The sequence below is a fragment of the Lissotriton vulgaris genome, chromosome 4_1 (genome assembly GCF_964263255.1).
Source record: "Lissotriton vulgaris chromosome 4_1, aLisVul1.2, whole genome shotgun sequence".
Lineage (NCBI taxonomy): Eukaryota > Metazoa > Chordata > Amphibia > Caudata > Salamandridae > Lissotriton > Lissotriton vulgaris.
Genome location: NC_141691.1, coordinates 247,086,330 through 247,158,418, shown reverse-complemented (window position 1 = coordinate 247,158,418; position 72,089 = coordinate 247,086,330).

Sequence of the window (72,089 nt, the reverse complement as noted above, 5' to 3'; positions counted from 1 at the left end):
GTTAAGAAAAGAGTACGTTTGAAAAGGTGTTATTTTTTATAGAGAATATATAGAGCTGAAGAAAACCCCAAAGAATAGAAGAAACAAGAATATAGAAGAGAAAGCAGAAGAGTTATTAACAGCTCAATGAGTAAGTTAAGACAAAACACATAGGGGCCCATTATGATGTTGGGCGGATTGCCCCCGCCAGGCTGGCGGTAGCCACCGCCGGCCTGGCTGGGACAATCCCCCCGACATCCTCTCCAGAATTCCCCCGCCATATTAGGAGTAAGTTTAAAGGTATTATTTGTTATAGGAATTGAGTTGAGTTGAGGAAAAACTCGAAGGAATAGAAGGAAACAGAATATAGAAGAGAGGCACATGCCTTGGAATATAAGGGTAGGTAAATAGGCAAACAGTATAGGATGTAGAATAGATAGTTAGGTTCTAGGAAGTTAATAATTGTGTTTAATATTTTAGGTTCTCTTGTAAGAAAAGTCCGCTGGTCGGACCGGAAGAAAGAAGGAACAAGAGAGAGTCAGAATTCTAGGACCAGTCTCTTCTTATTTTATTTTTTTATCCACTCCCCTTTCCCCCTTGAGGGTAACCTGGAGTCTAGGTGTATACTGGATCTCCGGAGTATTCTTGAGAGGGAGTTGGGAACTAGCGTCTCTATTCCTGTGCAAGTTCAGGTGAGTCTGACAGAGTGAAGTGCCCACAAAATATACTTGCGCCCGAACAGAAATGGCAGAAGAAATACACTTACAAACCTTAGGGACGGTTTTAGATACCATACAGAAAGAGTTGGTAGCAGTTAGGGAGGAAAATCAGAGTCTTAGACAAGAAGTAATAAACCCCAGAAAAGAAACTGCAGAACTAGTGCAGAGGTTGAGACAACCCTTTGGTTCAGGAAGAGAAACTTTAGAACCTTCTATGGAAGGCACAAATAGAATAACTACACAAGTAATCCATTCTTTGCCCCCAGTTATTCCATTAGCACCACCCACGCGTTTTAGTGGGGACCCACAAAAGGCACAAATCTTCATCACACAGTGCTCCTTACACTTCATGTGTCGCCCTTCCATTTTCCCAGATGAGCAGACTAGAGTGGCCTTTGTACTGTCATACTTGAGTGGTGACGTAGCGTCTTGGTCCATGCCTCAGGTTACCAGGAACGATCCCTTGTTGCGCAACTATGAAGAATTTAAACAGGAGTTTCTCCGGAGTTTTGACAGACGTAGAATCTCCCAAACAGTAGATAATGAACTACTCGACTTACGACAAGGAAATCGGGATCTAGTGGGTTATTTAGCTCAGTTCAACAAGCTGGTGGTGGAGACTGATTGGCCCGAGAGTTAAAGAGCAGCAGTTTTTTATCGTGGGTTAAAGGATTAACTCAAGGATGTGCTAGCTCAGATACCGAACCGACCCACAGAACTTTCGGCATTAGTATACATGGTATTAGAATTCGATTTCCGCCAAGGTGAGAGAAAAGGAGAGAAGAGAAAAGATTTCAAATCGACAGTTCCACGATTCGATAGAGCTCGATCTGAAGGAAGTAGGAGTATGGAAGGACAACAAGGTCCAGAGCCCATGCAAATAGGGACAATGAGGGGTCCGCTGACAAAAGAAGAAAAAGAGAAAAGGAGAGTTGGCAATCTATGTAAGTACTGTGGGTCGAGTGGACACTTCATTAGAGGTTCTCCGAAGAAACCGAAGACTTTGTTCAAGCCGAAGGAAAACTTGCACCACCACTTGTAGAAGGAGTTGAACAAGTGGGTGCTAATCAAAAATCAAGTCCAACCGAACATCAGCTGGCTAATACCTTGCAATCATCTGCCCCACATGTAATTTTGTCCATGGAAGTTAAGTTCCGACAAGTGACTCTGACAGAAGTTTCAGTAATGATAGATTCAGGGGCAATAGGGAACTTTTGTGATCTGAAGTTTGCGAACAAGGTTCAAGTTCAAGTTAAAAATTTGTATAGCGCACTACTCACCCAGAGGGTCTCAAGGCGCTTGAGGGAGGGGGGGTACTTTACTTATCGAATATCCAAGTTTTTAGTTGCTTTCTGAAGGAGAGGTGGTTCTGTGTAAGACGGAGGTGGGTGGGGAGAGAATTCCAGGTTTTGGCCGCTAAGTAGGAGAAGGATCTTCCCCCCATGTTGGATCTATGGATGCGCGGAATTGTGGCGAGGGCTTAATTGGACGATCGTAGTTGGCGGGTGGGGGTGTAAAAGGACCGGCGCGTGTTGAGGCATTCGGGTCCTAGGTCGTAGAGGGCTTTGTGTGCGTGGGTGAGGAGACGGAACGTTATTCTCTTGTTGACGGGGAGCCAGTGGAGGTCTTTCAGGTGACCGGAAATGTGAGCTTGGCGGGGGATGTCTAGTATGAGTCTGGCTGAGACGTTTTGGATGCGTTGGAGTTTTTTCTGTAGTTTGGCTGTGGTTCCGGCGTAAAGGGTGTTTCCGTAATCCAGTCGGCTTGTGACCAGTGCGTGGGTGACCGTTTTTCTTGTTTCGGTGGGGATCCAACGGAAGATTTTTTTGAGCATGCGTAGGATGTTGAAGCATGATGATGAGACGGCGTTGACTTGTCTGGTCATCAAGAGGGAGGAGTCTAGGATGAAGCCCAGGTTACGTGCGTGGTCCGTAGGTATGGGTGCGGTTCCCAGGGCCGGTGGCCACCATGAGTCGTTCCAAGCAGTGGGGGATGAGCCTAAGATGAGGACTTCCATTTTGTCCGAGTTCAGTTTTAAACGGCTGTTCTTCATCCACTCGGCTACATCTTTCATTCCTTCGTATAGGTTGGTTTTGGCGGTGTTTGGGTCTTTGGTGAGGGAGAGGATCAGCTGGGTGTCGTCTGCGTAGGAGATGATGTTGAGGTTGTGTTGGCACGTGATGGATGCGAGGGGACTCATGTATACGTTGAAGAGGGTGGGACTGAGTGATGATCCTTGTGGTATGCCGCAGATGACTTCGGTGGCCTCTGATCTAAAAGGGGGGAGGCGGACTCTCTGGGTTCTTCCGGCGTGGAACGAGATGATCCAGTCCAATGCTTTTCCTTGTATTCCGACGTTGCTGAGGCATTGTATGAGGGTGCTATGACAGACTGTGTCGAAGGCTGCGCAGAGGTCAAGTAGGATGAGGGCAACTGTTTCACCGTTGTCCAGTAGTGTTCGAATGTCGTCTGTTGCTGCGATGAGGGCGGTGTCTGTGCTGTGTTTGGCTCGGAAGCCGGATGTGAGGGGTCGAGGGATTTGCTGGATTCGAGGAAGGCGGCGAGCTGACTGTTGACGGCTTTCTCAATGACTTTGGCAGGGAATGGGAGGAGCGAGATGGGGCGGTAGTTCTTAAGTTCAGTGGGGTCTGCTGTGGGTTTCTTCAGAAGGGCGCTGAGTTCGGCATGTTTCCAGCTTTCCGGGAAGGTAGCGGAGTTGAGGGAGCAGTTGATGACGTCTCGGAGATGGGGTGCGATAATGGAGTCTGCTTTGTTAAAAATATGGTGGGGACATGGGTCGGTTGGCGATCCTGAGTGGATGGAGTTCATCAGGCGGATGGTGTCTTCAGTGGTGATTGGGTTCCAGGCGCAAAGGTTGTTAGAGGGGGGTTTTGATTCGGAGGTGGGTGAAGTGGACTGGTCTCCGGACTGGTTTTCAAAGCTGTTATGTATGTCGGCGATTTTGTTGTGGACGAATGAGGCTAGGGAGTCGCAGAGGTCTTGGGAGTGAGTGATGTCATTGGTGCCGGCGGTGGGGTTGGTAATTTACAAGCAATTAAGAAAACTAAGAGTGAAACAGTTCGAGCAGTACATGGAACTAATCTCTCTTCTGGACCCATAGTGAGCCATAATGAACCGATGCGACTAATCTCCAACGAGGGTCATGAGGAAATAATTCAATTTAATCTAATAGATGACCCCCAGTTCCAGCTCCAACTAGGACTACCACGGCTTACGGAACACAATCCCACAATCAATTGGAGCACCAGAACCATAGTAATGGATTCTGATTACTGTAAAAGAAACTGTTTTGGAGGAATAGAGAAGACTCATGAGTGTAATCCAGCCCATTCCTTGCGTTCGGCAGAAGTATCAGTGTGCGTCATCAATTCCCAGAAAATACCAGAAGATTACTAGGATTTGGAAGATGTGTTCAATGAAACAGAGGCAGAGCAACTTTCCCCACATAGGGTGTATGAGTGCAAAATAGACCTTGAGCCTGGTTCAAATTTACCCTGTAGTCGGGTGTACGCCCTGACCGAGAAGGAACACCATCATTTACGAGAGTATCTTGACAAATATTTGGCGAATGGGTTTATTCGATCCTCTCAGTCTGCCGCATCTTCTCCCCTGTTTTTCGTGCCAAAGAAGGAAGGAGAATTGAGGACTTGCATTGATTACCGCGCGATAAATAAAATCACCAAGAAGAATCGCTATCCGCTACCTCTCATTTCGGTTCTATTGGATCAAGTTAAAGGAGCACAAATATTCAACAAACTGGATTTGAGAGGAGCTTACCACCTGGTTCGGATACGCAAGGGTGATGAGTGGAAAACCGCCTTCTGAACGAGGTTCGAATACCAAGTCATGTCGTACGGCCTGTGCAATGCCCCAGCTGCTTTCAAGCATTTTTTTAATGATATCCTCAGTGAATACATAGACCAATGTGCAATTGTGTACATAGATGATATTTTGGTGTATTCATCTGACAGGAGTGAACATCGGGGACAAGTAAGAGGAGTCTTACAGGAATTAAGGGAAAACAAACTATTTGTGAAACTGGAAAAATGTGCATTCAATGTTTCCCAGGTGGAGTTTCTGGGATTTGTCATTTCCCTAACCGGAATAAACATGGATGACCGAAAGATCAAGGCCGTTGTTGACTGGAAATCCTCTGTGAGTGTGAAAGAAGTATAAAGCTTCATAGGATTCGCCAATTTCTATAGGAGGTTTATCAGTGAATTCTCATGAAAGATACTTCCTCTTACACGACTACTCAAGAAAGGAGTTTGTTTTGAATGGACTGAAGAATCAGAAAAGGCTTTTAAGTCTTTAAAGAGAGATTTCACCACTGCACCAATACTCCTACATGCAGATCCTTCGGAACCATTTTACGTTGAAACTGATGCTTCAGACCAAGCTGTTGGAGGAGTATTATCCCAACGTCATAAAACAACAGGGCAATTACACCCAGTTGCTTACAGATCCCGAAAACTGATGCCTGCTGAAGTGAACTATACAATAACCGAAAAGGAACTGTTGGCGATTAAAGATGCTTTTAAAGAATGGCGACATCATATTATGGGAGCTCGGCATCAAGTGACAGTTTTCACTGACCATCGAAACTTAAAGTTTCGGAAATCAGCCAGAACTCTGACCCCAAGGCAACTTCGTTGGTCATTGTATTTTGCGGATTACGACTTTGTAATCACTTACAGACCAGGAGCTCAAAATGGGAAGGTTTTTGGTGTCTAGACTAGACACCGAAAACAAGAAGAGCCATACAGGAGATCAAACCATAATTCCAAGTACAAAAATTATCGGCGCTGTAACCTCAGATAATTTTCGGAAACACATTTCTGAGGCCATGAGTGCAGAAGCAATGCAAGCTTGGGTTAAGGAAGAAGCAGGAAGGACAATTCAACATCAACTGCCTTATCATAAGGGAGCATTGTATTTGCCCACCCAAGCATTACAAGATCAAGCAATGCATGAGTCCCATGACAATATGCTGGCAGGCCACAAGGGAGAAGTTAAGACAGAGGAGCTTGTTAAAAGACACTGTTGGTGGCCACACATGACTCCAGATATATTATTTATTTATTTATTTTTTATTTCATTGAACTTGTATTGCGCACAGCTACCCGCAGTGGGTTTCCCGGCGCCAGGGACAGACTGTAGAAGAAAAACAAGCAACTGCAAAGAGGGAAGACAACAAACAAGACCGAAAAATTTAGAATAGAAGAGTTTTCAGTTTTTTGCGGAAAGCAAGAAGACTCGTTTCTGTTTTTAGCGCCAACGGGAGAGCATTCCACATCTTGGGTCCTAGATATGCGAATGAACGGCCTCCCATTTTTGCCAGTCGGATTCTGGGAATCACAAGATTGCCACTGTTAAATGACCTCAGAAGGCGGCCAGGCTGATATGGCTGGGCAAGATTATGCAGGTAGATAGGAGCAGAACCTTGACGAATCTTAAATAGGAGGCACAAAGTTTTGAAGGCCACACGATCCGAAACTTTTAACCAGTGGAGGTCGCGCAGAGCTTGCGTTGCAGACGTTCTCCGTGGAACATTGCGCAGCAGGCGAGCAGCTGAGTTCTGTACAACCTGGAGTTTATTGATTGTGGCTTTATCTGCTCCTAGATAAAGCACATTGCCATAGTCGATGCGAGACATCACAAGGACCTGTACGACAGTTCTACGAGTGGACTCAGGCAACATCCATATGATCTTCTGCAACCAGCGTAGAGTATTAAAACAGATTGCAGCGACCTTAGTTGCCTGCTGCCTCATCGAGAGTTTGTCGTCGATCAGGACACCGAGGTTACGGGCAACAGGCACGGGGGTAGGCAGTGGACCCATATCACTGGGCCAGTGTCTTGAGCCCCATAGATCTTTTTGTTTGCCTAGTATGATCACCTCGGTCTTATCTCCGTTGAGCTTTAACAGATGCGTTTGCATCCAAGCTGCAACACGAGAGAGGCCAATTTTAAGGGCAGAAGTGTCCTGAACCCTGCTGCTAGACAGAGAAAACACAATCTGCGTATCGTCTGCATATGAGTATATAGACAAGCTGGCGTCCTCTACGATAGAAGCAAGTGGTCTGATGTAAATATTGAACAACAAAGGGCTCAATATAGACCCTTGAGGGATGCCGTAAGCAGAGGAGTGAATCGCAGATTCAGCTTTGTTTGAGAAAACCTGAAAGGTGCTCTCATTGAGAAATGAGGCCACCCAGGCAAGCGCTGGTCCAACAACACCAAGGGAACAGAGAGATTCTAATAGGATGGAATGGGACACGGTATCGAAAGCAGCGCTTAAGTCAAGAAGAATAAGCGCAAAGGTCTCACCGCCATCGATACCGTGTCGGAGTCGCTCAGTTACCCCAAGGAGTGCGGATTCGGTGGAATAGTTAGCGCGAAAGCCTGATTGGGATGGATGAAGATATCCCACGTTTTCAACAAACTCATTAAGCTGGGTGCTAACATGATGCTTTAATATTTTGGAACAGGCTGGCAGCAGGGATATAGGCCTGAAGTTGGCAAGATTTGTGATGTCAGCACCAGATTTTTTAAGCAGGGGAACGACCATGGCATGTTTCCAATCCTGTTCCACCCGAGATTCAGCGAGAGAGATGTTTAGTAGCCTCATTAGGAATCTCCGTGGTTCAAGGTCAAGTTGTTTGAGTATCTTCATAGGGACTGGGTCCCGCGGGTAACCTGACCTGATGCTTTTTAAGCAGGACAGGAAGGAAGAGTCATCAAATGGTATCCAGTTGTGAATGAACTCAGTAGGGGAGATGGAAGCATTGCAGAAAGGGCCAGGTTGAGAGAAATCAATTGGTGGTGGAAGAGAGGTCAGAGATTGATAGATGCCCTCAACCTTGGATATAAAAAAGTCTGCAATGGCATTACATTGTGTGCCATCTAAAGCCGGCAGCGCGGGGGTGGTATCAGCTCCTGTGAGTTTCTTAACTGTGGCAAAAAGAGTCCGAGGACAATTTTGCACTGAAGTGATTGTAGAGGCAATGTAAGAGGCCTTAGCACGTTTACAGTTTGCGTGGTAGAATTTTAGTTCTTCTTTGTAAATCACTTTAGAGGGAGCCGAGTAAGACGTCCTCCACTTCCTCTCCAGGGCTTTGCATTTGGCATGTTGGGTTTTCAACTCATCCAGAAGTCTAGAGAAGTGCGTAAAGAGTTGTGAAGTCTGCGCTCAGGGAAAATCTGAACAGCAAGCTCCCAAAGGGTTATTACAGCCCTTACCTACACCACCCTATCCATGGCACACTATCACACTAGATCTCATAGTAGACTTACCTCTTAGTCAAGGTTTCAATACGATTCTGGTGATTGTGGACACATTTTCTAAAATGGCTCATTTTAAGGCTCTAAACGAAGTTCACACTGCTAAACAATTAGCCACTCACTTTAGTACACTAATAGTGAGAATGCATGGAATTCCAAAAGTTGTCATTTCAGACCGGGGGTCACAATTTGTGTCTCATTTTTGGAAGGCCTTTATGAAAGGTTTGGGAATAGAAGCTAGATACTCAACTAGTTATCACCCAAAGACAGACGGGCAGACGGAGAGGGTAAACCAGGAATTAGAACAGTATCTGAGATTGTTTCGCCTGAAACAGGGTGGTGAGTGGTCAGAATATTTGTGGATGGAGGAGTTTGCACACAATAATGCAAAAAACGTCTCCACAGGTTATTCACCATTTTACCTGAACTATGGTCGACATCCAAATTTAACTGTGAACCCAATTGACCTTTCAGTTCCAGGGGTTAAAGATATAGTCTCTCATCTAAAGCAGGTCCACCAATCGGCTGTAGAAAATTTAGAAGAAGCAAAAAAGAAATATAAGATTTATGCTGATAAAAAGAGACAAGAAGGTCCTACTCTAGAGAAAGGAGATAGCGTATGGATAAGCACAAAGAAAATTAGGTTAAATGGTAACATAAAATTCCAACCTAGATTCATAGGACCTTATCTAATTGAGGAAAAGATGACCCCACTTACTTATCGGCTAAATTTACCCAAGAAGCTAAAGATTCATCTAGTCTTCCATGTATCATTGCTAAAAAAGGCATCCTCTGAATTGGGAAAAGCTACACCCCCAAGACCAGTCCAGTTGGAATCTGGGTTAGAATTTGAAGTGAAAGAAATTTTAGATTCTAAAAAAATGAGAGGAAAACTGTATTACCTAATAGGCTGGAAAGGTTATGGACCTGAAGAACGGTCTTGGGAATTGGAATCGGATGTTCATGTTCCAAGATTGGTGAACTCTTTTCATCGTCGATTTCCAACCAAGCCCAGACCGAGAGGACCTCCTTTGTTGGGGGGTACTGTCAGACCTCCAGACCATATGCTGTCAATAATAGAAACATCGTTGAATGACGTTTCTAACCAGAAAAAGAAGAGGAGGCCTAGAACCAATAACTGGACTGGTTATCGTAGGAAACGGAATTCCAAGATGGCCACCGCCTTCTAATTCCAGGCAGCGGTCTAGTTTATATTGCCACAGGTGTTCAGAGGCATGATTTGCAGCGCTCTCGCTAAAACAACTGCGCACTTCACCGAAGTCCTCTGAGGTGTTTGGACCTATTTTGTGCAGCTTCGTAGTTTTAGAGGAATATTTCCTATGGTTTATCTTCGTCGGGCATATCGTCCGGTTACGTTCGAGGCAACCGTCGGAAGCAGTCAGTTAGGTTCCGCTCTAAGATTTAGTTGCGAAATTGCGAAGAAGAGTTTAGAAGGAGGTCAGAGTTTTCTGAGGAGAGTTTGTACCCGAGATTACTCTTCTATTTACCGGCATAAAGCAGCAGCAGCAGCAGTTGTCATGGGGTCTTCACTGCAGTCAGTTGGCAGCTGTGGAGTAACGGAAGAAGACAAAGCTAAGTCGAAAGAAATTAAGTGTTGTGTATAAAAGTTGACATATAATTGCTATACGAAAAGCTTGGAAGGTTCATACTTACCACAGAACTGTGTTGACTGTCCAAGGTCACTGTAAAGACAAAAACGAGAATTATTCAAAACTATAGAGATCGTACAGATTGTTGTAAATACGCACTACATGGTTAAGGATAAGGAATGAATAGAAGATAGAATAAGAGCTCTAAAAGTAAGTAGAGTCAGATACCAGTAGAATAAACAAGTTAAGTAGAGTTAAGAAAAGAGTGAGTTTTAAAAGGTGTTATTTGTTATAGAGAACATATAGAGCTGAAGAAAACTCCAAAGAATAGAAGAAACAAGAATACAGAAGAGAAAGCAGAAGAGTTATTAAAAGCTCAATGAGTAAGTTAAGACAAAACACATAGAGTTAAACAAGAAAAGTAAAAGAAAAGAAAGGAGTAAGTTTAAAGGTATTATTTGTTATAGGAATTAAGTTGAGTTGAGGAAAAACTCGAAGGAATAGAAGAAAACAGAATATAGAAGAGAAGCACACGCCTTGGAATATAAGGGTAGGAAAATAGGCAAACAGTATAGGGTGTAGAATAGATAGAGTAGGTTCTAGGAAGTTAATAATTGTGTTTAATATTTTAGGTCCTCTTGTAAGAAATGTCTGCTGGTCGGAACGGAAGAAAGAAGGAGCAAGAGAGAGTCAGAATTCCAGAACCAGTCTTTTCTTAGTTTATTATTTTATCCACTCCCCTTTTCCCCTTGAGGGTAACCAGGAGTGTAGGTGTAAACTGGATCTCCGGAGTATTCTTGAGAGGGAGTTGGAAACTAGCGTCTCTGTTCCTGTGCAAGTTCAGGTGAGTCTGACATGCTCCCAACCATCTCACCTGACTCGGAAAAACGCTTCTGCTGCCTCAACGTAGCCAGTCCCCCTGAGTTGGTAAAACAAACCGCAGCAGATCCTGCCACAGGTGAGGTTGCAATCTTCTGACCTCCAACCATAAAAGCTGGCAACAAAAGAAGGAGGAAGATACAATAACATCAGCTGCTGTAGGGTTTCTAGTTGATGCAAGAAAGGCAGATTGCCTCTATGTCTGTACTTAGATGCAGTTGGACAGGCACTCAGCAGTCCATGACCCTCATGCCCACAGCCAATGTGGCAGGAGTCAGAATATTGTAGTGTTTCATCTTTGTCCCGCCTTCGATCAAAAATTCAAACAATTACCCCAGAGACATTGGTGTTGGCCACTCCTGCACCCTAAAGAGCCCACATCTCAGTGAAGCGCCTCTTGGTTGGGGTCTGCTTTCTTTCAACTACTTTTTGTCTACACCATTGGTAGGGCTGATTTGTTTAAGCTTTAGATTCTTAGGCCGACTTAACAATCAAGGATGCACCTGGAACTTGGTCTTAACTGTTAATCATTAGAATTATAGTCAACATACATAAAACACACATAGAGTTTCTAATTCTGATGGGAATTTACTGAATAATCTGTTGTGAAATTGACTGAAGTTTGTTCCATGTCTCGTTCTTAATATAGTTACCTTTTGCATCATTTGCATGACTTTATGTTAACCACTGAGTGAGGACCACAGTGTTTTCATTCAGATGCCCAACAGTTTTGGAATGTTAATGTAAATAGTACGTCATTTGATGTAGACTTTGTGGAGGGTTGTTGTATAAAATGGGCATATATGTTCTGAGAAACCTATGAGCATATGAAGACTTGATCATATCTTAGAAAGCCTCTACAGTAATCTATAAGACAGAGTGTGTGCATTTCAAGCTTACATATTAATATAAAATGTTTCTGATGTATTGAACGACTAATATGTTTGAATATTGTTGCTGCAGGTGGTGTGACTACTCTAAGGGGTACTTAAGCAACCTTATTTGCTGAGTTCTGTGTTGGCAAAAGGAATGTAAACAACTTATCTTTCCAGTAGTGCATTAAATAAGGGATTCATTCAGCTAGACTACAAAAGATTTTGATTCAATGGCAAATATATTAGTAGTTTGTATTACATTGATGACATTTGTAAGTAGGACAATGGTGTTACTGAAAAATTGTAAAAACAAAATGTACAAAAATAGAAGGACCATGTTGAACAATGATCAATTCCAGGAAAAAATTCCTTCACCAAGACAAACCTGCAACGTCAATCCATTAGCACATGAAGGTTGTACCAAAGGGGCACCAAACAACCCCCTACAGAATGCAATGCCACTGATTGAGTGGTTCAGAGTCTTCGGACCACAGCACGAACCAGGCGGGGTCAGACTTCTGAGCTGTGCGGTATTTACTGCACCGGTTAATTAATGGGTGTGATAAAGACTTCACTCTTTCCTAAAGTTAGGTGGGGTTCAAACCTGCTGGAAATTAAAAGGAAAAAATCTACAGTATGAATTATAACATAGATTTTGGTATGTTAAGGACAAACATCTGCATGTTATTCCTCAAAAACTGAAATTTGGTGATAATTATCACATTCGATAAATTCCAAACACCACAATCTCAGATTTGTATCAGTTGTGATAAACATCACATCCATTGGAATCATGCCCTTTGTCATTTGTTTTCATTATTTTTGTATCTTCCATCAGCTTTCTTTTAAAAATCAAATTTGTATTTGGCTATAGAGCCACAAATTATCAAAACCTGTTGTAGCACAGTATTAATGTAAAGGGTCAACTAATGAATTAAATTGAAATTATATTTAGGGTCAGATGTACAATAGACCGGTGAAATGTACAAACCCTATTGTGCATGTTGGTAACCTATTACCAACTCGAAAAATAGGGTTTGCAACTCCCTATTAGGAAGCGGCGTGCCAAAGGTGTCCCTTCTTAACAGCGATTCACACTACTATCCAAGATTGTTTTGCGATCATCGCGAAACCCTCGCACTTCACCTATTTTACCTATTATATGTGCTACAGGCACAGAAAATATTTTTTAAGAGCAGGCAGCAGTTCCACGGACCACTGCCTACTCTTAAAAAATGGAACAGAAACATTTCATTTTTTAAATGCATTCCTTTTAATTTGAGGAACATGGGCTGCCTTAACAAAACTGCTTTATTTAAAAAGCAGTCACAGACACAATCCCTGTGAGTGCTGGCCATTCCCAATGGGTCTGCAAATTGTGACCTGCCTCATAAATAATAATGAGGCAGGTAGTTGGAACCTGCAAAGACAGTGCACTATGCAGTGGAAATAGACGGGATGACCACTAAATAATCATTCTGCCTACTGGACGGAAAGGGTTAACTGTAGAATCTCATGTATATAGGTGTTATATACCAGTTGTAACATTAGTGACTAATATTCTGTGCTCCTTCTCCAAAATTGCATTCTGCTTAATGCCTGTAGAGGCAATAATGCTGGAATGAAGTTCCTTACTAATGCCTCAGGAGACCTGAATTATTACAAATCCACTCACTGTCTCATGCATATGCACTCTGTCCATATCTATTTTAAATGTTGTTCAACACAACACATTTTCAAGGTTATAAATGAATCAAAATAAGTTGCTATTTATCAGTCCTCTGGCCATATCGAATATTTCCTCTGCAATTTACCCTGCAAAACAGTACATAATGACTACAATTATTTAATCCGCAGGCGGCTATGAGAAACTTCACTATGTATCTGGCCACAGGTAGAGATTACATATCATTTGACAGGCAACCAGATAAATAGTGTGAAGGAGGTTTTTAATTAGCCAGACATGAAGATAAGAGGGACTCCAGGCAATGGTATGGCGATGGCCTTCTTACAATGGGTGTGCAGGAAAACGTGTGAAACATTTAAAAGTAAGCGCCTAGACAAGGATACAAAGGTATGTACACAAGTACGTTCAGCTAAACTGTATACAAATTACAATACAGTAAAATCATTTTGGGAAACATGCATTTATGTTTTTAGAAACCAAACGCATGCTTCATTAGCTTAAGGTTAAGGCACACAGATATGCAGTGCTGCAATATGGGATTATTATTATATTTCTTTATTGATTAGGCATTTCATGATTCTCCTTTTAATGATTTTAGAGGGCTGGACTCAGTCTGTTTTTTTAAGGAAGAGCCTCTGTTTGCTCTGAGCTTCTTTTGAATGGGAACTGTGCTTGCTTAGTATTTCATACTTGGCCACACAGCACCAGCTGATAAGTACGTGCTGGAGGTAAATTGGGAGAAGACTCACTAATGGGGCTTCTGTGGAACAGGGGACGTGAGAGCAGGGACAGGTTATCAAAGAAGTTGGATGATTCATGAGGGAAGCGACTATTCACTCAGCTGCCAGCTGAATAAACACATATTTCTCATGATTCACTTTGCACAGTGTAATTCCACCATAGATGGTTAGTAGGCCCAGGTGACTAGTGGCCCCTCCAGCCACTCAGGCATTTTAGTCGCCCACCTATTTCCTTAGAAATTGTAGTTAGGTTGTTCACATGCCATATTGTCTTTTAAGTGGGCCTGGACCGCTTTCTACTGGGCCCTCATATTTGTCCTTGGCAGCTTTGCCTCAGCAAAAAAATCTGGAAGGCAAACTATATCTAAGTGACAAGTTTGGAGCTGTAGCCAAATAAATTTAGGGTGGATGGGACCTGGAAAAGGAAGGATGTGGACCGGTAGGAGGAGGACGATGACCAGTATGAGGTTAAAGACCAAGAGGTGGATCACCAGTAGGGTCGCAACTAGGAGTGGGCAATAAATTCCGCTCTGCTGGTGGAGTTGTAGTAAGCTTCTAATCAAGGGTGGGGGAGATGGAATGTGGATCCATTCACTTTCCAAGTTAGCATATAATGATCAAAGGGGGGTGGATCACTTGTCCTGCTCAACCTTAGGTATGCAGGAAGGAATGAGGATGTCCCAGTGAAAAAAGACCCTCATGCACGTGATGGGTATGGTGGTATCTGAAGCGGTATATCTTGGTTCTCCGCTTATGGATCACGTGTGTGCATAATCATTAGGTCTATTTTAGGTTATGCAGCCTCCACCAGGAGGTTCTTACCCAAGGTTGACGCAGTAGTGAGCCAGTGATAAGGGTTTTGTTAAAAAGACACAAAAGCCAGGGATTCCGATTCTTTATTATGCGTGGTTTTGGGTCTGGTAAACTCTATAGTAGTGCATCTTATGGTTTCCCAACATTTATAACGAACCAAGTACTATGAGAGTGATATCTAGGAAAGAAATGAAAAGAAACTGTATGGCATTACTCGACTCACGTCGACTATCAAAAGAAGTAGCTATGCCCACAGTAATGTGCCATCAGATGACACTAATAACTTATAGTATCCAACACTACCTCATACTAGTACCCAGTCAATATGAAAGAGTACTGTTAGCAAGATTCAGACTAGGGGGCCTATTAGGATGACGGGCGGACTTTGTCCACCCGTCATCCTAGCGGGTATTGGGACCGCCCGCCATAAAATCGGGGGTCCAGCGGGGGGTATTAGGATGTGCCCGCCACAGTGGCGGGCACATCCTGCAATTTTAGCATTGTGGCGGGCGGTGCTCTCAGCACCGCCAGCCACAATGCTAAAAATGCATTTCAGCATTTGCACAAACAAAGCGGCAGGCACAGCGCGGTGCCTGCCACTTTGTTTATGCAAATGACGGGCTATACCACAGGTACCCCCCTTGTGCAACCCCCACCCTTCCTTCACTCTGGGGGCCCACAGAAGGCCCCACGAGTCAAGACCGCATGCCTTTCCGTGGCGCCATTGCCGCCACGGAAAGGCATCCACAATTACCCATCTTAATATGGCTATCGGTGTCTTATATTATTCCTTTTCCACCCCGGCCGCAAGGCGACCGGGGCAGAAAAGCGGCGGACGGTCTTTCCGTCCGCCAAGGTCCCCCCCGTCATACTAATATGGCGGTGGGGAAAACAAGAGTGGATGTCGGGCGGATTGCCCCCGCCAGGCTGGCGATGGCTACCGCCAGCCTGGCGGGGGCAATCCGCCCGACATCGTAATGGGCCCCTAGATATCTTCCATTGTATTACTAGTTTTCCAAAAATGAATGAATGGACAAGAGTGATGCAATTATGCCCCTGTGAAGATATTTCAGAGCAGACCACAATTCATGTTTTTTCTGTAAATTTTAAAATCTGCAAAGGAAAAAATGGTTATTACTTTTTTTAAAGAAATTAGCTTTTAAAAGATGACAACCAGCGTTTTTAGCATTGCAAATTTTAAACAATGATTTTGTCATATGGTGTCTGATGAAGTTTTGGAAAAGTGGGATAAAATGTAGGAAATCAATAATAATATGATTGAGTATGATTCTTAAAAATTTGTTGATTTTAAATAACAAAGTATTTTATGTGCTTTTATGAATCTCGTTTGTAGAAATCGAATAAAGCTTTTCTACTACTACTACTACTAATAATTAATTATATATTAAGAATATTAAGAATATATAATTAAATTAGTTTTAAATATTCCTATACAACACATTTAATATTAATAATACTTTTTAAAAAAGTAATTACATTTTTACTTCTGTGGGATTTTTTGTTTATAAATTTGTACAAAAGAATATTATTTTAACCTTCTATATTTAAATTAATTTAATTTTAAATTCATCATGAGGTTAATAATGCTGTAGCATTTTATCTTTTGATCTACATTTGAAATAAATGCATTCAATTAATTTATATTAATATTCAGTCTAAAATTATTTTTACTGTTGTTTCTAAGAACACTAAACTTTTTTTAAATCCATGTACGCAGAGTCTCCCTATGATAAAGTATTGGAAAAAGTCAATTACTTTCCTAAACTTGAAAAAAATATTAAACACATTTTAGGCTAAATATTAATGTACATAAATTGTATATATTCATTTTCATTGTAGAGCAACAGATAAAATATGCTACATCAACTGATTGAATTTAAACGAATTTCATTATATTTTAATAAAAATTAATTTATTTTTCAATTTAAAAAGTTATTAAAACATGTTAACATAAAATAAAAGGCATGTTCCATTTTTAGATTTTTATTACATGAAATAAAGAGTATTTAGGGATCTACCTTAAGACCCTACATCCATTATAGATCCGGGAGGGTGTTGAAGTACATGTGAGTGCCCATGTCTGGTTGTGGGCTTACTGCAGTTATGAGCTAAAGTACATTTACCACTGCTTTGGGTCAGAAGTAACTAAAGAAGTGCAGTTTGTGAATACGAGTAGGATTACTTTTGTGGTAGGGTGATCTTTACCCCCATATATCCTTACTAGCCCTCCCTAGTCCTTACTCCTACCAAAACCTTTCCCTTTAGTTCTAAATATTCCTCATTTTAAAGCCATAGCCCCAGTCCCTCACAAATTATTTACAAAAACATACACCTACCTGCAGTTGGGATGGAGATCTCTGCACAGAAAACATAATGAGCCTTATTATGATGTTGTGCGGATGCCGTTGCAGGAAAGGAACCGCCCGACCTTAGGTACGCTGTTCCGACATCCCAATTTGGCAGTCAGAAACATCAATTTTTCAATGGAAGCTTGTATGGCGGGCAGAAAAGGCCTGCAGCACAAGCTTCCCTTGAAAAATGGATGCTTCCAAACATCATTGCACCTTGTGGCAGGCACTTCACGGTGCCGCCACACATTGCAGAGTTGTTAAGGGTGCACCATAGGTGCCCCCAGGCCCAAATGCAGAGGGCCAGGAGGGAAGGGGCCACCAATGTCGCTTTCCAGCAGCCTTCCCCTGTCGGAAAGGCTGACATGGAATGGCTGTTGGAAACCGACATCATAATCCCGACGGCGGAGCCGCCGTCATTAAGGGATTATGAACTGTTTCCTATGCACTGACGGAGAGCCCGTCAGAAAGCGTCGGACAATTCCTACAACTGCTACCTCCGACAGGCCGTCGGTTGCAGTCTTACTGCCATCGTAATCAGGTCCAGAGTGTAGTTTGTGAATAGAACTTTGTAGTGCACTTGCATAGTAGTACTACAAAATGTACTACAAAATGCAGCTTGTTGATAGGTCCCTCAGATACAAAACATTCTTGTCCTCTGTTAATAACATTAAGGAATGTGAATGTTCAGTCTTTGCTACAATTTTTAAAGAAGAATAGGATTTTTATTTCCAGGTAAGTAAATAGAATAGAGTCAAAGGGTGGCTGTTTTTATGTGATTACACTCTCCTAAACTCATAAACTTAACTCTAAATTGCTCTGAATTATCAGATGAGCTGTAGACAGCTTAGAATCAGGTAGAGGCAAACACTGCTCAGTTTTTCCAAGCTGTGATGTAGGCAGCTCATAAGTATGTTTATGTACTACAGATACTGCAGTTGCATAAATGCAGTCGCCTGAGCTGCACTCTACTCAAGAGCACTTGTTGATAATACACGCTAAAACCTGCCAGAAATAGCTTTACCTAAGATGTGCTAGATTTTCTATATCATTGTACTTACGGCCAATGTTATCTCAGGGCTGCACTGTGATTCACTTGAGTATCTTCAGAACTTTTTCTTATGAGGATATTTTTCCACAAGAGATATAGATTTATTAAAGGGATACTGTTGTGGTACTTTTGTATTCATGTCTCTGTATTTATTTAATCCTGTGTACCAGACTCAACAGCTCAGCTCAGCTACCGATTCACTGGCACCACAAATAAAAATGTTTTAATAACTCTGACCCAAAGATCCATCACATAAAAAGCAAGGAGTCCACTAACAATAATTCACTGATGTTCTAGAGGTTTCCCCAAGAGTTCTAGCATTGGAGTCAATGCAACAGGGGTTCCAGCATGGTGCATTTCACTAGAGCTTAGAATCTAGTTTTATCTCTCCAGTGTGTGCACCTAAAGTTTCTTGGAGCCAACCAGTGACGGTTGAACATTTTGGTGGCAGGAGTACCTACAGGAGCCAATGGAGATAGATTAAACGATTCCCCCAAAAAAGGACAATCTCCTTGACTCAATATATGCAGACCGCATTCTGAGGGTGAGAAGGTGGACTACCCACTGTTCTTTCTGGGTCTAGGAAGGGGGTGATATTGATACACTAGATGTTCAGCATGGCTCAGCGATGTTGTAGGCTTACCAACTTGTCAAAGACCAAGATGCTACAGATCCTGCTCTCCTGATCAGTGGTCACATGGATTCTGAGAAACCATTGCAATTGAGATGTCCTCCCCATATATTTCTCAGTCAACTGGGTTTTCTCAAGGTTCTCCATGCAATCTGCTACTCTTTGTAAGTGCAGTCTAAATCTTTGTGCAGGTAGGTAATCCCTTTCCCTGTTATCAGAGCACATCAGGCAAACCTTCAAATAGCATTTCAGACATTGGCACAGTCACGAAGGAGAACAGCAACACAGCATACATTCAGCCTCTGGTAGGATGTATGTGTGCATCACCTCCTTGATATCCAGGCTATCTACAAGATACTGGGTCGAGAAGGCCAAAATGAATCCCTCTTGTTGATTTGGGAGGGCCACGAGAGACAACAAAGGTCTGTCTTTTTAAAATAGTGAAGTTATTTTTCAATGACCTCCAATTCCATAATAACCCCTATTCCTATCTCCTTTTTCTACCACGCTCTCCCTTCCTTTAACATTAACTATCTACTAATTCTCCCTTTGCAATCCCTCCAAAACTAATGTAATTGCTTCTCAAGCCTTTGCATGGTCGTATTGTATTGCAATCCAACATTTCTATAGCACATACTATCCCTATGTGAAGCACTGGAGTGCTTGCCTACATGTGCAACTGAATAGGGTGTGTAGTTGAAATGATGTTGTCTTTGTTTTTGATAATATGTCTAAAGTATTTCCTTGTTATGTGTGATGACCTCTGATATGCAGTTATGGTGTTATGGGATGTAGAGTGTTACAAAGAAAATCTCCACACCAGTAAAGTTCTTCAAGTTTATTTCCTTTACTTAAACCCTCTTGGAGAGTCGAGGAATAGCCAGTACATCCCGTAATCCACTTGTCTCTCTTCTCAATGCCATCTACATAGTACACATTCTTATGGCATCATGTGGAACATTCACAGTGTCACAAGACCAATACGCAACACTTCCCCCTCTCTTCCAAAAACAAAAAACAAACAAAAAAAAACCAAGACAATGAACAATGAAAGAGAAAATAAAAGTGGGTAAATAGTGATGATAACATTATAACATTATGTACAACTAATTAGTTGTAGATATGAGTGATGTAATATCAAATCTCTTTGGTTTAGTACACACGCATCTAGCACGAGACAACTCCCCCTTTTCAACACTCTTGTGAAAAATTTGATTTGAACTTCCTGGGCACGCATTATCATCGCATGAGCTTGGAGAACTAATAGGAATGCCAAAGGTATCACCAGGTGGAAACACCTCCTTTACTGCATCATCAACCCGTTCATAATTGTTTTTTTGTTTGTTCTTAGATATGGATTCATCAATGTGACCTTTATATAAAGCAATCCTATTAGCATTCCATACTTTTCCATCACTTAAAAAAGCAGAATTACATAATATCTTACTTACCTTTAGAGGAGCAGAATATGTGCTTTCCCCTTTACTCACCAATCTCCCTTTTTTCATTTTTACAACATCACCAATCTTCCGACGAATTTTGTTTTCTATCCTAAGGTCAGTATGTTTTTCTCTTAAAACATTTTGTCTATTCGCTAAAGATTGTGTAACATCATTTACTGACCATGAGATGATTTCCGTGCATTTTAACCAACCCATGTTGTCTTTAGTGCAAGCTGATCTTTCCCTCATAAGTTCAAAAGGAGAGTAATTGGTTGACTCGCATTTGGTGATCCTATATGCATTTACCATTTTCCTTAATTCATCTTCCCAATCAAAATCGTTACTTAAAGCTAACTCTATAATATTTTTTATCACTCTATGGAAGCGTTCTACGATTCTGTTTGCCCCGGGATGATATAGTGAAGTCGTTCTATGTGTGATGCCTGTCTCTTTAATGAATTTTTTGAATTGTCCACCAACAAATTGTCCCCCATTATCAGAAATTAGGTCTTTGGGAAGACCTTTTCTTGCAAAAACGTCTCCTAAAAATTGAAATACACTTTCTGAATCCGCCCTCTCAACAATTTTATACTCAGGCCATTTGGAAAAGGGTCTATTATGACACAAATGTATTTGGGAGTGGTATCTAAAGTTCTAAAGGGACCAAAAATGTCAAGATCTATTCTTTTCCACGGCATGCCCGGAACAACAATGGGATGTAAAGTGGGTTTAAATGTGACCAAACTCTTGTCAGAGTTAATACACTCAGCATAATTCGCATACCACTCTCTCTATGTCTCTATCTATCCCAGGCCACCAGTATAATTGTTTGATTTTCGATTTAGTTTTGACGATTCCCATGTGGCCCTCATGACATAAATTGATCACACGCTCACGAAAAACACTTGGGGGAATACGTTTACCTCCCCTAAGTAAAAATCCATCATCAATTGAAAGTTCATTTCTAACCTCCCAGGAAGGAAATAATTCACTAGTCAAAGTTGTATTTTCAGGCCAACTCTTCAGAGAGTATTCGCTCACCTTGAGGAAGATATCATCTTTAGCTAAACTGTCTGCCCATTCTTCATGTTTATTGCAGGATAATTCATTATTAAAAAATTCCAGCCACCAACCAATCGTTCCACTCACACCATGAATCTTCCTGGAAAGGTAAAGGACACCTGCTAAGGAAGTCTGCAATTCTGTTTCTAATTCCAGGTAGGTAAATTATATCATACACAAAATCCAGTAACTGTACAGAGAACCGAGAGATCCTGGGTGACACATTATTCAACCCATGGGACATAAGTACTTTGGTGAGGGGTTTATGGTCCGTCCTCAAAGTAATCCTTGTTCCCCAAACTAAAGGGGTCATTAGGATGGCGAGCGGACTTTGCCCGCCCACCATCCTTGTGGTAATAGGGACTGCCCGCCATAAGGGTGGGGGTCCCGTGGGGGGTATTAGGATGTGCCTGCCACAGTGGCGGGCACATCCTGCATGTTAAGCATTGTGGCGGGCGGCACCGCCCGTCACAATGCTTAAAAAAATCTTTTGCATTTGCATAATCAAAGCAGCAGGCACCGCGCGGTGCCTGCCGCTTTGATTATGTAAATGCAGGGGGTACCACAGGTACCCCGGTGTGCACCCCCTACTCTCCTTCACTCTGGGAGCCCACAGGGGGGCCCCAGAGTGAAGTCCGCATGTCTTGAAAAATGCCAATCATAATATGGCCCCATAATATTCCTTTTCTGCACCGGCCGCAGGGCGACCGGGGCGGAAAAGCGGCGGACGGTCTTTCCGTCCGCCAAGGTTTCCCCTGCATACTAATATGGTGGGGGGGAAATCAAGAGTGGATGTCGGGCGGATTGCCCCCGCCAGGCTGGCGGCGGCCACCGCCAGCCCCGCGGGGGCAATCTGACCGACATCATAATGGGCCCCTGTTTGTCTAAAAGGTTTTAGACCCCAAACACACCCAAGAGCCTCCCTTTCAATAACAGAGTATTTCTCCTCAGTGGGAGTGAGGGCTCTTGAGGCAAAAGCGACTAGACATTCGATGCCATTTCTTTGCATTTGGGACTACACTGCCCCTAACCCTCTTCACTAGCATCTGTAGTTATAAAACTCTTTAATCTAGGGTCAAAACCTTGAAGAGCAGGAGCTGAACATATGTCTTCCTTAATACCATTGGTGCACAGTCAAAATATTGATTCCTAATTATCAACCTACATTAATATCGAGTTGAAAATATCGGAGGTGAAGAATATTGAGGTCAAGAATATCGTTGGACAGAATATCGACCCTAAGGTAAGTAATATCGATTTTTTTTATATCGATGTAAGTAATATCGAAGTTAGTAATATCAATATCAATTACATCGATGTTACTAATTTCTATGTTACTAATATTGATATTTGTTTGTTGTTATGTATTTTATTGTGTATTTTATATGTATGTGTTATATGTATTTTTAAAGTATTTTATTTGTTTTAAATTATATGTGTACTATTTTTTGTATATTAAAAATTTTTTTAATTACATTTTATGTTTTAGTACTGGAGTGGGTTGTTGGTTTATAGGGGAATAGAGTGGGAAGTAATTTAATTATAGTAAATTAATTATTAATTTTTAGTAATTGTAAATTAGTTTTAACTAATTTTTGCGTTTAAGTTCTGTAGCGGGTTTATAGGGGAATTGGGTGGGAAGTAATTTAATTGTAATTAAGTAATTATCTATTTTTTATTGGTATTGATAATTATTTTATTTCTAAATAATTATTAATTGGTAATTAATTATTTTAATTACTAATAATTTTTTTAATTGGCAATTACTTTTTTTAATTTTAATTAAGGTTTGCAATTGTTAATTACATTTTTTAATTGACAATTATTTTTTTTAATTGGTAATTGCTTTTTTACAGTTGGTAATTGATATTTTCAATTGTTAATTACTTTTAATAATTGGTAATTAATTTTTCATAAAAACATTTTTTGTATTTAAAAATAAATGTATTGTTTACCTTTTTTTAATTGTTAATCAATTTTTATTTATCAATATGTTTTTTGTTTTTAAAAATATTTTAGTGTTCAATATTTATTATTTGGTAATTTATATTTATTAATTAATATTTATTGGTATTTATTGTTAATTTATTGTTAATTAATTATTCAATTGTAATTATGTTTTTAGTAATTATTAATGGGTATTTGCAAATGATGTAGAGTTATTTAAAAAAAATTTTTTTTATTATTTTATTTACAACAATTATTTATAAGTATGTTATATTTAACTTCTACGCTATCCAATGCTTTCCCTACTGTTGCACTCTCTGGAGTTGGAATAGTAATTTTTACCTCTACACTATACAACCGTTTCTCTACTGTTGCGCTCTCTGGAGTGGAAATGGTAATTTTAAGTTCAATGCTATCCAACATTTGTATTACTGTATTTTTTTTTACTTATGGATTTTGAATAGTATTTTTATTTATTTAGCTATTTAATTTTTTTTGTATAAATTTAGATAATGTAGTATTTAATACATTTTAGAAATATTAAAGGTATATTTAATTTTTTTTATTTATTAAATGTAATTCTTTACTTTTTATTTACGTTTTTGTTTTATGTTTTTAAATGTATTTGTAATGTATAATATTTTTTATTAATTTATAAATTATTAAAATAATTATTACAACTTATTATTAAGTACGTATATATTATATATTTTCTGTATATGTTTAACTAATGTAATATTATTATATATGTATTATTTATTAATTTCAAACATTATTAGATATTTTTAACTATGTTTATTTTATTTATTAGTGTTATTTACTTTATTTTACATTGATATTTTTACAGAAAAAAACGATATTTTTAAATTGATATTTTTAACATCTATATATTTTTTTCGATATTTCTGTACTTACCATGTTGTAGATAGGATGTCGATATTCTTTCCTTCGATATTTCTGCATCGATATTCCTGTAGGTCGATATTTTCTAGGTCGATATTTTGTCAGTGATCCCAAGTAGTTGACACTCAGCAGACCAATTGAAATAATAATAATAATAATAATAATAATAATAATAATAATACTGGGTTTTGTAAAGCGCGACAGCTACCTCGCGAGGAGGTGTCCCGGCGCTAGTAGAACACAGAAGACATGGGAAGTAGTTAAAATTAGCAATTAAAAATTAAAAAGCTAGCGTGGTTGGTTAAAAAGCCAGGTTTTTAGCAGTGTCTTAAAACAGGATTCGGAAGGGGCCTGTTGAATTTCTTGTGGCAGGGTATTCCACAGAGCGGAGATGTTAGCCGAAAAAGTCCGACCCCCGAGTCGAGCCTTTTTCATGCGTGGGACTGTCAGTTGAACACGACAGTTAGACCGCAATGCGCGGGTTTGGGAGTATCTGGGAAGACGGTTTTTCAGGTATACTGGACAGGAGCCATGCAAAGATCTAAAAGCCAGCGTTAGTGCTTTAAACTTTATTCTGCTGGCAACTGGCAGCCAGTGCAGAGATCGAAGATGCGGAGAGACTGACTGCTTGAGTGGAATTCGCAGTAACAGTCTCGCAGTCGCATTTTGAACTACCTGAAGCTTTTGTGTCAGGTATTTTGGTAGGCCTAGGTAGAGTCCATTGGCATAATCCAGCCTTGAGGTCACAGTAGCTTGGATAACCGTTTTTCGGCAGTCTTCTGGTAGGAGTCTGAGGATTTTACGAAGATTTCTCAGTTTGCTCATACAACATCCGGCAACTTGTTGGATATGGGAGGTAAAGGACATGCAATCATCCCATCTCACTCCAAGGTTTTTTGCCGTGTGACTGGGTGATGGGGCAGGACCCATCTCCGAAGGCCACCAAAGACCTGACGCGGGCGGGGAGCCCTTGCCAAAAAAGATAACCTCAGTCTTATTGGCATTAAGTTTTAATTTATTAGCATTCATCCAGTGGGCTACATCTTGAAGACAGCCTTTGAAGTTAGAAAAGGACTCTTGCGTGATCTCGGAATACGGAAATACCAACTGTGTGTCATAGGCATATGAAATTGCCTTGACACCCCAGTTGGCAATTAGCGTAAAGAGAGGAGCAAGGTAGACATTGAACAAAAGGGGGCTTAAGGCCGACCCCTGCGGGACTCCACAGCCAAGGGGCTTAGGAGCCGACGAGATCGTTCCAAGTGCCACCTTCTGGGTTCTCTGGGATAGGTAGGAGTGTACCCAATCCAGCGCCTTATCCTGGATCCCTATCTCGGCCAGCCGGCTGAGTAGCCTGGCGTGGTCCACCGTATCAAAGGCAGCCGACAGATCCAGGAGTACCAGCATTGCTGAGTTCCCCGCATCCATCGACCACCTAACTGACTCGGCTACCTCAATAAGCGCTGTTTCCGTGCTAAAGCCGGGCCGGAAGCCAGACTGTGTTTCATGGAGAATTTTGTTTACTTCTACAAATTTACTCAGCTGGCGCTGTATGACTTTTTCCAACATTTTTCCCGGGGCGGCTAATAGGGATATCGGGCGGAGATTAGTGAGATCTTCCGGATCCCCATTAGGCTTTTTCTTTAAGGGCAGGAGGGTAGCATGTTTCCATGCATCCGGAAATATGCCCGAAGCAATGGAGGAGTTCCAGATATGATGAAGTGTAGGAGCTACGAAGTCGGCTATAGAGCTCCATAATTTTGCAGGGCAGGGGTCGTCGGGTGAACCAGATTTGCATCGGAGCAGTTCTTGCCGTACCTCACTCACGGGGATATTGAGGAACTGGGTGAAAGTCTCACTTAGCTCGCTCTTATTCGCGAGGTCCTGTTTCACTGTTTTTATTTCTGGTCCAAAAGAGTCGTAGACCTTTTTAATTTTTTGATCAAAGAACTCAGAAATTTGCTCACAAAGCATAACTGTTGGAGCAACCTCCCTCTCAATGCACTTTGGTTTAAAAAAAGACTGTACTATTTTGAAAATCTGTTTGCTAGACTGTTCTGCCTGTAGAATCGAGTCTGAATAAAAACGTTTTTTATTTTTCCTAATAGATTTCTGTAGATTTTTAGAAGCTTCTTTGTACCTAATCTTTTCCTCCAGACCATAGTTTGCTCTCCAGAGTCTCTCCAGCTTTTTACAAGCTGATTTCTCTATTCTTAGCTCCTGCGAAAACCAGGGTGCTGAGGGAGAGTCTCTTTTCGATAGTGCACGGGAAGCTGGCGCAATGGAGGAAACCATCTTTCCAACCCACTCGTTGAGGAGTTGAGCATCAATATTGGCGTTGTTTGTCAGGGATGGGGTAGTCTTTTCCAGGACAGGGCCCATAGTCTCGGGGATCAGCTTCTTCCATTGTCTTTTTAGGAAGTAACATTTACTGGACGCAGAAATGTTGTGCGCCAAGTTCAGTGTAAAAGGGACAAGTGAGTGATCTGACCAGGTCAGAGGGAGTGGATCCTCGGACAGCACATTTTTGATATTAGAGAAGATGAGATCAATAGTATGGCCCCCCATATGTGTAGGGCCCTCATTGATCAGTCTAAGACTGGCCGTGCTTAAAGTAGCTCTAAGTAGCTCTGCCATGGCACAGTCGGATTTATCCATGTGGATGTTAAAGTCACCCACCACAATAAAATGGGGGTGGAGGAGCGAGCTCTGAACAATCATGTCCAGTAGGATAGATAAGTTAGGATCTGCGCCGCCCGGTGGGCGATAAATCACCAGTCCTGCTAATGAGAGCTGAGGACTTGCCTGAAAGCAGAAGTGGAGGCCTTCAATTCCTTGAATAGTCGTAGGTGCTGAGGAGGTGAGTCTTAAGTGCTCTTTAAAAATGATAGCTACGCCACCGCCTCATTTTTGTCCCAGAACGGTTGGCGAGGCATATTTTAAATCCCAGAGGGACTGCCAATGCAATGGAGGTCAAGTTGTCTTCCTTCATCCATGTTTCTGTTAAAAACAGGATATCCCATTCCTGTTCTTCAAGTAAAAGCCAAACATCATCAGCATGTTTGGCCAGGGATCTACAATTCAGTAGTCCGGCTCTAATGCCTATCTGAAGTGGAGATTTGGGATTAGGAGGCCTCACAGAATTTACGTTGCCAAAGACTATCTCACAAGTGTTACAAATCTGAGGAGGGGCGAAGGTCAGAGGGTCTGTAGAGTGCGGACAGCATTTAAAGGGGGGAGCCAGAGCCTTTAGGTCCTCACCTGACCATACTATCCTTTCACCCTGAGATCCCCCGCCAGCAGCATGTCTGGCCCCGGCCGCGGTCTGGTCGCGGACGGGCGCAGACGGGCTTGCCTTAGGCGCGCCTTCGGCGCGCAAACGGCGCCCCCGCTGCGCCCGTCCGCTGCGCTTCCGGTGGAAACACATGATAAATAGTGGCGGAGGTAGGGGTGTGGCCTTTCAGGTGGTGGGCGTGGCCTGCGTGTCCCAGGGCAGGGCGTCCACTCGAGAAAGTATCCCGTGGCAGAGGGGGATCGAGGTAGGAAAGTTGTCAATCACCTTAAATACACACTCGAAGTAGTAAAATAAAGTCTAAAATCACTTCAGTTTACACAGTAATACAATTTTAAAAACGCTAGCTAGACTCTCCCGGCTTCCGCCTCAGGAGGTCAAAGTGTTCTGCCTCGCGCTAGGAGTGGCGCGCTATTTGAACGTTCGTTCGTCTAAAAAGGGGCGTGGCCTGTCAGGTGGTGGGCGTGGCCTGCGTGTCCCAGGGCAGGGCGTCCACTCGAGAAAGTATCCCGTGGCAGAGGGGGATCGAGGTAGGAAAGTTGTCAATCACCTTAAATACACACTCAAAGTAGTAAAATAAAGTCTAAAATCACTTCAGTTTACACAGTAATACAATTTTAAAAACGCTAGCTAGACTCTCCCGGCTTCCGCCTCAGGAGGTCAAAGTGTTCTGCCTCGCGCTAGGAGTGGCGTGCTATTTGAACGTTCGTTCGTCTAAAAAGGGGCGTGGCCTGTCAGGTGGTGGGCGTGGCCTGCGTGTCCCAGGGCAGGGCGTCCACTCGAGAAAGTATCCCGTGGCAGAGGGGGATCGAGGTAGGAAAGTTGTCAATCACCTTAAATACACACTCAAAGTAGTAAAATAAAGTCTAAAATCACTTCAGTTTACACAGTAATACAATTTTAAAAACGCTAGCTAGACTCTCCCGGCTTCCGCCTCAGGAGGTCAAAGTGTTCTGCCTCGCGCTAGGAGTGGCGCGCTATTTGAACGTTCGTTCGTCTGAAAAGGGGCGTGGCCTGTCAGGTGGTGGGCGTGGCCTGCGTGTCCCAGGGCAGGGCGTCCACTCGAGAAAGTATCCCGTGGCAGAGGGGGATCGAGGTAGGAAAGTTGTCAATCACCTTAAATACACACTCGAAGTAGTAAAATAAAGTCTAAAATCACTTCAGTTTACACAGTAATACAATTTTAAAAACGCTAGCTAGACTCTCCCGGCTTCCGCCTCAGGAGGTTAAAGTGTTCAGAACCCTTTTTAAGTAGCTGCCTAATACACAATGTTTTGCTTGCAAAATTGTGTACAAATTTAGAAACGAATTCTGCAATACCTAAAAATGATCTAACCTCCTCCTTGTTTTGTGGTGCCGGAGCTTTTTTTATGGCATCCACCAGGTGTGACTTTGGGGGAATTCCTTGCGCACTAATTTCCTGTCCAAACATGTAACACTACTTTTAGCTATTTTGCATTTGGATTTTTCAGCTGTAAGACCTTCACTATCCAGAATTTGTATGACATTAAACAAGACATTATCATGCTCCACCTTATTCTTTCCCATAATTAGAATGTCATCCTGAAAGAATAACACATTCTTAACATCTTTATATATTAGATGCATGATGCGTTGGAATACAGCAGCTGTTGATGCAAGCCCAAAAGGTACATATTTGAATTGGAATATACCAATAGGAGTAACAAAAGCAGTGAGATGTTTCCTCTTTTTGTGGAGAGGGACCTGGTGGTAAGCAAGCGTTAAGTCTATAGTGGAGAACCACTGCATGTCCTTTGGTGCAGTTTACAGTTCTGTAATTTTCGGAAGGGGAAAACATGTATAAAAATATTTTTGTTCAGTTCCCTCAAGTCCACACATAAGCGGACCCGGCCGTTGGCCTTGCGTGCAACGAAAAGGGGGTGACCCAATCTGACGATTCAACACGTTCAACAATGTCATTATCCACAAGTTTTTGAATTTCAATTATGACTTCATCTTTTATACCCATAGGAATGTTCCTTACCTTGTGGATGCAAGGGGTAGCACCTTCTTTTAAAATTATCTCATGTGGGGGCGGGCTAAGATGGCGGCGCGGTAGGACATGTTTTCCTGTCCCTCCGGCACCGCCTGCCATAAGCCTTGTATATCTCCCCTCCTGATGCCCATCTGCTCTGGACACTGAGCGTGGCAGTTTGTACTGACCTTCTAGCACCGGCGGTGTTCGCATCTTGGCGATTTGTGGTGGATTTCTTGGTTTATCTGGGCTGTCTGGCGGCGGGCCTAACGGAAGCCTGCTGCCGCCACAGATTCCTGTCCCGCAGTGTCCCTGGCTGCTTGTTGGGGTGCCTGGCGGCTTCCTGAGGGATGCAACGTGGCCGGCTGGCTGAGAGCGCGGCTGTCGTGATCCAAAGAATGGAGTGACCAAACCAATGAATTTTGAAGGGAAAGATGTTTTATTTTGTAATTTTTTAATGCAAAAAAAAAACCAAGGTATACACAAAGGCAGTCTCTGTTGCTTCTTCGGGGATTTCCGGTTGAGTAAGAACGTCCCGTCTTCACCAGGAAACCCCCTGGACTGTAAGTGGTTACTTTCTCCAGGTATGTAGGGGTTGGCGTGAGGGGGTAGGGAAGGAACAAAACAGAGAAACTGGGGGTGAGTTTTACAGAACATTGGCCGTTGTTTTTTTCGGGAAAGGAGTGAAGGCGGAGATACCACCTTTGACAGCCACCACGTGTTTTATTCAGTGACCTCCCTCCTCCCTCTACAACCCATCCTTCCCCCTCCCGTGACCCGCAAGCCCCTGTAAGGCTGCCAGTACCTTGGTAAGCCATCCTCCTCCAGGGGGGTGGCTGGGCGAAATGCTTGGCCTCCTGGCTTCTCGTGCTCACACAGCGCCACAATCCTGGTCCCGGTGTCTTCTCCCACTGGGCTTCTTCGGTCTTCTGTGTCGCCCCTGTTACTCCACGATGCGTCTGTCTCCGGCTCGAGGGAATCCGCGCTCCCTTGCTGAAAGAAGGACGCTGCTTTTCTCTGTGTCTCCTGCTTCTCTGATAGGCCGCTGGTGTGTGATGTCACAGGGCACGCCCCCTGGGATCCCCTCAGTGTAGCTCCTTTAAAGGGGCTGTGACCTTCCTGCACACAGAATGAAAGGGTGGTGTCAGAGCCGAAGGGCACAGAAGTCCGTAGTCCGTTGTCGGACTCGGGACTCCCCGATCGGGGGAAAGAGGAAATCGGGATAGGTAGTCTGCATTGCCTTGGTCCCTACCCTTGCGGTGTAGTACTTCAAAGTGGAAAGGTTGTAGGGCTAGAAACTACTGTAGGACCCTGTTGTTATTACCTTTATTTCTTTGGAGCCAGGTGAGAGGAGCATGGTCGGTGTACAGCAAAAAAGAGCATCCCTCTAGATAATAACGAAGTTTCTCTATACTCCATTTCAGTGCTAAGCATTCCTTTTCAATTGTGGGGTAGGCCATTTCCATAGGAAAAAGCTTCCTACTAATATATAAAAGGGACGCTCTAAGCCCTTGTTGTCTAGTTGGGAAAGAGCAGCGCCAATCCCTACCCCAGAAGCATCTGTTTGGAGTATGAATGGTTTACTAAAGTCTGGGGCGAGGAGTACAGGAGGGGTGGTTAAAGCTGTTTTTAGGGCCTTGAAAGCCCAGAGTTCCTGTTCTGTCGGGGGTTTTATATGAGCAGCTGTGGAGGACTTTTTTACCAGGTCAGTGAGGGGGGCGGCTGTTTGTGAAAAATTAGGTATGAATCTTCTATAATAGCCAACCAAACCTAAAAACGCCTGTATCTCTTTTCTGGTCCTGGGAAAGGGAGTAACTTGAATAGCCTTTACCTTTTCCCCCTGAGGTTCGATTACCCCCTCCCCCAATAGGTATCCAAGATATTTAACCTTCTGGAAGGCGAATTTGGATTTTTTTGCATTAATGTGTAGGTTAGCTGTCCTTAACTCTGTGAGGATGGCGGAGAGGTGGGGTTGATGTTCTTCACACGTTTTACTAAAGACAACAATGTCATCTAGGTGGGCTAATGAATATTCTAGATGTTTTTTCAGAAGGGTATCTATAAGTCTTTGGAAGCTAGCCGGGGCGCCATGAAGGCCGAAAGGTAGCACTGTAAAATGAAAAAGCCCGTCTGGTGTAGAGAAAGAAGTCTTTTCTTGGTCCTTCGGGTGAAGTGGTATCTGCCAATAACCCTTGGTGAGGTCAATGGTAGATATGTAGCAAGCCTCACCCAGCCATTCAATTAACTCATCCACCCTAGGAAGGGGATACCCATCTTGTTTAGAGATGCGGTTGACTGCTCTAAAGTCAATGCAAAAGCGAGTGCTTCCATCTGGTTTTGGGACCAAGACTATTGGCGAACACCAATTGCTCTGGGAAGGTACTATCACTCCTAGAGCCAACATGTCAGTAACCTCCTTTCTTAGGGCAGCCCTATGAGCTTTAGGTACCCGATAGGGTTTCTGTTTAACCACTACTCCCTCAAGGGTAGGTATCGAGTGGGTAGCTAGAGATGTCCTTCCTTGGGGGTTAGAAAAGACCTCAGAGAAGGAGAAGACTAAGGTTTGTAACTCTTCCTTCTCATTCTTTGTCAGTTCAGGGCTAAGGACGGTCTCCCTAACTGTGGTTTCCGGTGGTGTAGTGAAAGAAACAGCATAGGGTTTCGATGGAGATGGACCTAATCACTTTTTAAGGAGATTTACGTGGTACATTTGGGTTTTGTTGGGGGAGAAACAGAGTATGTAGGTGGTCTTCCTGATTCTCTTCATGATCTCATAGGGACCTTGCTATTCTTTTCGTAGTTTGTGGGTGGAGGAAGGGAGAAGTATCAAAACCCAATCACCCACTCTAAACTCCCTCCACTTTGTTCTCCTGTCATAGTGTTCTTTATGTTTTGATTGGGCTTTATCCAACTGCTCGTGGGCCAGGGTTCTTAACTTGTGAAGTCTGACCTTTACTTAGGTGGCATAATCCAATAGGGCGTGTGCTTCAGCAACGCCTTGTGCTTCCCACGTTTCTTTGGTTATTTCAAGGAGGGTGCGGGGACGGCTCCCAAATAAGAGCTCAGAGGGAGACACACCCAGACTAGATTGTACTGTACTGCGGATTACAAATTAAGCTAACGGGAGAAGTTGATCCCAGTTTTTCCCATCTCCTGACGAGCTTCTTCAACATCAGCTTTAGATTTCCGTTATACCGTTCTACCAGACCGTCTGTCTGGGGGTGATACACTGATGTTCTAATGTGCTGTATCTCTAGCTGTTTACTGATTTCCCTCATAAGACGAGATACAAAAGGGGTGCCCGGGTCCGTAAGAATTTCCTTTGGAAATTCCTTCCTTGAAAATACCTCTACTAATTTCTGAGATATGGAAGTGGTATTGGCTGTTCTCAGTGGAAATGCCTCAGGATAGCGGGTAGCATAATCCACAATCATGAGAACATATTGATGGCCCTTGCTGGACTTAGGTAGGGGTCCTATCAGGTCCATCCCTATACGCTCAAAGGGACGCCCGATAATGGGCAGGGGTTGTAGTGGTACCTTTGGAGGGGTATAAGGGTTGTGCTTCTGACACACTTCACACTCCTGGCAATACTTCCTTATTTGGAGATATATGCCAGGCCAGTAGAAGTTGTCCAGGATGGCCTGACTAGTTGTTTCTGCACCCACGTGTCCCGCTAACAAGTGAGAGTGGCCGAAATATAGGACCTGGTCCCTAAAAGTGGTGGGTACTAGAAGTTGAGGGGTGGCTCTTTCTTTAGCTATGCAGTATAGCAGACCATGCTGTTCTAGAAAACCAGGATAGGTCCTAATTTGGGCATTTCTTGTTTCTTGTGCACTCTGCCAGGCATACTTAAGGGATGCGTCATTTAACTGGGCGGCCCTGAAGTTTTTGTCCATTGCCCATGGTTCCGAGGTCAGTAAAGAGTTGTGTGAATTGTTTGGGACTGTCCTAGGTTACAGGGCGCTGGCAAGGAGGAGGGGAAAAGAGGGATTGTCTACCCCTAAGATAAGCGGCTTGGGGAGCTCAGGGAGAACCCCTACAGTAATGGTGGTGTGGGCACCTGCGCTGGTACTTACTGGTAAATAGGCTATGGGATAGACCCGAGTGTCCCCATGCACACACCCTATGCTCACACTCTTCCCTTCTATGATTTGTGATGGAAGGACTACATAAGCCCAGACTACGGAATGTTTACACCCAGAGTCTAGGACCGCTTTTATTTCCTGCTCATTTACAAGGAGACTCACATAAAACATGGGTCCCATCTCCTGCGTGAATTGAACGGATCTGGGGGCGTAGCTGACATCCATGGGTTCCTCATCTGGTTTCTCCTTCTTGTTTCTACAGAACCGAGCGATATGGCCCCATTCGCCGCATTCTAAGCATTGTGGGCTGGAGGTGCTCGGAGGGTCAGATCTCATGGGTCTAACTTTAGGGGGGTATGTTTTGCCGAGTCTTCTTTCGGACTTCGGTGTTGGGGGACCCTTGTGCGGTCTTTCAGGGTCCTTGAAGGGTCTTCAGCGTTGGGCCTGGGTAAAGGAAGTGGCCATTTCAACGGCCTGTTCTATGGTCAGATTTGCATGTTGCCGTAACCACTTTGGTGTACCATAAGGAAGTATTTCTAAATACTGTTCTAGGTATATTTTATTCATTAAGTTGTCCATGTTGCCTTCTTGTGGTTTTAACCACCGGTCAGCTGCGTCCTTTATTTTGTAAAAAAGAGCTTTGGGGGTGTCACCGGGCGATCCACGGTCTTGCCTGAACCGTAGACGGTGGGCTTCGTCATCAATGCCAAGGCGGTCCAGGATGTATTGTTTGACCACCCCATACTTGGCGGTTCCATCCTGATTGATGGTTTGATATGCTGCTTTGGCCTCTGCCGTTAGTAGAGGAGCCAGGTAAAAGGGCCATCTATCGCTGGGCCAGCCACTGGCTCTAGCGGCCCTTTCGAAATTAAGAAAAAGGCTATGGGATCCTCCCCCGGCACGTATTTATGTAGTGGAATGGCAGTCCCTAGTGGTGCCGGAGCTCTTCCTTGACCCAACCCGGAAAGGAGCTAATTTTGGCCTTCAGCCAGCTTCAACAAGTTGTCCGCTTGGGCTTGTATTGGGTAGAAGTGGTTCGGTCGCTTTCTGCTTGAGCAGTGCTCTGCTCGATAGCCCTTTTCAATCCGGTTTGGCACTACTTTAGCTGATAGATGAGGTTCTCCATCTTGTAGTTACGGAGCTATGCCCGCATTCTCCACCAAAGTGTCGTGATCCAAAGAATGGAGTGACCAAACCAATTAATTTTGATGGGAAAGATGTAATTTCTTTATGCAAAAAAACCAAAAAACAAGGTATACACAAAGGCAGTCTCTGTTGCTTCTTCGGGGATTTCTGGTTGAGTAACAATGTCCCGTCTTCACCAGGAAATCCCCTGGACTTTAAGTGGTCACTTTCTCCAGGTATGTAGGGGGTTGGCGTGAGGGGGTAGGGATGGAACAAAACAAAAAAACTGGGGGTGAGTTTTGCAGAACATTGGCCGTTCTCTTTTTTTGGGAAAGGAGTGAAGGAGGAGATGCCACCTTTGACCGCCACCACGTGTTTTCTTCAATGATCTCCCTCCTCCCTCTACACCCCGTCCTTCCCCCTCCCATGACCTGCAAGCCCCTGTAAGGCCACCCATACCTTGGTAAGCCACCCTCCTTCAGGGGGGTGGCTGGGCGAAATGTGGTATGCTTGGCCTCCTGGCTTCTCGTCCTCACACAGAGCCACAATCCTGGTCCCAGTGTCTTCTCCCACTGGGCTTCTTCGGTCTTCTGTGTCACCTCTGTTACTCCATGCCGCGTTCGTCTCCGGCTCCAGGGAATCCGCGAACTCTTGCTGAAAGAAGGACGCTCCTTTTCTCTGCCTCTCCCCGCTGCTTCGATAGGCCGCTGGTGTGTGATGTCACAGGCCACGTCCCCGGGGATCCTGTCGGTGTAGCTCCTTTAAAGGGGTCATGACCTTCCTGCACACAGGATGAAAGTGTGGTGTCAGAGCCGAAGGGCACAGAAGTCCGTTTTCGGACTCTTGACAACGGCTTGCGGAGCTGTCGAGAGCAGGAGGAGTCGGGACCTGCTTCGCGGCCACCATCTTGGAAAATCGGTGAGGACGGCCTGGCTGAGACCTGTGGAGCCGGGAACGAGGGAGGTCCAGCGATACTTGGTGCAGGCGGCCCTTTCAGCGAAGCAGCAGCGGGAAGACCCCCGGTGAGCGTGTGATTGCTCCCGTGCCATTGCTATTCAGGACTGCGGTGCCCAGGGCTCCAGAGTGCTGCGGTGAGGAGAAGAGGGATGGTGGAGGCCCGGAAGATCTGAAGTAAGGTGAGGAGGAGCGGCCGGCTTCTGACTGCGGGTCCTGGTCCGTGTGTCAGAGGACGGAGTGGCAATTCCCCGCTGTAGGTGGTGAGAGGGCATTGCTGGCTACGCGTGGACAGCCTTCCTATTTGCAGCGGTTCCAGCGTTATCCCCCGCTTAGCAGGGAGGCTTTGCTACGGGGGAATTGGTCTTTGCTATTTCCTGAGCCTGGCCTTAGCAGTACGGCCGGGTGGCGTGATCCCTAGAGGCGGTAGGGCCTGAGCAGCTGAGGCAGGTGTGGGCAGCCCCCTGTGTGGCCATCCACTGGGCTCCAGGTGGAGCTGGAGACTGGAGCTCTGCACTGCTGGGCGCACTTGGCCTGCCCTCGGCCCCCGAGTCGGCGGGAGGCGGTTCTCTGCCCCTCTACTGTACTGTGCCTCGCCTTTGTGATCTGGGGCAGTCGCCATTACTGTACACTGTTCTGAGTGGAGCCTGACAACCCGCTTCTCTGCACGCTCTGTAGGGAGGAGGCAGGTAGTGGAGGACTTTCACCTGCCCCCCGGTGGAGCTGGTCAGTCTGTGTGTTGGCGGACTGTGTGGTGAGGTGTAGAGATGTAGTGGCAATGCTGAAAGCGGGGGGCTCAGTTTTGTGCACTGTGGGGTGCTCCCTGTCTGTGTGAGGGCGGGGGCTGCCCATCCCTGATATCTGCCCTTTCTTGAAACCTGGGCGCTGGCTTTCCCTTGCTAGCCCCATTGGCCGTGAGGGGTTGCAGGCCTGTGGCTCTTTGACTGGAGTTCAGGTTCTGGCTTTGCCATGGCTGGACCCCATCTGAGTCCCTCACGGGGGCCGACACTGTACGCCCTTCCTTACGTGTTAGACTGGCTGGTCCTACGAGGGGGATCTCCTGAGTGTCTTCGGTGTCGCTTAGAGCGGCCCTGCCTTGGTGGCGCGCGACTACGAATAGCTGCCTGCTTGAGGTGCCATGTCTTCCTCCAGGAAAAGGAAGGAGAAGCCCCTGAAGGATCTCCTGCAGAAACCGACGGGCCAATCCGCCTCTCAGCATGAATCTAAATCGCCGCAACTGTGGATGCCATCGGAGAGCGGGTGGTGACCTTGGAAGAACACGACTTAGGAAGGGAGGACGATCTTCACCAGCTCCAGCAAGATGTGATTCGCCTCACGGAGCAGAATTTGGATCTCAAGACGCACGCTGATGACTTATAAAATTGGTCCAAGTGCAATAACAGCAGAATCCAGCAGTTCCTTGGAAAGGAAAAGGTGATAACCTCCGTGTGTACGTCTACGATCTCTTTCGCCAGATCCTGTGTGAAGACGGGGATCAGGAAATACAGTTGGATCGTGTGCACCGTGTAGGCCTGCCACGTGGTCCTAAGGCCTCCCCCGGACATACTTGTCTGCGTCCATGACTTCCAACTTAAGGAGCAAATTCTTCACAAGGCCAGAGATCTCAATCCTGTGCAGTTCTGTGATCATCAGTATGCACTCTTTCAGGATTTGGCGGCCTCCACCTTGATGAAACGTAGGAACTTTAAGCCCATCACTAACCATCTTCGGGAGCAAGGCATCCCCTACTCCTGGGGCCATCCGTTTCGCCTCACCTTCAAGCGTCAAGGCAAGCTCCTCAGCCTGGGAACAATGGATCTCCCTCGAGGCGCCGTAGGGGCTCCATCAACTGGCAGCGCGTTGGGAGATCACCCCCCCTCAAAACTGGACACGTCCACTAGAATGTTGGAGAGGGAGTCGGTCCTTACTTCGGTGGCGCAGGTGACGGATAATACAGGCGTCCCTTGATCTACATACGATTGGCATCAGTTGGGCTCATGTATTGGCACCGGAAAAGGGGACCAGTCTGGCAAGGAGTTGTGTCATCACTTGTCCTTTGTTTGGTGGTCTTACTTAGTACCAGGCGCGTGACTTGATCTAGGATGGCACCATGCCCCCCTACACGTTTGACTCGCAAAACTGACTGTTGTCACTGTTTCAACTTTTGTGTTCTCTTCTTTTTTATGTTCTATTGCACTATGAGTTAGGGAATTGGGTTTTGTGGGTATTTTGGGGTTGTTTTTGGGCTCCACATAAGAACTCAGGCAGGTAGGGCAGGTCTCTGGCCCAAGGTCCTTGACTCCTTATGACACTAGTATTATTGAGATTGGGCAGCTAGATGTCTTTTTCTCCTCCCTGGGCTGCTATGGGTAGGGATCTAAAAATTGTAAGCCTAAATGTCAGAGGGTTAAATAGCCCAGTTTAGCGCTCTGCAATACTTTCACTCTTAAAAAATGATGAAGGTGGTATATGCCTGCTTCAGGAAACCCACCTGCTCTCCAAAGATACTAAGCGGATGAAGGATAAGCGCTTTCCACTGCAACTATGGTCCTCAGGCCCGGCTAAGAAACATGGGGGCAGATTTATGATGCACTTGCGCCTCTTTGCGCCGCAATTGCGTCACTTTATTTGACGCAACGGCGGCGCAAACAATGCGCCCTATTTACAACGTGACGCATCTAGGAGATGCGTCACGTTGTAAAGCCCTGCGCCATAAGGAGGCGTTCCTGCGCAGGGGGGGGGGGGCGTTCCTGCGCAGGAACGCCTCCTGAAAGTGGCTGAGTGAAATCTATGAGATTTCACTCAGTCACTTTCAGGCCAATGCTGCGTCAAAACCCTGCGCCTGCTTGAAGCAGGCGTAGGTCTTGACGCAGCATTGTGAAGATGGGGCACCCCCCAGCCTTGCTGGAGCTGCGTCGCGCTTGCGACGCAACTCCAGCAATGCGCCACCTTTCCGGCACAGATGCGTCACGCATCTGTGCCGTTTTTGCACCATGGTGCGCCGCATTATAAATGCGGCGCACCATGGGTGGCGTAGCTGTGGCGCACTGTGGCGCACATTAACTGGCGCATCCCTGGGGATGCGCCAGTTAACATAAATCTGCCCCCATGGGGTGGCAATTCTTTTTAGTGCGTGCGCACACTGCAAAGTACTCTCTCATGTGGTTGACATTAAAGGCTGGTTCCTGGCTGTCCGCAATCAATCGCGAGATGCACAAATGACAGTAGGGTCATTATATGCCCCGAACGAACGACAAGAATCCTTCCTGCGCTTGGCCCTTTCTGAAGTTCTTGCATCTCCGGATGCGGCGATATTGGTGGGTGGTGACCTAAACATAGTGATGGATCCAGGGATGGATAGGTCAGAGCATCGAATGCATCAGTCAGGTACCCTGTCACAGAGCGGGAAACAATGGTTAATTGATGGTGGGTTGAGTGATGTGTGGCGCGCCCAGCATCCTAATGAGCGCGATTACACCTACTATTCCCCGGCGCACAAAAACTATGCACGCTTAGACCACTTCTTAGCCACATCCTCTCTTCTCCCCCACTTGCACGCAGCGGATATTACTCCTCGGTCCTTGTTGGATCATGCCCTCATCTCTGTTGTGTTTACTTCCCATGGCAAGCGTCCACCGCCGCCTGGCTGGCGTCTCCGCGACTCCCTGCTGCACTCGGAGTCAGTCATTACTCGAATCCGGGACACTATAGTTAACTACCTCGTGGACAACGGTCAGGAGGACACACCTCTTGCGTCGGTATGGGAAGCCCTGAAATTAGTGGCGAGGGGTGAGTTTATCGCAATTGCGGCATCCTTTGCGCGGTTGCGCAAAGAAAAGTGTGCAGAGCTGGAGAGGGAGGTGGGAGCCCTAGAAGCTGCGCACAAGCGGACGGGAGCCCCAAGAGTGTGGAGAGAACCGGAAACAAAGCGGCGCATGCCGAAACACTTAGATTTAGATAGGGCTGAACATGTCTTACTATGCTTGCGAGATAAGTTTTAACTTAGCTGGGATAAGGGAGGGAGGATTTTGGCACATAGGCTAAGGGCACGAACACAGCTATCAGCTATCCAATCCATCCTGGATTCACAGGCAGTGGAGCACACCACAGACACCCTTATTGTTGACACCTTCCGGCAGTTTTATCAGCACCTGTACACAGAGGGGTACACTTACCCGCTGGGTACAGAGGACTATTTAAATTCTTGTGCTCTTACTCCTCTGCTTAAATCTTCGGTCGACATTTTAGATGCCGCGTTTGCATAGAGGAGGTCATATTCGCGATAGCACATTTGAAAGTGGCCAAATCCCCTAGCCCGGACGGCTTCTCCGCTTCGTTTTATAAGACCTTCTGCGTGGAGCTGGCTCCTCTTTTAACACAACTTTTTAATTCCTTCCTTGATGCTGGGAAGGTGACTCCTTCAATGTCAGATGCAGCAATTACGGTTATCTTTAAACCCAGGAAGGATCCTAAAGAACGCGAATCTACCGGCCAATTTCCCTCCTGAACATTGATGCAAAGCTTTTCGCGAGTATCCTGGCAGCGCGACTTAGCCCCTGATGGATGGCCTTAATGATCCGGACCAGTCCGGCATCATCCCGATGCGGCAAGGATGGGACAACAACAAATGGCTCCTCCACCTTATAGACTTAATTCACCGGTCTCGCGCTCCGACCTTTTTGCTCTCAATTGATGCGGAGAAGGCCTTTGACCGAGTTGATTGGGAGTAACTCTTAGCAGTCTTTCGGGCTTTTGGATTTGGTGGCAACTTTGTCCGATGGGTCCAGCGTCTTTACGCAGTCCCTAAGGCAGCGGTGCGAGTGAACATGTGTAAATCGGCCCTCTTCCTCATTTCTAGGGGAACGCAGCAGGGGTGTCCCTTGTCCCCGCTGCTTTTCGCACTCTATATGGAGCCTTTTGCCCAACGCATACGGTCAAATCTAGATATTGTAGGCATCAAGTTTGGTGCTGATACGCACAAAATTAGTATGTATGCGGACAATGTCATCCTTTCACTCACACAACCCCATTCAACTTTGCAGTGTCTGGCAGGAGAACCGCAAAGATTGCAGTGTTTAAAGTAAACTTTTCGAAATCGCAGATTCTCAATATTTCTATCCCTGATGAGGAGGTCCAGGACCTGCAGCAGGATTTTGCCTTCCAGTGGGTGCATACCGACATTATGTACTTGGGCGTTTGGTTGGCGCTGTCTATTGCTAAAATGATTATCCTCAACTATAAATTGTTGATGGATCAAACTACCAAGGCATTGTCAGATTGGTCCCGCCTCAGGCTGGCATGGTATGGACGGTTGGCGGCAGTGAAAACGACTGTGCTCCCATGTATCCTTTATCTGTTTCAGATGCTCCCAGTGTGCCCTCCACCAGGCACCCTGCGGAAGTTACAGGGGCTTCTTAAATTTTTTTTGTGGGGCAATAAAAAGCCACGGCTCGCATTATCACTTGTCACTTCACCGAAAGAGGGGGCAATGGGGTTCCTGCTAGTGGGGCTTATTATCAAGCGTCCTGTCTCTGCTATATCATGGAATGGAACAGGCCTTTGTCCAGCAAACACTGGAACTTTATGGATCAAACGGTCGCTGGTTGTAACATCTGGCGTGAACTCTGGCTTCCGCACAAACACAGGGTGTGCGACCTTTACTCCTCTCCGGTGACCTCGTCGACTTTTAAAGTATGGGATCAGTTAGCGCGACGCCGAGGCTGGACTACGTTTCCCTACCCCATGACTCGCATCGTGGACAACCCCGATTTCCCACCAGGAGTCACGTCCCCAGTCTTTCACCGTTGAAGGGAGGAGGGCTGTAAAAGGGTTCCCTATTTGATTTAGATGGCTTGGTTCCCTTCCCTCAACTGTGTAAGGATTATTATGATCTGCCAGAGTCGGACGCTTTCCATTATTCACAGCTTGCACACTGGGTAACCCAACCCTCCAATTTCGCTCTCATGTTCCGCCCCTTGACCACTTTTAAAAAGTGGCTGGTCTGCAAAAAGGATGACAGTAAGCTCATATCTGAATTGTATGCGATGATCATGGCGCGCCCCAAGAAGCAGCGTACGAAGGCGCAGGTCCGCTAAGATTGAATTAGGGCGCCCGTTAACGCACAAAGATTGGGAGCACATCTTTTACCAGGCACACCACACTGCCTCCAATACTGCGGGAACGGAATCTGCCTATAAGGTGGTCACTTATTGGTATTATACCCCGCGCATTAAATCATGGGATGGATCTAAGTCAGGCCACTGCTGGCGGGGGTGTGATCGTCCTGGCACCTTTGTACATTTATTGTGGCATTGCCCGAAATTGGTACGATACTGGTCAGTGGTTCTTGATGATCTAGATGCTGCATTTCAGATTACATTCCCACGGGCACCTGAACACACGTTGTTGGGACTCCCCCATCCCAAGTCCTTTCCTTTGCGCTCGTTGAGGGGTAGGCAGATAGCACTAGCATTGCGCGACAGGTTCTTCTAGTGCACTGGGGTTGCTCGGTCACCCCTGACCCATGGCATTCGATTCAGAGGCTTTGGCACCTTTTGGCAATGAAGCGTCTCTCGCTTAGCAGTGCTGGGAAGGGTTCGGAATATGCAAAGCTGAGGGCCCCATTCCTGTAACTCCTTACTAAAGAAATGAGGGAAGTCACAAAAACAACAGCAGAGAAATTTTCTCTATTGTTAAAAGTTTCACGTCCCCAGTGGCAGAAACTTTGTCGGCCCCTATATCTGCAGGCTGGTGTGAGAAACTGTTCACTTATTTTATAGAAAAAATATGTAGCCTTCCGATTTAGTTTACTCCCCATCTGATCAGAGGGCTCGGGATCAAGTTGAATTTTCCGGATCCCCTGTCTCATCTAATAGCATAGAGTCAAAAGACGCGATGTGCTGTTTTAGAAAAGTTGAAGAGAAGGACGTAATAGCCATCTTAAAAGCCTTGAAGTCCGGGTCTCCAGTTGATCCTTGCCCAGCTAGAGTTTTGAGTGGTGTGGGGAAGTTATTGCACCTATAGTTACTGACTTGGTCAATGAGTCCTTACAAACAGGTGTGGTACCCCTCCAGTGGAAACAAGCAAAACTTCTCCCACTGTTCAAAAAACCTTCAGCGGATCCTCTGATTATCTCCAATTACAGGCCCATCTCTTTGCTCCCTGCTTTAGCCAAGGTCTGTGAGAAGGCTGCCTTTAGGCAGCTAGAGAAGTTTGTGGAATCATTGGGGGCATTACATCCTGCCCAGTCCGGATTCTGCACCTCCTTCAGCACTGAGACCGCGCTCGTGGAAGTCACCAAGGCCATTAGGGAATGTCTGGATGGGGGCGGCAGAGCGGCTCTAATTTTATTGGACCTCTCTGCCGCGTTTGACACGGTTCGCCATGTCCAGCTTCTCTCTAGGCTGGAGGATATTGGCATCACGGGCGCGGCTCTCAGATGGGTTAAATCTTTCCTCACAGACAGGTTCCAACAAGCATGGCTGCCCCCCTTCCATTCATCGAATAGCAGGGTAGATACTGGAGTTCCCCAGGTGTCGACTTTAAGTCCCCTCTTTTTCAATACTTACTTGACCCTTCTTGTCTGTCTGGCTGAGAGCTTGGGTGCGAAAATAATGGCTTACGCCGACGACACCCAACTTCTCTTCACTTGGGACAAGAACAACCTCCGTACCGACAGTGTCCGGCAGTGCTTGTCCTCAGTCATTGCCTAGCTTGCCCAGGCCTGCCTCAAATGTAATGAGGACAAGTCAGAGAAACTTTTGTACGGCCACTTCCCGGTGGCTTTTAAGGAATCCATTTGGCCCAGTGGATTGCCATACCCCATTGGGGACTGTGGGGTTGCTAAAAATTTAGGGATCTGGTTTGGAGCTGATTTATGCATCAGGGAACAAATCACGCGGCTGGCAGGCACATGTTTTGGTACCTTAACCACTCTCCAGAAGTTTTTTCCCCTTCTTCCTCAAGAGGCAAAAGAAACAGTATCCAGAGCACTTATCCTCTCACGTCTGGATTACACTAACGCCCTTTACATCGGTGCACCTGACTTTTTGATACGCAAACTACAGGTGGTCCAGAACGCGACAGTAAGGCTCCTCTTGGACATTCCAAGGAGACTTAGCGTGCGCAAGCAACTCAGGGAGTTACATTGGCTTCCAGTAGCTCAAAGAGTATGCTTCAAGACCTTGGTTTTGGCTTTCAATGCTTTACATGGCCCATGCCCATCCTACCTAAGGGACAGATTTGCTTTTTACCATCCTCCTCGTCAGCTGCGATCTGCCGCCCTTAGACATTTGGTCATTCCTAGATTCAAGAGAGTTCGTCTAGAGGTCAATCTCTGACGGTTAGAGCTGCTCAGATGTGGAACATCCTTCCCGACGCACTTAGGCATACGACAAACCTCACATGCTTCAAAAAACATCTGAAAACATACTTATTCAGACAAGCCTTGTAGATTCCCTGTGTTTCCTTCAGCTGATACCATGATCCTCTCTCGCGCCAGGACAGTTTCGACTAACAGTGCGCGCTATAAGCAATCATATAACATAACATAACATAACATGCCTGAAATACCTAAAAATCCTGCAACTCATCCCTCCAGAGCCGCCAGGGGCCACAAACGTTTAGCCTGAATGTCCCTGGCCTGTTACCGGTTGTTACGGGGCGGGCGGAGTATTGATTAGAGACTGATGCGGAGAGGGGTAGCAGTTGGTGGGATTGGAGGGTGGAGGGCTTGGGTGTTTATCTATTTTTGTTTTATAAAAGTGGTATCTTAGCCAGCTGCCTTGTCTATGCGCTGTGATCTGAATATTTTCGCGCGGTCGCCCTCCGGGCTGTAGACCCACACGCTGTGTATTGACTATAACTTAACGCTCTGCCGGCACATGGCTGTAGGCAGCTAAGCTGTGTATAAAAATTCTCTACCACGCAATAAAATAAGATTGATAAAAAAATTATCTCGTGAAAATCCCTTCAGTTCGCCAACCCCACCAGAAGAACTTTGGGAAATTTGCACGACAGATCACTTAATAACTCTTCTTCGTTTAACTGTACACTCAACACAGGGTCAGAACAATTTTGATCCAAACGTATTCCTAATTCTCCTTGGTCTCACCACCCCAAAACGCAAGGGCCAGAGAAGGAAACATATAGTTTACAAACAGCCTGTCTACCCTTGAATTCAAAACTCAGTTTGCGAAAACCTAATAGTTCAATTGGTTCACCTGTGTAACTAACCGGGTGTATTAACATGAACGAGGGGACACCCTCTCAAGATACTTAAAGCCAAGGAAAAGAGGGGAAAATATAAACACAACAATAATAGATTCCCTCGTGGCCTATATACTTTATACATTAAAGCACAGTTCATTTCATTTTCTATGAACTCCAAAACACAGCAATAACAATTTCTATGATTGTATTTTCAAGTGTTTATTTCTTTTTTCTTTTTTTACTTTTTTTGAATTCATTCTATTCTTTTAATCATTTTAGACAAATATAGCATAAAAAAGTGTTTTTTCCATCATTTAAATACATAAATCATCACCATTTTATATGATTCAACACATTTTATATAATACAAATTGGTATTAACTTTTTTCCTAAACAACCCAAAACAAGAGGAAAAAAGAAGAAAACCCTGGTTTCACAACACTACTCCCACTAACATACTACTCTCACACAGGAACATACACTTTCACACCAATCACTTCCAATCAAATCTGTACATAAGGTATACTGTCCAGCAGAGAAAAATTCTGCCTAGATAAAAACGACAGAATGTTTTGTGGGGTTCCACTCCAGGTCGATGCGCGTTTCGATGGGTTGTGACCACCTTCCTCAGGACCTCAACAGATATTATCTCTTCTTTTTGTGTGAAAACAGGGCATCTGTAATTACAGATAAAATTTATTGCACACATCCCAAATTACTACAGTTGATGGACAATATATTAAACATTACAATATTTTTTATTTATAACATTGATTTTGTTGGAATCGATGCACACACAAATGCCACATTGACATGGGAGCTTCAAATTTAGTTTTAGTCCAATTAGTAGCTCATAGAGGAATTGTCTCAAGCTTGTATTGCGTGTGACTATCCTCAAATAGTGATCCTATCAACACTCTTATAATCAAGAAGTAAAAGACCATCACCTATAAGTCAAAAGACACCCGAAAGAAAAAAAAAGATTAAAACCACAATTCTTCCCAAGAAGGAGAAAAAGGGGAAGAGAGAAAAAAATTTTTGCGTTTAAATATGTCTTTATTTACTGACACACTAAAAGGGTATATTTAATCCCACTGAAGGTGGGATTGTAAGTCTAGAAACATATGGATGTCCAAAGGCGGGCTTATTCAGTTGTTTATCCTATGGTGATAAAGAGACATTTCTCCGAGTGGAACCCCAGGAGACAATACACTACAGGACGGAAAGACCAAAGGCTTGTCCTTACCTAATGTTATTGAGATTATTCTGTAGTAGTTTAAACAGATTTCAGCATCACGGGCAAATCACATGTTGTATTGCTGGGATTTCTATAGAAATAAATATAGGTCAGTGAGTATACCTGATTCCACACTTCCACGGATAGAGTGAGGTCTTTAATAATATAGACCCAAAACTAACCTTCTCATGAGGACTTAAACACTATCACTCCAACTATCTTCTTCTTCTACCACTCCCAATTTTCAATATTGCGTCTGACCAATATGAGGGTTAATTTTTATAGTACATAAAAAAGATCAATTATATTAACTGGTCCAGTATCATAACCATATCATATTGCACAAAACACATCGTCTCTATAAGATTGATGCTAAGTAAATCTCCACGTATAAGCCCTACATTATTCTAACGCAATATATGTAACTCTTCTACTATTAGGTTGTAAAAACTATAGTTGCTTAACATCTACTTCACTAATATCTAGATAACCTTCTGAATAATTCTTCTGTTATTGTTGGCACCAATAGACAAACACAGATTATGCAGATGTCCAACCATCTCTATCAGCCCATGTATAGGATGTATATATACACAAAAGTAATCAATCTCACTAAACCTGATTGTAGCGTCCACATTTGTGAACAAGGACTAATAAATATTGTGCATCTTTTAAGCACAAAGAGATATTCCAAACCCCAACCCTTGTTTGCTGCTTGATAACTACGTTGGGAATTTGCACGCAAAGAAGCGCGTTAGGACTCGGGAGGTCGGTACCTACAGAGCAAAGCTCGGCATATTTAAAATCTATGTGCAGCTAACCGGGTGTATGTCAGGACTCTCTAAGTCAGGACCTAATGCAGAGCAAAACAGGCTTTCCCATCTATCTTAGTTGACAATAGTGTAGGGGGAACCAGAGTCTGCCATCAGGAAAACTCGGACGCATCCAACAGTAACCTCACAAACAGGTTTCTTCGTTAGTTTACCTCCAGTTGCATTCACTTCCATTTCTTGAAGGCAAAACACAATATTATCTTCATTATCTGAGGTACTATTTTGTTCCTCTTGTTCACATTCGTCAACAACACATTTTACTGTTTTGGATTTGTGGCACATACGTACAAAATGACCCAACATTTAACAGTATGCACATTTCTGTCCTAAAGCCAGACACTTCTTGTCATTGGCTAGATGGGTCGAACTTCCGCAACGATAACACTTCCCAGTAGATCTGTCAGTAGACTTTTCTTTACCAACTGGTTTATCATATTTCATTTTAAATTTCTCACTAGACCGTGAAACATTTGCTTTGATGGCCTTGACACTATCTTCACCATTATCAACCTGGTTTTCAGCTAAGACTGTTTTAGCACACCTAGAGGTCAGTTCTGCTTTGCTAATGATGGCGCTTATTTCACGTAAGGAGGAATCTCCATTAATCCACAGTTTATCTTGAAGATTTTGATTGTTACAGTGCATAACCAGTTGGTCTCGAATTAATTCCTCCTCAATTATACCAAATTTGCACGATAGTGCTAGTCCTCTAAGCGATTCAGAAAAGGGGGTGGTGATGGACAGAGTATCTGAATTAAACAGAACACTCGTACCCAGTCAACAGATCAGGGCTTGATCCATCACCGTTCTAAGCGAAGCAATATAATCTTCCACATTATCATGTTGCTCTTGTTTCCTGTGATAAACATTAAATCTATGCACAGCCTTGCATACAGTGGGTGCAAAGTAAAATCTGCAATTGCTTGGGTGAAAACATTAAAGTCACTTCCTGCTAGATGTTTCTTCTCAATACGGTTGTAGACTCTTAAACCACCTGGTCCCAAGCAATGTAAAAGGATTTTTTTTTCTTCAGGAGGAAACTCTTTGTTTTCGAAAGTGTCTATATAATTAATAAGGTATTCTCTCCATTTCTCCCATCTTTGACTTGATACTTCACAATCCTTGACCATGAAAGGCTGTGGAGATGGTAAATTCATAGTAGCTGTAGCCATGGTGGATGAGACTTTTGAAGGTTAAGAGTAATAACTTGGAATGTTGGATATACCAAGATATTTTAAAACAGCCACAATTAATTTAATAAACAGGATACATCTTATGAGCAAGCATTTTCTGTGGTAACTAAGAAATAAACACACTGTAATATTAATTAGGTGTAAAGAAAAGAAGAATGGAAAAAAATGCAAAGTATCTTAATTGATACGTGGTGTGCGTATCACCGAAACATCTAAATAAGTAAACGGGATGTGGAAATTAGCAGTTTTCATGAACAATTGATATGCGGAGTGCGTATCACCGAAGCACTGGAAATTAGCAGTTTTCATGAACAATTGATACGCAGTGTGCATATCACCGAAGCAATCCAAAGAATGAAAACTGTTGAAATTGAAGACAATGTAGATGATTGTCAACTTTCGTACTGCAAACTCAAACGCTGAAGCGTTTTACTCTTTGCGCGCGTACAATCAACAAACAAAGATGGCGGCACATGAAGTCAAACGACGTGACCTTGTGAAGTGATGTTGACGTTAAGTGGAGGAAATAAGTTAGCTTCGCATCAGGTCAAGTCGTAGAATTAGAGTGTGTGCAGCTTGGAGCTTACAAGGAGAATGTCACCACCAAACAAAGGATGTCGGACGCGTAGCTGGTGAACGTCAGCGTCTCAAGGAATGCAAAGAAGAATGGAACGTTGCTTGAAAAATCCAGTAAGTGGCAGTGTCTAGTCACACGGTAACGGTAGCGGGACATTCAAATGACAGTTACCATATCCATTCTTCAATAAGTAAAACAAAAGCTACTCACTATTTCAGTGGGGAATATCACCGAAAATCTCAAAATATTCTTCAAAGTGCGAGTATGGTAACGTAAATTCCTCTCTAAACCAAGCTATGTGCACATGAATTGGTGGAAGTTCAAAATCCTCTAACTCCTGAACGGAAGCCACTCAAAAAAAAAATCACCGAAGTTATCTCACAAGGTTTCCCTGGAGACAAACGTTGAAAATCATTAATAAATACTTTCCTTAACGAGTCCAAAATTCCAGAAATGTGGGTTCTTCGGGTTTAAGTCATCGTCGCCATTGTTACAAAGGAAATCTCCACACCAGTAAAGTTCTTCAAGTTTATTTCCTTTACTTTAACCCTCTTGGAGACTCAAGGAATAGCCAGTACATCCCGTAGTCCCCTAGTCTCTCTCCTCAATGCCATCTACATACCACACATTCCTATGACATCATGTGGAACATTCACAGTGTCTCGAGGGTTACTCGAGTCCAATACACAACATAGAGCTTAGAAGTTTAATGAATTAAGAGGTTTGAAAAATAGGCATGCCGTTTATGGTTTACAGTAAACTAGCAGCTTTGAACAGCTCTATAAGCCCCTTTATGGTATTTGTTTTGATGGTAGTACACGTTGTTTAAAGTTGATGATCCTGAGCTAGCATAGCTTGGAGAGAGTAATGGTGGAGTGATCTGCTGGGATGGACCTCTTTACTGTCACACTATATCTGATGTCATTGTGAGATGTCAAAAAGAGGTCATAGTATGTAGCTAACCAGAATCTGAATTAGTGGACAAATGTTGAGTTTTTTATTGCCCATCGATATGAGGCAGCTATCTTCAGTTCTTACATACCTGTTCAGTTGGTAATGAGTGGTTTATTACTGTGGACTGCTAAGGAACTGTGAGATGGACATGACCAGTAGCAGATCTGTCTTAGGTAAGTGAAAGAGGGGCAAGTAATATAAGTAAATCATTGTGCACCCTGTATGAACTGAAGTATGGTGTCCGAACGATGATTGTTAAAGTATTAATATTAGTGCGTGTTAGGAGGGTTATAAATTAATTGAAATATCTGTATAGTAGCCAGACTAGACATAAATAAATCCCTCAAAACTGACATAGCCATAATAAGTTGTGTGCTGGTTAGGCTGTAGTCCATTGATTATATTTGAAGCTGCAACTATTAGCCTGGGTTCCATCCCAGGGTTGTGGGATGATGAAGTTATATTGGAAATAGCCATGTTTTCAACTCTCTTCTGAAGTGAATATGCTTCGAAATGCTTTGAAAATTAGCTGGTAGTCCGTTGCAGAGTTTGGTGCTCTACTGAGCAAGTGGTCTCTCCTATGGATTTCATATAAAGAGTAAAACTTAAAGACTGGAGCTCAGTGTCCTATTTTGTTTGCATTACTTAAATTTACCTTTTGAGTATAACGGTCCTTTCCCTTGAGAGGTTCTGTGGACAATGCAGAATGACTTGAACAGTGTTCTTTTAGCTATAGGTAGCCAGTAGAGTGATTGTAAAGCTGGAGTTATGTATTCTCTGGTGAAGGCAGAGAAGAAGTCTTGCGGCAAGATTTTGGATTAGATGTATTTTGCATATGATGAAACTGGGGTTACCAAGGTATAGGCTGATATCATAGTTAAACTTGGAGGTTACAAGTATGTGGATAGTGTGTATCTTTTGTTACTATTCAATGTTTTCATTGTATGGAAGGTGTGCTTTGTGTCCTCACTGACCTGATTAGGAGTAGGCGGAAACTATACTCCTCAGAATTCCACAAAAGAGTAGAGCTTACAAGGAGTTACATAAAAACTCCATGAGATTCTGTGGTGTTCCGCCCACCCAGTCCAGTACGGGAGGGCATGTCAATGGACCGAGACAGCCCTCCCAGCACGAGCAAGCAGGGACAGTAAGAATGAGCGCAGCACTCAGGACACTGAAGGGCATGACAGCATCTTTCCCCACAGGTTGCAGGGGTGAGCGTGGAACTTTCTAGATAGAATGAAGGTCACTGTTGAAGTCAACCAAGGAAGACTAGTCTCACCCAACAAATAAAAATGCTGCACGTTATTTCCATATGCATGCGGTAATCCTGTTCTATGCGCCTATCAATTACTCATGGGGTAAACCATACTCCAAAGCATAAGGCACCCATTCAATGCTTGCTCAATTTAAATGAGAGCATACAATTAAAACACAAGTGCAATGGTTTTCCTGGTCCTGTGGCATCAGACAAGCATAGGCTGCTGCATTTACCTCTAAGTGACACCGTCAGAAGATGAGAGAAGAAGGGGCAGTGGAGTACAGCAGCCACAGATAGACACCGGAATGCCTACATCCTGACAGCCCTTTGCACTCTTCAGTGACTGTCACGCTGAAATCAGCATCACCAGCTCTACCCCTGCTGGTTAGCTTAGGGCAACAGCCAGACACTTCTCTTGTCCCCCACGGAGCCCAGAAACTCCATTGGTGCAGCCTCCGGCAAGCACACACCCACATCAAAGAGAGGTGGTTGAAAAGCCCAAGCGAAGGTGGCGTCCTACCCTATCGCAGTCTTTGCCAAGTCCCTCCACAATCCCCCTTATCCCTCTCTCTTCCCTCACAGAACTGGTGAGACCAGAGCAGTCATGTGTCTGAGCACAGAGGCACCAATAGGCCGATGGCAGCAAACACAGAGTTTCCGGTGCTGCTAGAAGATGCTGTGCGAGCCCACTTATAAGTACAGAAGAAGAAGGGTGTTCACTGTGAATTTTAGGTTATCCCAAATGGATGTAATGCTGAATCTGCGTCTCTGCCTAGCCTGAAACCAGACTGCTGGTCTGACATCAAGTACTTTTCTTCTATTAAACTTGGAAAGTTAAGTAAGCACTGGTCTTTCAAATATTTTTGCTAGAGATGGGCTATTAGGTATTGGTATGTAGTTTGCTGGGTTAGGTGGGTCACGTTTGTTCATTTTGAGGAGTGGTCTAATGTAAGAGAATGAACCTAGCTCCAAGGACTTGTTGAATAAGCTTCTAACTACCTTCCGTGCTTAGGTTTTGGTAGGTACTTGGTCGAAAGATGATCCTGATGGTCTGCTTCCAATGATAATATCAAGGAGCTCTTTTTGTAAGAGAGTATTGAAAGTATTTTGTAGTTGAAGATTATTTTGTTTCTCTCTGTGATGGTTCATCCAAGGGTTGGGTTGTGTTAGTTGTGATCTCCATAAGATATATTTCTATGTAAAACATTTGATATGAGTTCCATGGAGAATTTGTCACAGAACGCTTGCAATTGTTATTTTTCTGTGTTCTTCTAGTGGAATGAGCTGGCCCAGAAACTATTTGTTAGAGTTTTATTGGCCTAAAGGTTGGTTGTGATAGCTTTGGCTGAAGTTGGATTCTTCTTGTTAAACAATATGTTGAGTTCTCCCACAATGTACATGTTGAGATCATTCAGGTGAGTCACTTATCTAGTAAGACATTATCAAATTGTACATTGTTGGGTTAAAGTTTATATATTAGCAGAATGAATATGTGAGAATTTGAGTGGGGTGACAATTAATCAGCTAAGATTCGCAGTTGTCCATCATGACTTTTTCGATGTATTATTTTGGTGATTTATTATGAATGACTGCAAGGCCTCCTCCAATTTTCCCAATACAAATTGAGCTAATGAGGTTAGTCGGGTGACGACTTTGTGGCATTTGGTTATAGAGTCTTCGGTGAGCCATGTTTCTGTAATGAAAATGAGACTTGGTGTGGTTTCTGAGAGTAGATTAAATATGTTAAAACTGTTTTAGTTCGTGGACCTAGCATTGAAGAATAAGCTGTTTAGTGGTTGTGTTGCTTTTCTTTTGATGTAATGGTGTTTGAGAAGGAGGTGTGTTCTAGCATGTGAACAGTATCAAAGGCATAGGGTATCTTAGTGTGGGTGTGTTGGGGTAGTCTAGCTGCAGCTTGAGAAGATAGTGGGAGGTAGGGTGTTGGGTACAATACAATAACTAAGCCCTAGAAACCCAGCTCAAGAAGACATTAGAAACCCAAATCCCAAAATCCTAGGCCTAGTCACCGCCCATGCCCTGAGCCCTGGGTCTACACAGGAGCTCAAACCCTTGAGCCCAGTCCGAACCCTAGTCCCAGTCATAGCCCAAATCCCATAATCATTGTCCAATCAGACATCTTAAGCCCTGGGACCAACAAGATTCCTAACATCTGGTCTAAGGGTAGCACTAACCCTAGTGACTTGTAGCCAATATAAACCATAGCTCGATTACTCAGGTGACCTTAGCTTAAAAGGAGTGTAGCACTGACAGGGGAAGAGAAAGCCTTGTCCACTGACTTAGTCTGCAGATGAATGTGAAGGAGCAGGGGCTACAGGTCTGGTACGGTTTCCAGGCTACATAAACCTACAATACACTTTTAGCCCCTGGACTGCAAGTTGGACAAACGGTACAATGTAATGCTGTCACACACTTTAAATAAACCTTCTCTTAAACACTAAAACCACTGCAATGCTAAGTCAGAAATAGATTCAACACAGGCAAATAGATTGTATAGCTCATACATTCTTAAACTAGATTAATTTGATTTTTTGTGAGCTTTCACTGCCTGTTTAAACAGAAACCCTTGCAGAGGCACATACAAACAACATATTCAAATGTGCTTAACAACTGTGCTTATCAACTTCACTCTGGGCTGCACAGTACTCATTTGAGGCACAGATAAAGATCATTACCTTCGTTTCGCTTTTGAAACAGAAGGAAGTGAAGCAGTGGGAGTGGAGGAAGAAGTCTTGTTGAGGTGGTTCTGGTACCTGCCCACTCACTTAGCCTTCAGCTGGTTTGAGGAAGGGTCACTACTGTCTACACTTCACCTTGCTCTCTATTTCTCCCCAACCATTTATCCCAACCCTCCTCTTCTTGTACCCACCGTCTACACTTCATCCAGTTTCGCACAACATCAATGTACAAAAAAACGCCTGTACGCTAACAACGATAAGCTCAGCTACATGTTTGTTGTCACACAACTGCAGCATTCCTCTCAACCTTCCAAATTACACCTAATACACCAAATAACTTCCATGTAGGGCAGACTACAAACCAACAAAATACCAATGAAGCACATCACCATGAAGATATATTTTTATCTGAGGAGATTCCGCATTCGTAAAGACACTACTTGTAAATCCATTTGTGAATAGCAAACAATCCTAAACATCATAAAGTTTCCCTTTGTGAATCAGGCCTGTGCTGTTTCCCACATAGGCCACACAATATCAGCAATGCGCAACAAACAGAGGGCCTAATTTAGAGTTTGTGGCAAGGGCAGTCTATTGCAAACATGATGGAGTATCCTGTTTGCTAAACCAAGGCCCATCTTCCTCATCTAAAGACAGCCAGTCTTTATGTTTCCCAGTGACAGAGCCCCTATTGGCTTCCTCTAATTGCCCATGAAGTAGGGGTTGTTGGAGCTAGTACATTACACCACCCACCCATAATGATTTAATGTATTTTTTTCAGTTTATCACCGTCAGGAAAATCCTAGACAGGAAAAGTTCCTCCCACACCCTTTGAGATTATTCCCAGGGTCTGAGGGTCATTAGTTTTTTTATTTTTCTGAAACAAACTCTAGCTTGGGGAATTTGTGTCTGAAAAAGAAAATCTTTTAAAAAGTTTTCAAGGACAGCTGTCAAAACTGGCGGTGGCTGTCGCTAATATTTTTATACATTGAATGTACCTGCTATGATGGTGGTTCCTTTCAATCTGCAGATATGACAGCTAAGACAATGGTCACCTCTAAATTTATGGACAGTAGTCCATCAGGATGGTGGCCCTCTGACGGATTGAGTATCATCTGTCACACCATAAATAAAGGCCTGGAGTTGCTTTTTAGCTGATGACCCAGAAGCGCTTTAAGTCCTTATTAGCGGTATGTAACACTATTTAAATTCTGTGATACAAAAATGTAGAATCCTGAGAAGTGCTTCCTCCGTTTGTTGCCCAAAGTTTCTTGGATTCTGAATCAGAGTTACCATTCAAACTAATACTGAGTGGTCAAGGTTATGTGTTTACTATAGAACAAAATGGCCCTCTCTATCTCTACTCATTGGCTTTAGAGACCAGTAGCAACATAGAAAGTAAGGTTTAGTGGGTTTTGCTAGAGTGGAAAGACACCTAATCTAACAATTTTAATATGCCTGTAGCTGCAACTGGTTTCACCGAGAGTGGCTTAGGAAACAGTATGTGCATCTAGCATGTTTACCATGAACTAAGCCTATGGAAGTAGGACAACCAAGTTGTGCAGCACAAACCCAGGCTCAAATGAACCCGACTGTTCACCCAGAGAGTAATGTATGGGAAGCTGAACAGCTACTCTCCCTAAAGCAGTACAAGTTCTGGGCCCTTGCAATATTAATATGCTGCTACTACGACCTATCACATGGTATTTAAAGGCCAGTAGCCAATCTCACTCACAGTGAGTCTGATATGGGTGTACCCCAGTCATCAGAGCCCCACTTAACAGAAAATCAAAAGAATGGACCACTTCTAAATGTTATAGCCAAAAAAACTGGTTAGGAGAGTATTGCATTTCCAAGATATTTCAGAAGACTTTCTCACCATTAATTTAGCGAAACGTTTCTGATATTGGAAGTGCACTATAATCACACTCAGTTGCACCCACTAAGACAGTCACTTTTAATTCTGAGTCACTTTTTCATCAGTTTGCTAATCAATCAATCTTTGATGATTATTCCAAGAACATTTCAAATGTTTTTATAAGATTCCGTAGTACATTCTTGTTAATACCACAAGTGCCATATCACCAGGATAGGGAGGGAAGAATTGTTTAAGTGTCAGACTATGAGACATAGAAAGTGGCCTGTTGAAAAATGATATGCGGCTTATTTTCATGCAAAATATGTAGGAGGTTCTGAAACTCAACTATAGCGTACCTTTGTGGCTCAATTTACTGAATGTGTAATCTACATACTGGCTGTATGAAATCAGTGGTACACTATGGGGCCTATTCCGATGTCGGACGGACCTAAGTCCGTCCGATATCAGGCAGGAGCTGTACCTGACCGACCTCCTTTCTTCGGTTACAGCCCTGCTAGTACGAGGTTCGGTCTCATTCGTATACCTGACAATACAAGCATGCTTTCCGGTCGGAAAGCATGCTTGCAATGTAGATAGAAGGGGTGCAGTTCATCCATACACCCTATGGCCAGAACCCCGAGGTGCCTGCCCCCGGGTGCAGGGATCAATGGAGGGGCACCATAGGTGCCCCCAGGCCACCATCCGGTGGCCTCACACCCATGGGGGGCCTGCTGGGGGCCCCCAGAGACAGCTTCCGACTAGCTTTTTGTGCCGGACAGACCATCACGAAAAGGCAGTGAAAAGCTGCCATCATACTCCCTCGGTCACACAGAGGTGACCGGGGGAGTACTGGAGGATTTCCAGACTGCGGACAGGCTCTCCGAGCCTGTTGTCCGCAATCCGGAAATCCGAGTCGGATTTCTTCCCGACCGAGCCCATCGGAATGGCTCGGTCGGGAACGAATCCAGCCGGCAATGACCGATTCAGTCGGAAGGACTCCGAACCTGGTTCGGAGCCCTTCCAGCCAAAATCGGAATCAGCCCCTAAATGTTAATAAGATATAAAGTGTTTATAAAGAGGATTATCAATGGCCACATGTTTGGGAGTTTAGCTGTATGAAAAGGGCTATACATGCAACGCACAGAGAGTGTTTAATCACATATTTAAAAATCAGATTACACAGGATATAGCTTTGATCTTCTGTCCCTGACACTTCTTTCTAAAGGAAGAAGGGCTCCATTTAATTAATTCTTGGCGGTAAGGAAACTGTGTTGCTGTCTGAATTACAGATTAGTTTTCACAGCCCGTCACGGCCAGAAAAACCCTGGCTGCAAGTGGCCGTAAGTGGCTGTGAAAACTGCAAAATGCTCCGTTCTATATTGGTGAGGACTCCCATGGCTAAGGGAGTACTGTATTTTTTATTTTCAAAAATAAAATCCAGTTTCTAGATTTTCTTTTTGAAAATAGAAAAAGAGTCCTGTTTAGTACAAGACCTGTCCCTCTGATGGACCCCTTCACAATTTTCTTGAATACGAGACAGCTCTGTATAGGTCCTCTTAATGTGCTGTGTCTTGGCCCTTGGCATAATAAAGTGACAGTGTGTACCTACCTGCCAAATTAAATTAGCAACATTTAAACATTCTGTTCAATGGCTATTGGTAGATTTTAGTCTTATCAGTTAGTGTTGATCAGTGCAAATTGCATTCAGGCCAATATTAGTACTAACCGTCACAAGATGATTGTGCTCAATCCAAAGCAAGTTAATAGAGACATTCTATATTATTTGCGCAAGACCCTGGCCAAGTGTTGCATGGCTGCCATCCAAGCAGAATACATATTCTGCTATTCAGTCTGCAACTGGGTAAATAGTGAAGTTGCTTTTCTACTTGTATGGCTACCGGCCACATAGTACATAATTTCAGGTAATTAGCACCAGGTAACTAATGAAGCTTATTTGGTATTTGCACAGCCTTCCTCAAATTGTGAGTAATATCTGCTCTTTAGTCAGAGGCCCTGTACATTTTGAAGAATCTTTTTTATCTACCTGGCGGTCATCAAATAGTATATAATGACCATTATTTATCCAGCTGCAGGGTAAATAATGAAATGTATCTTTTCTTTGCACGACCACCAGTCAAACAGTATATAATTTCTGCTATATATGAGCAAGCAGGTAAATAACAAAGTTTATTTGCTATTATGTCTGTGATTGAGACAAAAGCTGCTTAAAGAGAGAAATGCCATGGTAATTTGCACAGCTGTTGAACAGATGGTCCATATTGTTTGACATTCAGCCATTGGGCGGGTTCAATAGATAGGTTTCTTTGTTCTTCTCTTGGCAGCCAGCCAAACATGTAATAATCTCTGCTATTCAGCTAGCGACCAGGTAAATAGTGAAACTTCTTTGCTATTTGCATGTCTGCTGATCAAAAATTGCATTATTCCAACTATTTAGCCAGTAGCTGGGTAAATAGTGAGATTTACTTGCTATTTACAATGCCACCAGTCTCACAGCAAATATTATTTACTAATTAGCCAGTGGGCAGATAAATAGACCAATTTTTACCTGGCACCAGCTAAATACACACAACCTATATCAAAACTGTTAAACCTGGCATGCTTGGCGTGGTTTTCCCTCTAACATTTTGCCTTCAGACCTTCCGTTTTACTAACATCGTTTTTGCTGGTGCTAGGAATCTGCATTCCTTTACCACTGCTGACCAGTGCTTAAGTGATTGTTTTCTCTTCTTAAAACCTATTAGATTGGCTTACACCCAATCAGTACATTTAATTCACTTTTAAGTCCTTAGTAAAGCGTTAGCCATTTAGTGCCTGCAGCCTGTGTCTGGGTCCCATGAATGGCTGTAGTTGACAGTTGGGCAATGTGTATTCCTTCTAGAAAGCCACACACAATGGGGAGCTTAGGTGTGGCTGGATGGGACATCACAAGCAGGATTTGAGGGAGGAGCTGGGCCTAGCCCCACAGGATGTGTCCTGCCTCCACACAAATGGGCGTACACCTCCTGTAGTTAGACTGGAGCAAGTACCAGGAAGGCAGAGCACCTGTGGATTTCAAAAGCATGCCCCAAAAAGCTTCTCAACACTTCAAAGGCACAACTAGGAACAAATACTGTGAATAATCTGCCAGGAAGAAGGACTGATGTTCTGCTGAAAGGAATTCCACTCTGCTAGACTGCTGCTCTGAAGGACTGCTGCCCTGCTGTCTGCTGACCTCTTGCCTGGGTGAGAAAGACTGGACCTGCATCTCTTGAACCCAGACCCCAAATTGGCTCCAAGGGCTAATTGGCTGACTTACTAAGCTGAGGCTTCAGGGACACAACAGGCTTCCAACAACCTTGGGCCTGCCACTGGACTCTGCCATCTGTGAATCTATCCTGCCAAGTGGAGTTAACCCAGTTCTAGATCCTTGGAAGTGGTCTTAACATGCTCTGCTAACCTCTATAGATCCAGAGCAACTGATGCATCCCCTCCCCTACTTAGAGCAAACCCAAGCAGAACTAATGTATCACCACTGCTGCATGGGTTGGACCCGTCGCAAAGAACCAAATCTGTCCTCAACAACTACACTGGACTCTGCATTGCAGCTTTGCAGCTCCTCAGAACCAATGCATCGCCCCAACTGCATGCCACATCCTCGAAGCTGGACTTCGCCTGCACAACACATCTTCGATGAGGTTCCTCGCAATGCACTGCAAACCAGACTTTAAGGTACTCTGTTCAGCTGGCCTAACTGGGTCCCTGTGGCAAGCCCATGCTCCAAGGCGGTCAGTATGAACTTGAGACTTTGCCCCAGTCTAGTGGGACCAAATGTTCACAGTTGGGGCTTTCTGCTGCTATTTACACCAATATCTTTAAAATTGCATATCTCCGGTTCTACTAATTGGATTTGAGTTGTTTCGCTCTTGTTCTATTTGTTAAATAAAGTTCTGTTTTTCAAACTTCATGTGGGATCCTTTTTGTATGTGTTATTAATCTCTGAAGCATTGCATGAATGCTTTACACATTACCTCTAAAGTAAGCCTGACTGCTTGTGCCAAGCTACCAGAGGGTTGAGCACAGGTTAATTTAGGTTTGGGTTTTAGCGCACCCTGAGAATGATTGTGGTTGCTGCTTGACCCAGGCTCAAACCCCAGTCAACAAACAACCCAGTTTCTTACAAAAACTATAAAACCACCAACAACAGTAAAGTCTGTAACACACGTTGTTAACCTAACAGGTTAAAGGTATTATATTACACTTACAAATTACCTTCCTCTTTTCTTCTCCCCTTCTGGGCCCTTACTACACATAAGGTGCTCTTTTCCTGCTTGCCCATGGTGCACCTTTAAATAAGTGTGTTGTGCTCTAACAGGAAAAGGGCACCATATTACATAGAATGTGCTTCCTACAGGGCACCTGCAAACTTGTGCCTTAGAAGCGGTGCACTCATGTAAATTATGGAGCAGCTGCTTCACAGCCGCTCTATAATCTCCAGAAACGTTGCGTTGTCACCAACATACGACCATTGTTTATTGATTAATTTGGTTGTCTGTCATAATTACCAGGAGTTGATGCTTTTGTTGTGAACTGATGAGTAGATGTTATTTATACCTCTGTTCATAGCTGTTGCTTGAATTGATTTCTGTGTATTCGTCTCCCCAGATGTACATTTGTTGCTTAATCACTAAATACAATTTTTTTCTGAATATAACTCACTTCCTCCATGTGTTCTCTCTTCCTTCCTTTGATCTATTCCAGCTAATTACAAAATGTGATATCCTGTGGATACACTTGAGTGTGTTACATGTGTACGACTCACAACTAAGATTTATTGTTTTCTAAAATAAGTCCCTTGTAGCATACTTTGACTTTAAATATCTAGTGCCCAAGCCTACGAGGGTTCATTGGGTTTCCCCTGCCTATATCGCATTGTCTGATAGGCCACAGGAACGACCCAAGAATCATAAAGCTCAGCTGAAACTCTTGGACCTAGCATTATGTTGGCAGTTAGAGTTTTAACTATGAGGTGGAAGTCCGCCAGGCCCCCAGCTGTAGAGATGTGGCGATCCGACCTGTTAAAGTGGGGCAGGGCAGAAGGTGCCGCTCTGTGCAGAGAGGAATAGAGGGGGCTACTGAAACATCCAATAGCACAGGATTGGGAGCGGATGCTGCTGGAAATAGAAGGAATAGACATGGCGCCCTCACAAGCGGATGCCTCATAAATGGTAATAATAGACAAAAGGTAGTAGACAGAGAGATGGAGGACTGCCCCTGGTGCGCACAGGTTAGCCAGATGGCTGTAGGCATACTTCTTTAGATGAGATTGTTTTCCCTTGTCTTTATGTCAAAGTCAGGACGCCCTATAGGTGGTTAGGCCAGGAGACGTACGGGGTTCGAGGGGAGTTGGGTGGGGTGGGGACCGGCTACGACTTCACTATATGAGATTACTGCTCCGCAACGTTGATCTAACACATGGTAATACCTGGAAGGCTCACATTATGATTGATTATTATGTATAGTCTGACTTGTTTAAGGAGTATCCGATATCTTGTACTAGCAGATTGGCAAACTTGGTGAAGTGTCAGTCTGTCAAAGTGTTTGGGGAGGAAAAAGAAAAGACTGTACAATGATGATGAGATGTACATGACGAATGTGTTCCTTTGCAGTCTCAAATAAAAAGTTTAAAAAAAAACTGTGAGCCGAGTGCTCTGTAGCATCCTGGCAGAAGCGGAGTATTTGCCCTTACCGATGTGAAAGTGCTGTTTGCCTAAAGTGAGATGGTGTTGAGGTGAGGTATCGGTAAAGTCGGGGAAGAAACCGTGTGCTTAAACTGTGATCTGAGTGCTGTAAACTGATGCGCTGTGGACGCTGTAGCATACTGGCTGAAGTGAAGTATTTACTCCTACCGGTGTGAAAGTGCTGTATTGCCTGTGAGATGGTGGTGAGGTGAGGTGCCGGTACACCTGGGGATGAAAGCGTATGCTTAAACTGTGAGCTGAGTGGTCTGTAGCATACTGGCCAAAGTGAAGTATTTACTCCTACCGGTGTGAAAGTGCTCTTTTGCCCTCTGTGAGATGGTGGTGAGGTGAGGTGCCGGTACACCTGGGGATGAAAGCATATGCCTAAACTGTAAGCTGAGTGGTCTGTAGCATACTGGCAGAACCAAAGTATTTACCCTTACCGGTGTGAAAGTGCTGTTTTGTCTAGAGTGAGACGGTGTAGAGGTGAGGTACCGCTAAACCCGGGGATGAAAACGTGTGCCTAAACTGTGAGCTGAGTGCTGTAAACTGATGTGCTCTGGGCGGTGCAGCATACTGTGTTGAGGTGGTGTTAGTATGCGTTTAGAGTATAGCTGGAGTGGGAAGCAAACTACTCACTGGTACCTGTCTGAAGACTCGTGGATGAAACTGTGAGTGTGAGTCGTGAGTTTATTGCTGTAAAGTGATGTGCTGTGGGTGCTGTAGGATACTGGCCTCTGTTGCATACCTGTGTTTTATTTATTTATTTATTTATTTCGTGTTTTAAAGAGCGCGAACCAGACCCGTCAGGGTATCAGAGCGCTTTACAGTAGTATCAGGTGGGATTTAGAACAAAGGGGGGAGGAGAGTCCGGGATAAGGGAAAAAAAATAGAAACAGTATATGGTAAACCAAACAGTCATAATATTCGATTACTATAAGAGATAGGACCAAAAATGATGCAATAAACTAGAAAAGCAGTCTCATCACCCTGAAGGATTGTTCATAGTTCAGGGTGGGTAACATAGGGGAGGGCATCCAAGTAATAGTGCAGTGAAGTATGGTAAAGTCAGTTTGAGCGGTTCTTGTAGTGTGAGCTTCAGGAGAGGAATTTGCCCATTAGGAAAGATTTGGTCTTCTTTTTGAAGTGGACTAGAGATGGTATTCTTCTAATGGCAGGTGGGAGTGAGTTCCATATTCTTGGGGCGGCTCCAGAGAAAGCCCGATTGTATGTTCTTTTTTTCTTGAAGCGTGCGGATTGGAGCTAAAGGGCTCTGGTGGAATGGGAGTTTCTGATTCCTCCGGATAATGCAACTTTCTGTGCAAGAAAACCAGGGGACTTGGAATAGAGAGCCTTGTGGGTGATGCAAGCCAGTTTGAATTGGATTCTGGCCTCAAGAGGAAGCCAGTTCAGAGCTTTGAGGTGGGGAGAGGTGTGGTCAAACTTCTTAGAGCCAGTTAGCAGTCTGGCGGTGGCATTGAGGCAGGCTTTCAAGGGTGCCAGAGCGATCTTGGGTAGGCCTGCGAGAGTGGAGCAACCATATTCTTGTCGAGAGATGACTAAGCCATGGATAGACGATTTTAGATCGGGAAGGTCGAGGAAAGGTTTCAAGTGTCGTAGATGGTTTAGGTGAAATCTGGTGGTTTTGGCCTTTGCGTTGATATGGCCCGCATGTTCAGGTTGCCGTCTAAGGTATTCCCAGGGATTTAGTAGAGTCCACAAATGTAGGAGAGCAGTTTAGCGCTGTGATAGCCTTGGTCTAAAGTTGAATGTCTGTATTGGAGTTGGGTGGCGAGATTAAGAGGAACTCTGTTTTTTTGGCATTGAGTTTAAGCTGGTTGAATGTGAGACAATGAACAGTTAGTTTCAAGGCCTCATTCAGGGAACGGATATCTTCTGGTAAAGAGATAGTGATGTAGAGTTATGTGTCGTCGGCATACATTTGGTAGGAGATATTGGCAGCGCGCAGCACCTCTGAGAGCGGTTCGAGGTACAGATTGAAGAGGGTAGGGGATAAGGTTGATCCTTGGGGGACTCCAACTGTGATCGGAGAGGAGGCGGATAGGTTCCCGTTGATCAGGACTCTCTGCGAGCGGTTCTGGAGGAAGGATCGGAACCAATCCAGAACGGTGTCATCTAGGCCCATCCTACGTTTGAGGCGATTCAAGAGAATTTTGTGGTTAACCGTGTCAAAAGCCGAGGATAGGTCAAGGAGGATCAAGAGACAGGTTTTGCCTTGGTCAAGGGCTTGAAGGGCATCATCAACAATGTGAAGGAGTGTGGTTTCCGTGCTGTGCCCAGGTCTGAAACCAGATTGCAAGTCATCTAGAAGGTGGAAGTTGGAGATGTGTTGGTTTAGCTGTTGCTATACACATTTTTCCAGCACTTTAGCTAGGAGAGGGATGTCAGAGATGGGTCTGTAATTGTCAAGAGAGGCAGGATGTAAAGTGTTTTTTTTTAGAATGGGGACCACCTGGCCAGCTTGGAGAGAGTCAGGAATTGATCCCTGTAGGAGAGAGAAGTTGATTATAGTTGCCCAAGAAGGGATGATAGCCTGAAAAACTGAGACAAGGTAGTTTGAAGGGAGAGGGTCACTGAAGTGATTGTTGGGGCTTAAGAAGGAAAGAGTTTTTGAGATCGAGAGTTCATCATAGACTTTGAAGTTGGACCATGACGCTTGGTTTTTAGGGGAGGTCTGGGAGGGCAGCGCTGAGTGGGGATGAAGAGCAGGAGGGGTTTGGGTGTAGGTAGCAGATATGAGTTCCTTTCCTAGGGCAGAGATGTTATCACAAAAGAAGGAGGAGAATTTCTCGCATGGGATTGTAGAAATGGGGGTTTCTTTGGATGATTTAGCAAGTTTGTTTGATTGATGTTTGACCAACTCGAATAATTTGTGAGGTCTATTCTTATCGTTATCCAGTTCAGCTCTGAAGAATTCTTTGTTCGAATGGATGATTTTTTTGTTGTAGGCGTTTCTGGCCAGACAGAGAAGTTTAAGATGGTCGGCGGTAGGGTGCTTTTTCCAGTTCCATTCTGTTTGTCAGAGGGACCTCCTCTCATTGTTAAGGGATCCGTTGAACCATGGGTTCCTGTCTTTGATCTGTGTTCTTTTCAGTTTTAGCGGGACATGGTCATCATTTATATTGGCTATCATTGTGGAATAATGGTCAGAGAGGTTGTCAACCGTGGTGATATGGGGGGAAGGTCAGTTGCACAGTGGGCAGCCAATTTCTCGTGATCCAGGTTCTTGGTGTCCCTGATCCATCTTTTGGGGAACACCGGTTGCGGAGTCCATGTCTTGTGAGCGCCAGGAAGGCAGAAGGTGATAGCGTGGTGGTCAGACCATTCGCAGGCATCTATGGAAATGAGTTTGACCGCAGATTCCTTGGAGATGATCCAGTATAAAGTGGCCCCTTATGAGTGAGTAGGGAGGGAGCAGGCTTGGGTAAGGGCTTGGTCGGCCAGGAAGTCTCTGATGGTGTTGACCTGCGGGTCCTTGGGGTCGTTCCAGTGCAAGTTGAAGTCGCCAAGAAAAAAGTCATTGGCGTTCTGAGATGCCTTGGCTGTGATGATTTCCATTAGGTAGTCTATGAAGGTGTCATTCTTGCCTGGGGAGTGGTAGAAAATGTGCAGCCAGCACTGAAGGGAGGTGTTGTTGCATACAGATAGGGCAAGATATTCGCAGGAATCAGTAGGTACGGCCAGAAGTTCAGTGTTAAGGAGTTTGGAACGGTAGATGCAGGCAATGCCACACCCTTTTTTTTTAGATTTCCTGTCCAACCTTACAATGAGATAGTTGGGAGGGACTAGTGTAGGAAGTACACCTCAGCTAGGCCTACTTAGTGCAAGGGTTCGCCCTTCTCTGCACAGAGTCCTCGAACCATAGGAAGAAGTTGGCAATGAAACTGGAAATACAAAAACAAAGTTTATTAAACCTTTAAAGGTGGTGCTACAGTCCACACAACACTCTTCAGTATTGTATCGAGTAGTACAAAGAACTGAAGCACATGGCCCCTTTTATACACAATGAGGGGGCTCAAGAAAAGGCGGTACAAAAGACAAGAGCAGATTTATGACCCTACAAGGACATTTTAGAAGGCACAATCGATAGATGGGCGGACGTAACAGTCTCCGATCACATTCATGTCTGGAACCAATTAAGTAACGGTCAATGATCCTACTGCGCATGTCTGGACATGTTGGAAGCGGAGACTGCTAAAAATAGCCTGTTGCCGGGCAGACTCCAGGCGCAATGAACAAGGAGGTAGGACCAAGCGCATGGCGAGCACATGGTAATGTATGGCACACAAAATGGCCGCTACAAATTCAAGATGGAGTCGGTACATTTGCTACAATAATGGTTAAACGAAACGTTTTGAAACATGTCTTCTGCTAATGCTTAACCTAATCACTGTTAATTTACAACACTAGCAGGTCAAGGCATGGCAAAGAGGATTCATTTAGCCAGGATTCCGTCAGGATCGCTGCATCTGTGTTTAGGTTCAGGATGATATTGGCGACATCAGTGGCATGCTTTACCGCAGAGCGGCAGTTGATAAGGAGACCAGATAGAGAGGGAACGGTATGTGAATCGTGATTAGGGCCGGAGGTTGGGACTGGCGCTAGGTTACTGTTGACTATTCCTCTGTTGCGGAGAGTGGCTGATCTGTATGGATTGATTGCAACCGTGCGTATGGGTTGCTCTTTCTTTAGGTCAGAGGGACATGGGTGTTCATAGCTAATGAGGAGGTCAGCGATTACATCCTCAGAGAGTTCCATAGTTGTAGTTGTATCAGAGGTAGGTTTGTAGGATAGGAAGAGGGCCTGTATTTCATCCTCTGAGAGGTAGCAGGGCTGCCTGTGAGGGCGCAGGTGTCTCAGGGGTGACGGGAATGGGTGGTGAAGGGGCTTGGAGTAGGATGTGGAGGGGTAGGGTTCTGTGAGAGCCGGATCTTAGAGAGAGTGAGCTCATAGAGGTGCAGGGGGTTTTTGAGGTCCGTGAAGGACTTATGGATGCTCAAGGTTAATTCGGTGGCTTTGCTGTGGAGAGTGTCCAAATCCCTCTTACGGGCAGGGGGGCGGCGGTGAGGGAGCTGACTTTGAGGAGAGTGCAGTGGGCTTAGTAGTGTGATTAAGACGTCCAGAGTCATGGGTGCCAGTATCCCCGCGGAAGGGATGATTTAGGGTAGAGTGTTTAGGGAGGCTACTGATGGCTTGTGAAGGTGGTCTGGTAGACGGGCTATGAGGTCTAGAGGATTTGGCCAGGGGGGGTGTCAGTGGGCTTAGTAGTATGGGTAAGTCAACCAGAGTCATGAGTTCCAGTTTCCTCACGGTTAGGTGGGTTTGAGGTAGAGGGATTAGGCTTAGTAGTGTGGCTAAGCCGACCAGAGACAAGAGTTCCTGAAACCATAGAAACTTGGAGTGTCACAATAGAGACCCTTGCGGGGACTCTTCGCGGGAATTTGAATATTACATCGCACAGGCGCGCCTCACCTACATATGGGTATAACTCTGAAATTAAAATAAGCGCCCAAAATTTAAATAAAAAACGAAAACTTTTCCGCAAAATTGGGACAAGTTTAAACAATATTGAACTACAAGAAGCCAAAAAAAGCCACGCAAAGAAGGTTTGGGCAGCAAAACGGGCCCATTGTGAAGCACAATGGCTAATAATTTTTGACTTATTGAGCCCGGGAAAATCACAGGAGTTTTGGAAGTACATATGTAACCTGGGCAGAGACATAAATCACAGAGAAAACTCCCTTGAAGCCTCTACTTGGGTTGCCCATGTAAAAGCGCTATATACTAATGATGGCGCAGCTAACATGCAAATTGACACACCCAAGGTTGGAGACAATCTAGGCACACACACCGAGCTGATGGATCCACCGGGGAAATTGCTTGTCTCTAAAATCATTAAAAACATCAGACAAAATGCTGCTCCAGGTCCTAATGGTCTCCCTGGACATCTATTCAAGGCAAATATCGACTTTTGGTCCACTAATCTGACCCACTTGTATTCTGAATGCTGGCTTCGGGGGCACGTACCAGACTCTTGGAGAGGCTCGCTTTTACAGCCCATTCACAAAAAAGGGCCAAAAAATGAACCTACCAACTACCGCATGATCGTTCTGCTTGATATTGAGGGTAAAGCTTATGCCAGCACTATCTTGAGGGCCCTCGTAGACTGGACGAGCGCAGAAGGCATCCTTCCATTTTGTCAAACCGGTTTCAGACCAGGGTCTGCCACAGTCGACAACATCATCGCTCTTTCTTTCCTGGCACATCGCGCTCGGAAAAGCAAAAGCCTTCCTCTCTTCGCATGCTTCATTGATTATTCGGCGGCTTTCGATGGGGTAGACCGTGCAATTCTGTGGAACAAGCTGGTCCAATGGAACATCAACCCGGTACTGCTAAGAGCGATACAGTCCCTTTATCAAAAAACATGGGTGCAAATTAAACTCTCGAGGGACCATGCATCAGCTAAGATCAACACAGACAGAGGCTTAAAACAAGGGTGTGTGTTAGCCCCACTATTGTTTAATTTATACACAGCGGACATGGAGAAGGCTCTGACTGGGGCTGCCCTGGCCACCCCAAAGATTGGTGGAAAAAAATTATTTTCATGCAATACGCTGATGACTTGGTTCTTTTTGACCACACGAGAATGGGGCTACAGAAGGTGCTGACGGCTCATGCCAAGTACGACAAAAACAGGCTTGTAGCAAACCCAAGCAAGTCAAAAGTAATTATTTTTGGTCACTATCCTAGGAAGAAAGAAATAAAATGGAGACTAGGCAACCTCCTTCTGGACTCCACGCAGCGGTACACCTATTTGGGCATTTGCTTCCAGGAATCGGGACTCGCAAGTGCCCACCTTAAGTCTATCCAAGCCAAAGGTAAATCCATCACCTATGCCATTTGCAAGCTGCAAGCATCCTTACATAGCCCGTCCACCATGGCCATAAATAGAGTTCTTAAAGCCAAACTTCTGCCGGCACTTAACTATGCTCTACAGGCATTTCCGGGCAAACTGAGCAACTACTTGGAAAAAATTCAGTGCAGAGCATACAAGAAAGTCTTCCATCTTCCAAGGTGTACCCTTGTTCGCCTGGAGTTCTCGCTCAACCAGCAAAATCTGGAAGAGTTGGCCGCCCTAAGTAAATATTACTTTTTAACAACGGCGGCACAGGAGAACACATTAAAGGCTGTCTTGAAATATATTTTCATAGAGCTTGAGAACCCCTGGTCGGCCACCCTCCAAGTGGCTAAAACCCAGCTCAAACTTGCAACGGACTCATGGAACCCAGAATATGTCAAATATTTTGCCATCAAGAATGCAATAAAAAAACAAGTGCGTGCACGGTCAAGGGAACTGGATCTGGACTCCCTGAGTAGAAAAGACTTGCATAAGACCTTGTGCCTTCCGCACACACAGCATACTCCCAAACATCATCTCACGCAGGCGGTGGGCCGTGCAGCCCTCCATAAGATTTTGGCTTACAGACTACACCCACTGCCCCTTAAAGAACTATATTCCTGCGGTCAGGCCAGCTTTGAAGTCCGGGATTGCAGGCTTTGCAAATATAAACGTGAGTCCTTGGCCCACCTCCCGTTCTGCTGCCCGGCCCTACGCCTGGCCCGTAGTCTTTATCTCAGGCCAGTATTAAGACAATCGGGGTCACGCACCGCTGAGGAAGGGATTACTCATCTGTATACCCTTGCCACGGTAAAGCACATGGCGGCCTTTGGAAAGTTCATCTTTCAAGCTCAGGCTGGGTTGATGGCTTCCACAGGCCGGACTCCAGAGTCTTCTGTCGGCCTATGAAGCTTTGCCCTGCATGCTCTGCGGCTATGGACCTTTGCAATTTCCTTGATTTTAACTTTTGTAATGTTGTTACCTTTGTATTTTGGTTCTATGTAATGGTTTTTAGTAACCAAACAAATAAAAATTCATTCATTCATTCATTCATTCATTCATTCATTCATTCATTCATTCATTCATTTATTCATTCATTAAAGAGTTCCTGAATCCCCAAGGAAGGGTAGATTTGAGGTAGAAGGTTTATGGAGGCTACGGATGTCTTGTGTAGGTGGGCATGTAGACAGGCTAGGCTGTCTAGAGAGTTGGACCAAGGGGGGTGGTGTCAGGATCCGAAGGAGAGGGAAGGGAATGTGGAGTGGAGGTAGTAGGTAAGGGTTCGCCGGCGTTGGTAGGCGCTGGATGCATAGTAGGGGGGCTCTGTCGGTCAGTATTGGGAGCCCTGTCATGGGTGGCTTGAGAGAGGGCATGTTCGCTTGGATGTTTTGGCGGGGGAAAGCACAGAGGAAGCGAGGTTGAAGGGGGGTCGTGCACATGTTTTTTAAGGGGGGGAAGAGGTCTGCAAATTTGTTGAGGTCTTTTGGTGAAGCTTGGATCAGGATGATGCCATTTTTGTATAGGGCAATGGTGAGGTCAGCACGCAGGATTGCGGAAGGTGCGATCGTATTATGTACGTTGAGGAGGTTCTAGAGTGTGTTGCACCAGATGGACGTTCTCCTGGAGTAGAAGATAAAGTCATTGATGATTGGGCCCTTGTCCGCAGTGGGTCGATGGTCAGAGACAAGGGTCTCAGGGTGCCTTTTCAGGATGGAGTGTTTAAAGGATTTAGCAGCGGTTTTTTTGAGGTAGGGAGGGTAGATAACAGCGTAGGAATTGTCACCTGTGTGGGTCAGATCAGGCCCAGCCATGCAGTGGATACTCAGGTCCCGGGGGACTGGTGCAGGTGGTAGGTTGAAACCCTATGCACAAGGATTGTCTTGTGCGCAATAATGCCAAAAAGAGTTGCCCCCCCACTTAATTGAGGTGGCAAACGTCTATGTTTGGGTCACTTTGGTTGTGTAGAATGTTCAGTTGTTTAAGAGAATGCTTGAATTGAAAAGGCAGATAATCAGGGGTTTCTAGATTCACAAACAGTAGTTAGGATGGAGGACTTGAGAAAGTGTGCCCAATCCAAAATGGCCGCTGCTCAGGAAGAAATGGAGAGGGCTACATCAACTTTGTAAGCTCTTACAATATATTGAGCTGTGAAATTGCAGAAGTAGGGGCTGCAGGGTGTACATGAGATGGTGGGAGAATTCACCCAGACGACGTGAGAGACCTTCTTTAGAATTAGCGCGAGGGGGTTCTGTCCTCTGCGGGCGGCATCTTAGAGTTAGGCAGCTTCGAATTACATTGTGTTAGATCGATTCCAAAAATGGTAGGTTTCAGGAAAAACAATCCTTTCTCGAGGGAGTCGGACTAAGCAGCTCTTCCTTCCCTTTACGCTGCCGCTGTTGCTGAGGAGTCACCCCAGGGCTATCAATTGCGGGAGGGGGGTGACCAGCTCATATGAGAGCCACCATCGAGAGACTCCCAACAGCTCCCAATCCCCACCGGATCATCGCAACGCCCCCGTGTCTCATGTCACAGGGGGAGGGGCTGCTCCTGGCAGCTATCCGGGCCAGGACCTCGGTCCATCGGAGGATGGAAAGCCCTCAATTGGCTCTGTCTTTGGCCAAGTCTCAAGCAGGGGACATGCACCCGACTGCAGACACGGCCATCAGAATGGTGATCACCATGGAGGCTCACCTGGGTGAAAGCGACCGTGAAGCCACAGGAAAGCGACCCTGAAGCCACGGGGAAGTAGTGTTAGTGTGCGTTTATACTATACAGGAAGTGGGAAGCGAAATACTCACCCCTACTGGTCTGCAGACTTGAATGAAGTGTTTTAGGAAGCAGGAATAAAGAAATAATCGTGAAGAATATAATGCAGAATGTTGAAATGCCACAGAAGAAAAATGGTGAAATGAGGTGTGTCTAAGAACGTGGCTGTATGTAATAAAGGGATGGAGTTTGAAAATGATATAGAAAGTGCCTTTATTTAAGTGCCATAATTGGACCCACTGGTGCAAGAGCTAGGGCATCCAGCTGATGCAAAGTTGAACCACTCTGCTGTATTCACTGCTGCATTCAAACGTAAGCTCCTGCATCAGTGAATTGCATGTTACATGTTACAGTTGCATGTGACATAAGCAATAGCTATTACACTTAAATGACTCTACATTCTATAAGGAAAATAATGGTTGGATACGATTACCACATGTATCCTTTAAGAAAAGGAAGAAATAAAAAAGAAATTGCAAAATGTAATCATCAATCTTTTTAGGTACATTGGCAGTGCTTTTTTGTAACAGAAAATTATCAACAGTAGAATAGTTAGCAATCTGTTGAACAGTAGATTCAATATGGTGTGTGTCAGAATTTGCACTAGTACTACTCACATTGGAACTTTGAGGATGAATACAAACATTGCGCTTCTGAGATGCACATTCGGCACCTTTGTAGTCAAACCATACATTATTGTCTTCAGCTGTTTCAAAAAAACATTCTTGTGTAGAGAGCTAAGGCATCGAGCTGAGACAAACTCCAACCGCTTCTGCTGTAGTCAAATCGAAGCTCCTGCATCAGTGAATTGCATATTATATGTTACAGTTCTATGTGACCTACACAATAGCTATTAGACATGAATGAATACATTGTATAATGAAAATAAAGGTAGTTTACGATTACCACACTGTGCCAACCAGTTCCTAAACAAAGTTGTCTTTTTTCATTTTTATTGTGAGGTTCTGAGCAGAGGTTGACTTTGAGTAAATTTGTGTGAAAGGGCTTTGTGAATAACAGGGAGGCAGAGAGGCATGTGCACAAAGAATAGACATCGTTTCTAAATGGGTGTCTGGTTTAGGCTAATTTAGGAAGTAAATAGCGTATTTGCATAGTCCATACATCACCGATCCCTGGTTAAGTAGAGATGTAAGGGGCAATAATGAAGATAGGGTTCAAATGTCTGAGTATACTTTGAAAGTTGTAGTATGAATATAGTAAGATTGAAGTGTATTATAAAAAAATTAAAGGAAAAAGTAAAAAAAGATGGAAAAAATCCATTCAAGAATAATGTGAGTTTCTTACAAGTCTTGGAAATTCCAGTCCAGAAGTTCTTCAGGGGCTTGAGATGTGTAATGTTTCAAGAGGCTATTGTTGCCA